Source organism: Panicum virgatum, chromosome 5N (genome assembly GCF_016808335.1).
Source record: "Panicum virgatum strain AP13 chromosome 5N, P.virgatum_v5, whole genome shotgun sequence".
NCBI lineage: Eukaryota > Viridiplantae > Streptophyta > Magnoliopsida > Poales > Poaceae > Panicum > Panicum virgatum.
The window spans coordinates 61,732,431-61,797,865 of NC_053149.1; the positions used below are offsets into that span (position 1 = coordinate 61,732,431).

At 45.4% G+C, this 65,435-nt stretch overlaps 3 protein-coding genes, 2 long non-coding RNA genes and 1 other non-coding gene across 9 annotated transcripts; 2 read left to right on the forward strand and 4 right to left on the reverse strand.

Moving 5' to 3' along the window:
- Positions 1–2,772: 2,772 nt before the first annotated feature.
- LOC120672044 lies at positions 2,773–3,509 on the reverse strand. The gene is made up of 2 exons (XR_005673942.1): positions 3,226–3,509; positions 2,773–3,026 (listed from the first exon to the last, which is right to left on the reverse strand). It is a non-coding gene; the product is annotated as an uncharacterized LOC120672044 (long non-coding RNA).
- Positions 3,510–4,996: 1,487 nt separating this feature from the next.
- On the reverse strand, positions 4,997–7,318 carry LOC120676721. 4 transcript variants are annotated; one of them, XM_039958048.1, is made up of 11 exons: positions 7,183–7,318; positions 7,015–7,108; positions 6,808–6,938; positions 6,649–6,730; positions 6,432–6,558; positions 6,063–6,214; positions 5,688–5,976; positions 5,556–5,617; positions 5,423–5,458; positions 5,283–5,334; positions 4,997–5,202 (listed from the first exon to the last, which is right to left on the reverse strand). In XM_039958048.1, exons 1-11 carry the CDS (start codon positions 7,313–7,315, stop codon positions 5,179–5,181), a joined length of 1,182 nt encoding a protein of 393 aa, XP_039813982.1. In that variant the 5' UTR covers positions 7,316–7,318; the 3' UTR covers positions 4,997–5,178. The 4 variants fall into 4 exon arrangements, 3 of the variants coding, with proteins under 3 accessions (XP_039813982.1, XP_039813983.1, XP_039813984.1); XR_005675971.1 differs by lacking the exon at positions 5,556–5,617 and having other exon boundaries at positions 5,163–5,202; XM_039958049.1 differs by lacking the exons at positions 5,423–5,458; positions 5,556–5,617.
- On the reverse strand, positions 7,319–13,307 carry LOC120676723. Its single transcript, XR_005675972.1, has 3 exons — positions 13,014–13,307; positions 7,557–7,722; positions 7,319–7,459 (listed from the first exon to the last, which is right to left on the reverse strand). It is a non-coding gene; the product is annotated as an uncharacterized LOC120676723 (long non-coding RNA).
- Positions 13,308–24,338: 11,031 nt separating this feature from the next.
- LOC120677140 lies at positions 24,339–24,442 on the forward strand. The gene has a single exon (XR_005676203.1). It is a non-coding gene; the product is annotated as a small nucleolar RNA R71 (small nucleolar RNA).
- Positions 24,443–29,800: 5,358 nt separating this feature from the next.
- Positions 29,801–38,914, reverse strand: LOC120676246 (trans-cinnamate 4-monooxygenase-like). Its single transcript, XM_039957479.1, has 4 exons — positions 38,384–38,914; positions 31,523–31,876; positions 31,177–31,310; positions 29,801–30,944 (listed from the first exon to the last, which is right to left on the reverse strand). The coding sequence occupies exons 1-4, from the start codon at positions 38,599–38,601 to the stop codon at positions 30,346–30,348; spliced, it is 1,305 nt and encodes a 434-aa protein (XP_039813413.1). The 5' UTR covers positions 38,602–38,914; the 3' UTR covers positions 29,801–30,345.
- A 14,414-nt stretch (positions 38,915–53,328) lies between these two features.
- On the forward strand, positions 53,329–57,963 carry LOC120672626 (WRKY transcription factor 55-like). The gene is made up of 3 exons (XM_039953128.1): positions 53,329–53,949; positions 54,141–54,248; positions 57,141–57,963. The coding sequence occupies exons 1-3, from the start codon at positions 53,843–53,845 to the stop codon at positions 57,655–57,657; spliced, it is 732 nt and encodes a 243-aa protein (XP_039809062.1). The 5' UTR covers positions 53,329–53,842; the 3' UTR covers positions 57,658–57,963.
- Positions 57,964–65,435: the final 7,472 nt, after the last annotated feature.

Here is a 65,435-nt window from a genome sequence, read left to right on the forward strand (position 1 = left end):
ATGGATGAAGATGGACGTCAGGAGGAGGGAGTGGGGCGTAAGGTGTTGAAGTTGGAGACCGAAGTCTTCCAGCAGCAACAGCAGGAACGAAGAGATCGGCAGCCCCACGTCGGTGGAAATGTGCGAGGTGAATAGCACAAATTCCCCGGCGCGGAGGTTGCCGAGGGGAACCGAGCCTGCTCGGATCCCCCAGCCAGTCTCCTGTGGGCTCCACCCTAGCAAACGGCGCACCGTGCTCAGCTCCTCCTCGGTCTGGAATCGACGGGGGTGGCCGAGGGACGCCATCACACTGTGGGGGTGTAGAGCAATCTACGCAGATGAGCAACGGGGGGAGGCTCGAAGGCAAAGGGGTGCAAAGGTTGGAAGGAAGAAGGCGAATGCGGGAAAGTATCCGCATTCTGCGGTTCGTTCCTTTATAAAGCCTGACCCAACCGACGCGCCCCGGAACCGTCGCCGCAACCCAAGCGACACACACACCTGGAGTTAACCACCCAATCCATGGCAAGAGGGCCCGGGCCCGCCTGCCAGGGAGGGCGCGTAACCACAAAGGTGTGAAAAGGCAGGATCTGAACCGTCGTCCGCGCGCGAAGCGAGGCGGAAGCCGGGCTGACGTGCGCGCATTAAGCGCTGGCGTGACCGGGCTCTTCGGGAACTGCGCTGGTGGTAAATACCCGTTTACTCCAGCCGCAACAATGCCGAGCGTCGCGCACGTGACTAGGTGTACCACTGTACGTGGGGACCACGAGTCAGTAAGCCGTTGCGATGTGATGAGGCAACAAAAAACCCGATGGACGGTCAAAGTTGGACAAGACTCCTGCAGTAAGAGGCTTCAAGTTATGCAAGGCCAAATCGCAGTAGTGGCCCCACCTGCGGGTTCGTCACCTCTCCCGAGCTGGGCCCGAGGGCCACTGTCGGTACCCTGTAGAAGGGATACCCACTCCTACTGCAGCAAGACAAGACCCACATGGTCATCCGCGACTAGCGCCATAAGGGGCGGAGCTGCCGGGCCCCACGGGCCAGGCTCCTACCTCACCGGCCCAACGGCCCCGGACCCGTCCCCAGCTCTGGGACGGGTCCGGTGACGCCACGTGTCCCAAGAGGAGGGGAAGCCCCGAACCAACGGCCGGGGGGTCCGGAGCCCCCGTAGGGGTCCGGACCTCCCCGCGCCTGTCCGGACCTCCCAGGCGCATAGAGCCAACATACCGCCGGGGTGGTCCGGTAGCTACACGTGTCCCGCAGGTGCGGGCGCGGGCGCGGGCCTTCCACTGGAAGGCTCGCCCACCCACGCATTCAATGCGGGTGGTTGTTGCGTGCTCTGCCACCGCGGCGCGCGGGGCAGCCTTTGTCAGGCCACATTGTAGACCGCATTTTACCGAGGTACACAGTGCAGCCGCCTGCGCCGCACCCATGCAGAGCCCGTCTGGTGCATTACTTGGATACGACGGCACGGCACTTTTCCATCATGCCGCCTACGCCGCAAGCTACACGGCCCGTTCAGCTACGTGGCAGGCAACGCTGCTAGCTACGCCTGGCGCTGTTTCGACAAGACAACGCCAGGTTATGCTGAACGGGGGATTCAAGGAGCAAGCAAGGAAATCTAGGAGTGAGATCCCCTTCGCCTGCATCGCCATAATGTATGAACAGTACGTTATTTTATACTACGTCGTTGGGCCCACTTGTCGGGGACCCAGCAGCCATGTACGCGCCTCCCTTGAGATATAAAAAGGAGGCGCTCGCTGTACACAACAAGCTATCCAGAGCACACACAGACACACGCTGGACTCAGCTCCAAGCTCACCCAGACTCAATCAATACAGCACACAGTGAACGTAGGGTATTACGCTCCGGCGGCCCGAACCACTCTAAACCTGCTGAGCTCATCGTGTTCTTCGTGTTCTTGAGCGAGATCGAACTAATCCTAGCTAACCCCCGAGTACTCACCTTCTGGGCTTAGGCGGGTGCATTCCGCCACCCGGCTATGGTTTGCCACACCACGACACACATTTTTCGTTATATATATGGACAGGGGGGTGACAGTGTGGTCAAACCGTATAGAACGGTGGGTCGGTGGCAGCTCAGACCCGGTGATCACATCTACGCCTGGTTTTTACAAGCAGGCATTCCCTACACTCATCATGGTAAGACCAATAGCTTTTAGTCCCATGCACCTTAATGGAAGAAGGGTACATTTATGATTTTTTTAAAAAGAAAAGAGGGCGGAGGTTAGTTTAGCTTTGTCCTGATTAGTACACGAATCCCAAGATATATAATGTTGGCGTTGCGATTTTGCACTCGGGCGTTGCTGTTCGCCGGATTTGGTTTTGGGACCGCGACCTAGTTAATAATTAAGTACTAACAAAAAGTAGTAATTATTTTGTGTCTCTCAATATCTCTCTCTCTATTAACTTAGTGTACATACAGGAATCTACCAAAGTGACGACAAGGTGATCCACTTCACCAGCTTTTCAGCTTCCTCCTCCTCTTTTTCGTTCTGTTTTTTTTTATACTTTTTTCGTTCTGTTCGAAGTGCCGCGAAGCTATGCGTGAAAGCGGCGTTGTCACCTGCTGCCTTGACTGCTTCCTACAAGGAAATAATCTTTGCCTCTTCGCCTACTCGGTGCCTTTGTGGTTCCTTAACATGAGCAATGTTGGTACTCAAATCGCCTGCTCTATGGAATCTGAAGACCCCCCCCCCCCCCCCCCCCCCCCCCGAGACGGTCTTGCGCAACGCCAACTACCTGCTCGCCCACGGTTTCGGCACCTACAACTATGTGTTCAATAACTGCTTCGACTTTGCCTTTTACTGCAAGACAGGACGCCGTTACCAATCATTACTAGAGTTGCGTGGGGTTGCGGCATGTACAATCTCGATCACGAACGGCCCGCCGACGTCTTCGCCCTCGCGCTCCCCGGCCGCCACCGCCTTCTCCGGCGAGAATTCCGCCTTGGGCGCCTCGCCGGCGCCGTTGCACGCCGTCCCCTCGGCCGTCATTGCTGCTCCTCCCGCCACGGATCACGCCCCGATCCTGCACGAACAAAACCACACGCCAAGCCAAACCCAGCTCATCAGACGTCACAAGCCACCCCCCCCCCCCCCCCCCCCCGGAGATCTTAGATCAGAGATCACGCTGCACCAGCTACCTCAAACAAACAAAGCCAACAGCTTTTCCCGGAGAGATGCAGAGAGAGAGAAGTAGAGAGATCGAGGCACGAGGAAGCACTTACAGCTGACGGCGAGGCGGATTCGGGAGGCCGCTCCTCCCCTCGGCCACCTCCGCAGCGAGGCGATCTGGGCCCCCGATCGGCGAGGAGGTGGATCTGTCTGTCTCTAGCTCCTCCTCCTGTTTGTTGTGTTCCCTTTCGGAGGAAGAGGTTTTTGGGACGCGATTTTTAACCTTCTGCCGGGGGATCTGGACTTATACGGCCTACTAGAAACTGGGCTGGCCGCCGGATTCCACCTCAACAAGACGTCTACTATACCGGCTACTACTCCACCTCCTACTGTCACTACTGCTAGGCGCCCGCCCACCCAGATCGTTGCGCGACCGGGATGGATCGGGTCCGCGTGGCCCCCGCGGCGACGTGGTGCGGCCGAACAGTGGTTGGGTTTGGATCGGCAGCGCACGAGCCAACCCCACCGACAGGCTCCAGCCGGCCGGCGTCTGTCCGCCCGCGTCACGGGGGCTCCTGTGACGTCGTCGTGAGATAATGTGCAGGCCTGGCCTGGAGATAAATCTTTTTGATTGGTGCGTACTAGTAATCGTGAATTCGTGATGGGGTCAAGTGCTTCTAGAAGCGCACGCTTTTCTCTCTCACTCACTCACTCACTCCTTTTTATCGCTTCAGCCCTTGAAAGTGGTGATATGCTTGGTTTGATGACAGAACATCGTGAGGGGGAGATGACAGCACTCGGGAACCCAGCGTTAGCTCGGGCGGTGAGCACTCCATGTGTGGAGGCCACCGGTCCTGAGTTCGAGCGTCGCTCGACTCAGGATTTCCACCGGGTATTGTAGCGTGAGTGTGGGGTGCGTGGTATGTGTGTGGTGTGAGTGCTACAGTATGGCGTGTTCCGAGACTTCTCGTGCAGCTTTGTCGGCGCTGAGTCCGGTCAGCGTGGACGCCCGAAATCTTACATGACGGGCCAGTGCCCCTGGCAACTTTCACAAAAAAAAGATGACAGCACTCGACATTTTTGTACGGCTATTTTAAGCGTGGAGAGATGTATTCTTCGGATAATAGAGATAACTCGCTTATGACCGCTTTTGCACATGATTCTACTCTTGGCATCCATTTTATCTCCATTTAGTGTGTAGTTTGTCCAGGTTTTATGTTTTTTATAGGAGTTGCGTGCAAGATGTCGGTAGGTAGATTATCACTTTTGACTTTTTTTTTGTCTCATGGTCATCAAAAAAATTTAATTTTACGTAACGAGTATTAATTCTGCTTTTGGAGGTTCGAATCCAACAACCACAAATAACAACCATCGCATGGGTTAACCATGGCTTCCAACCTAACATGCCACTTTATGAATGTATAATGTTACCTTGTTCGAAAGAAAAGATGTATCATAAAAAAACTAATAAATGCATTTAAAACTTGTTGGTTTTGTAATAATTGGCAACCATATATAGCAGGTTGCATCATGCATAACACAGACAATTTGCATGAGCTTGAGAGCCTGACACGATTGTACGATTGGTAAATGGCAACACGCGCTCTGAGTTCGAGAGTAACCTCAAGTTTCAATTGCCAAAGAGAATTTGCGGTAATACCGGTTATGACTGTTGTGGAGCACTATTTTCTGTATCCATCCATGTATAATTTGAAAGCTATACCACTCTTGGAAAAAAACTTAAAATGATATCAAACTCAAACATAAGTGGTCTAAGCACAAGCACTGCAAATTAAGGTGGCTATAAGAGGTATCAAACATAACGACTACTAGTTGAATACCCCGCGCGTTGCTGCGGGATAGCATTGGAGATATACATGTATATAAGATATATGATTAAATATTGAAGTCAATGTAAGGATAAGTTGAAGTTGATGAAACTCATAAAAAGAGGAACCATAATAGGTAATAAGGTTGCTTTAATTTTATTCTAGGAGGAAATGGAAATGTCTGCATCATTTTGTGAAGTGATTGGACTTTGTATCGACTATCTTGGATAAGTGAAGTTATGGATTCTCCACTATCGTTATCTGCATGGGTGTAGGATAATAGGGTGTTAGTAATGGGTGTGATAAAAATGAGTGAGGGAGTGAGGGATGTTAGCACTTACATTATTTTTTTGACGTTTTGCATCATCTGGCGTGGATGGTGCATGTGTTTCGCTGAATTGAATGGTGTAATATCAATACCAGGCAAATGGAAATTTTTTAAAAAATTGCAATAAGTAGGAGTGCTTGAACAACTGTGTACCTATGATCAAAGTCTATAGTTCTCTTCGCAGCAGAACTTGGTTTTGTGTTGAAAGGAAAAAATGAAATAGTTAGAACATATTAGAAATACACATGAGGTAGTTAATTTTAAATTGTAATTATTTAAAAAAAACCTGGTGACGCTGGATGTGTCATTAGTTGCTGGAAGAGGTAATATAGGCGATGCAGGTGTATTCTGAAAACACATGTTTTCCATAAGATATGGTAATAAATATAACATGATACATTCAGAATAGTTGGCTAACCTCATTATGTGACAGAAGTGATGTTGAGGGTGGTTTGTCGATTGGAAAACTCTTCCGGATGACATATTTAATGGAGAAGTTTGATGACATATCAGTACTCATTCCTATGTGGAATAGTCTTATTTTCCCAACAGCTGTTTGTAAAGACGCTGCATGGTCTGTTGCATGTATCTTCATGTTTTGAGAAGCTTGGTATGCATTACGCTCTACTAAATCTTCAGCTATGGAAGAGAAAGCTATTGCTTCTATGCTTCCTGTATCATCTGTAAGTGCAAGAGGAAGCTTGAACCTGTTGTATTGATACAGTGTTAGCAATGTGACTAATATGTTGGTTTGGAAATTTTTGAAAACATATTTGAGAAATAAGGAAGTTACATAGGCATGGGCTGTGAAGTAGCACAATCACATCTTGGAGTTTCTGAAATGCTGTTGTATCCTATTTTGCAAGATAGGCAGGCTTTGTAGTACCATTTTATTGACGGTACTATGGCTGTTATCTTTGCGATGCAGCTATATGTAGCACCCCTCTGTTATTTGCATGGAAGAGAAAGGAATGAGAATATGCAGTAGTATAATTTGGTTTAGGACAAACTCATTGTCAGGACAGAATAGTAAAGAAAGAGCAGACTATGTTTGACTAAACAGTAAACAACTCAATGTACGAAAATTAGCTCAAAGTCATTGCTACAGAAGTAAGGTAGCAGTTCCAGAAATCGTTATGTGATGAGGAACATGTAGTGTTACCTGGAAAGAGGAAGGCTGCAGTGCAGTTAGCTGCTCAATCTTGTATATTTGACCAGCTGCTTCAATTGGTGATTTTTGTAGAATTTGAGGTAAATGTCGTTGTAAAGCTGGAGGTTCCCATTGGTAGCTTGAGAAAACATTGGTATGTATGTATTAATTTGTTTGCTATAGTTTTTTGTTTCACTAATATTGGAGATGAACATTTCTAGAAACATACCTTTCACGAAATTTGACGATTTCCTGAAGGTCCGAGTCAATGAATACTTGAGTTGCAGAACTGGATGATGCCTCTATTTGTCCTATAAAGTATGATGGTATTATAGAGGGCATATATGCATAAGGTTAGTTTTGAGAAAGAATTATTTAAATTACTAACCTGAAAAGTTTCCTACAGTTAAGCCTGCAAATATTGCCACCACAATTCCATTTTTGGATTGTTGAATGATGTTGTCCCCATCAAATGATTCACCATGTTCAGAACAGAGGAGCAATTGTTGCGTTTGTTCCCTATCATAGTACAAATATTCATAAGAAGGATAGTGGTCAGGTTGCTAGAAAATCATATCTTTGTGAAGATGCATACTCTAGGTCACAAATTTGGATTTTTCGCAGTTTTTTATTTGATGTAGGGCTAGCAAAGTCATATGGACCAACATCACTGATGACTCCAATTAAATCTGTAAAAAATGAAGCTTTGTTAAGATATATCGGTACAAACAATTCTAGGTAAAGATAGAAGGGCATGAAATACCTATGAGGGGTTTTGAGCGGATGTTTTTTGATGGAAGTTGATCAAATGGGCATAGATTGAATGCAAATCTGGGGATGGTTCCTCCTCGTGTTTGAAGACGATTAACCATCGAGGTGTGTTGGAACTGGAGCATGTAGTCCTGATGGTGATATATATATGCCTTTTGTTTTGTATCAACAGCAATGAGGTTTGTAAACATATAGACAGATCCTTGAGTGAGTGAAGGTCGAAACTGTTTTTCAAGTTTTTTGGGGACACTAATGTGAGCCATTTTTCCCTGGATCCAAAAGGAAATGGAGGTTTGATTATGCTTAATCCGTATAAATATGTGCAAATTAGCTGGAAAAAATAAAGTAAGCCAATAGAGAATGTACATCTTCGTCAAGGATGACACCATCAATGCTAATGAGGGGATCCGCAGCTCTAGAGTTCATATTTTTAGAATCCCATAGTCTTGTAATGCGGGCTAAGACCTTGCAGTTTTGCTGCCCTGAAGTAATGTCTGCAAGCTTTGTCATTGAGCTCATGTCTAAGGATCGTCTGAAAGAAGGGCGAAGATAAATTAGAGGAATTTATAATGAAATTACATAACAAAAATAGCAAGCAGCAACTGGGATGTAACTGAAGAAATACCTGTAACAATAGGTTATGATACTGGTCAAATTTGTGAGAAGACTTCACCATATACTATGTTATGAGTGCAATCTTCAAATAAAGGAGGGCTGTTTTCAATTACTATTCGCAGACCCTTAGGTGAAGTTACTCGGGAAAAAGCAACATATAATTGACCATGTGAGAAGACAGGAGATGGTAAATATACACCGACTGTGTTTAGTGTTTGTCCTTGGCTTTTGTTGATGGTCATAGCATATGAAAGTCGTATTGGGAATTGGCGACGTTTCAATTTGAAGGGCCATTTGGATTGATTTGATGTAGTAATAATGCGAGGAATGTATGCTTTTGAACCCCTGGCTTTTCCTGTGATTATTTCACCTTCAATGACACGAGTTGTAAGCTGAGTGACAATTAGTCTGGTCCCATTGCAAAGGCCTCTGGAGGGATCAAGATTGCGTAGAAGCATTATAGGAACACCAATTTTCAATTTTAAGACATGCTCTGGAAGGCCATTGATTGTAATAGTATTCAGGAATTCAGTCGGGTATAGTGACTCCAAAGTAGAATGGTTGGTTGAGGTGTCGTCTATTGAATCTGAGCTATAGTATGACATCTCATATGTTGTCAGCTGAGAAATCATTTTATTGTTTATTTCTGTCACAACTTCATTTGTAGGAGCTAAAATTGCACGATCACAGAAGTAAGATGGTATATCTGTAGGTTGACATCCAGATGAGTAAACGAAAGAAATCAATCCATCAAGATTTCTATAATCTGGGTGCAAAAGAAGCGATTGTGGTATTTGTATGTAAGTACTGCTGGGTTCATTTTGGATCTGAATAAAAGGCTCTGTACCATTCCCAACACGTAGAAGCCATTCAGAAAACAGCCGAAGGTCTTCTCTGTCAGAGGGTGTAAGGAATGTTGATGTTAGTCTCATATTTTGAGTCAACTGTAGAACTATGCAGTGCCGCCATAAATAAGAATTAACTATGCAAGCTCTTAAGATTTGGCGTTTTGTTGCATTCTGGACAACAGGAAGAGTTTGTCGGAAGTCTCCACCAAGTGCAACAGTTATACCACCAAATTGTTTATCTTGTGCATTAGGTCTGTTCTCTGAAAGTATATCCCTAAGTGAGCGATCCAATGCATCAAAAAGATACTTATGGTTAACTGGTGCCTCATCCCACACAATTAGAGATGTTTGCTGAATAAGTTCAGCAAGATGTGTGTTTTTCTTAATACTGCACATAGAATTCTCACGTATGTCCAAAGGAAATTTAAATCGTGAGTGTGGTGTTCGACCACCTGGAAGTAGTAGGGATGCAATTCCTGATGATGCAACAGCTAGAGCCAATTTTCCTTTGCTCCTAACAAAGTTAAGCAAAGTTGTCCATAAGAAAGTTTTTCCTGTACCTCCGTATCCATAAACAAAGAATGTTCTGCCTTCATTATTCATAACAGAACTGGTAATGGCATCAAAGACATCCTTCTGATTGTTATTTAGCTTTGGAATATCATCAGCTACAGATGCTTCCAAGATAGGCATATCATAGCTAAGCTCATCTAATATAAGTCTATTGTCTGAGGATGCAGTACCAATATATTCAGGGATGGGTAAGTTAAAATGAGATAAAGAATATCCAGCATCTTTTAATAACTTATCCAATTCAAATAGGAGGGAAGAAGTAACGAAGGAGTCCAGAACAAAATTATTTGTTTGGGAAGAGTTGCGATTGATCTGGTATAAGATATCTTCACTCATATGTGATGCATGGTCGTCAAAAAGTTTTGAAGGATTTGTTACTTCACAAAATAGCAACAAAGTGACAAAAAGTTGTCGCAATTGTTTAGCTGTGGCCCACTGTGCAGCATCAGTGAGAGCATGGGACCACTCTTGATCATCTCCAAGAAGACCTAAAGCCTCACATGTTGCACGAAATGTAGGGTACTGGTGGCCTCCTATAGTTTGTATTTCAGAGAATGATTTTGCGCCTTTGACTATGTGGAGTAACATGCGCAAATAATAAGTTTCACCCTTTGCAGGATTGACATGTGCTATACGACCAATTTTGTTGGATCCTTTTCGTGTATCCCAAAATTTTCCATTTGAATGCCATGTGAAGTACTCAGGAAATTCAATGTATGTGCGTTCTCTTGCTGCTGGGAATTGATTGTTGACTTCAAACCATGCAGTGAGTTTAGTAATCAAATTGTTTGGATTTTCAATGACTTCTTCAAGATCATCTTCTTCTGTAAAGACAACACTATTTTCAAAAGGCAGGTGGACAGGGAGCCTCTCTACTGATGGATCTGTATGATGGATGTCATATTGAAGCAATCGCCAAGCAGCATCATGTGGTGTCACATAACGACACTCTAGATAATTCTGTATTTCATTAACAGTGTCATTGGATGAGCCTTGGGTTGAAGAATTGCCATGAAATCCAACTCTAGCACAATCAAATCCTTTTGTTACATACTTGAAAAGGTACTTGTGCATACCATCATGGTTAACTCTCTCTACATTTATGTGAGCTTGATACTTAACTACCAGGTCAACATTGTGAGGAACAATAAATGTGTTGTCAATATCAACATTGTTTTTGGTGACAACTAAACCATTGTTAGGGCGGGCATACTGGACAAAACCATTTTCAAGGATGGTTGTCTTCTCACAAAACTGTTTGGGGTAGAATTTGGAGCATTTTCCTTCAGACATGCATGGGGAAGAGGTGTTTAGAGCACCGCAAGGACCATGGACCATGTGGGAAGAAACAGCAGCATATCCAATTGGGTCGGTTGTAGGATCTGGCAGTTGGGCAGAGATGAAGTTATCTATCATTGCAGCATCAAAGGGCCCTTCTTTTGCTAACCATATAATAATATGCACATGGGGAAGGCCACGTTTCTGGAATTCAATTGTGTAAACAACTGCACATAGATATCTTGTTTTTAGAGATAGGAAAATTAAGTAATGTGAACAAAGCATGGGTAGGGAAATTTTTACCTGCATTGATGGGGCCAAAGAATTTTCTCTTCTTTATATCATCCATTAGAATATTAAGTTTCATTTTGAAAACTCGATCGATAATATCTGGTCGGTCAGAAGGTTGGAGGCCTGGAGGTAGAGCCTCCATAATTTCGGGCCAAGTAGGATTAGAAGTAAATGTGATGAACAAATCTGGGCAACCATGCTTTCTGCAAATCCCTATGCAATCTTGGTATTTTTGATATAAATAGCGAGGGCTTCCAGTAAATGAGGCTGGTAGAATAATTCTTTGGCCAACGGAGGAAGCAGATCTAATACCACTTGAAACAGAGTTTGCTAAACTGTTGTATGGTGCTGATCTATATTTTCGTTGGAAACTTGGGGTTCGATAGTGATCAATTCTTTCTCCCTCAACTGAGCAGTAAGCATCCACTTCATATGCTTGGGTTAATCTTCCACACCTTAATGGAGTGTTGAAATCTGATGGCCTATCATGTAGCCTATAAGCAAAGTACTCAGCCATAGTTGCCTTTGAACGCTTGAGAGAGAGAGACCTTCCTATTTGACGATACATAAGCGATTCATGGTAACCATCCTCTCCATATGGAAATAATATTGGATATTGCATGGCCATGAACTTGCAATGTTGTTCATTTATTCGTTGCAACCTTGAAGAGCGATCCTCTATGATGATATCCCTACCAACATCAGTTTGGCCAATATCACCAACTATCAGACCAACAACTTCAGATGCGACTGGAGCACTATAGATATCTCCATGTGCGTCCGCTTTACCAAATAGCCTAATGTGGTACTGATCAGATGAATCACCTAATAATCTTTCCCTTGCTGTTCTAAATAGCTTGACAATTGGATTGTGCATGTCTAACATTTCTATGAGAGAAGCAACGATATTCTGATTAGCGTGAAATGGAGCGCGAGAAGAAGATGAAGCAACATTTATTCGATTGGAGACCTCATGCTCTGTATCAAATATGTACAGCTGAGCATATTCTGGTCGATGGCCTTCAGATGGCATTAAAGAACCCACTCGATGGCAGACCTGACCACTTATCTTGAAAACATATGGAGCACGACCATCATTTATGGATTCAATTACTTTAGCTCCCATTGATGTCATTGCAAACATGGTGTTGTACTGTCGGATATGGTCAAAGAAGTGTCTTGTAAGAGGGTTTCCATGTTGCGTTAACAAATCTAGGAGGGGTTGTGGGGGAGGCTGGTATGGTGGAAGAAGGATGCGGCCATCTTTACAACATAAATTATATTTTGGGTTTGGTGTGTTCCTATCACGCCGAAGACGCTCTTCATACCAAAACAAAGCACCACAATGTTGACAGGAACAATGGGGACCTCCAAGATTTAAAGCACTGAAGATTGTTCCTAGGAAAATATGGAGGTTAGAAGAATAAGATGTTGAGGTGTAGTAGGTCACCTAATTGAGTCTGTAATGAGAATTCTTACTTTTGTGGTTAAATATTTGATTTGAAGTTGTTGGAATAGACTCTGATGAATGGGAGGCTGTGATGGTACCAATAATACGGTGCTGGGTGTGTGAGGCTGATGTTAATATCGGTGAAGGAGGTGTCCGAAAGGTGTCCAAACTTGTAGTGTTTGATGTTGACATCAAGGAATCTGTAGGCAATTTTATAGAAGATATTTATTTGCATAATGCTAAGGAGCAGATTGGATTGTACGATGAAGCAAAAAAGGGTTAAGTAGAAAATATCTAGACAGACCTCCTGTTCTCTTAGCATACATAAGCATTCGTCGTTTAAGGCGATTTTGATGAGCAGATGCAATGTCAGGTTGCGGAACCAAAATTTGTGATGCACGGCGGCGTGGACGGCCACGGGTAACTGGACGTCTTGACTCTCTTGAAGTACTTGGTCCTTCGTCCATTATGAACTGATTTCACATGGTTTTTTTTATTTGGGAATGAATAAGACTGAGGTAGGAATTTTTTTTAAAAAAAAGCAAAGTAGCAGAATAACACTAAGTATAATATTTCAATTTCATCAAAGGTGTCACTGCAGTGTACACGAAGTAGTACTAACCTGATTGCATATGTTTTTTAGTATTTGGGAATGCATAAGACTCAGGTAGAAATTTTTTTGATTAAAATAAAGGAAAGTAGCAACATAAGACTAAGCACAATATTTAATCAGAGGAATGACTGCATTGTAAATGAACGATTACCAACCTGAGGCTTGCGTATCCACGATCAGGAAGAGGTAGTGCACCTGTCCCAAAATGAGATCTAGAATGGAAGAGTAAACTAAATTAGAATAGAATGGTTTATACATCAGTAATAACCTAAACCAAATAGGAAAATGTTGGATATGCTAGCTAAACATTTCAGCAAACATTTAAGAAGCATCAAAGCAAATAAAGAAGAACATTAGCAATTTAATGTATCGAGAAGGCAGGATTCAAAGAGACTGAACAAAAAGAAATAAGGGAAGGAATATGTCCCTGCTAGAGGCTGACGAAACGGAGGGGGATCTGTAGACGGAAATGAAGATCAAGCCAGCACAGCAGCCAATAGTAGAACACTCGTGGGAGCAGCAAGCTGGGAGTCGCGGCGGCAGCACAGAGGAAGAAGAGAATATCGACAGAACGGAGGAAGAATAGAAGAATCGCAATAGTAATTGCGTGGGTGCCGTCCGCCGTCCGGCAGGCGCTGGATGCCGGTAGGGGCGAGGGTGCCATCCGCCAGGCGCTGGATGCCGGTGGGGGTGGGGTAGGAGGAGGGCGAGCAACTGAAGGGTCGGCGTAGGAGGTAGCCTGAGCAAGTGGTGCAAGCGGTCGGCCCCGACGCTCGACGACGGTGCCGGCGGCGGGGGCATTGGCGGCGAGTAGGCGGTGGAAGTGGTCGGCTGCGACAGTGCCATCGGCCCGCGACGCCCGGTGACGGTGCCAGCGGCCTAGGTGTTGGCGGAGAGGTGAAAAAATAAAGGGAATCAAAACAAAAGAAGAATCATCATCTCTTACCTCAACACACAGCAGACGGAGGAGACATATTGCTACAACTGCCGGTAGCAGGAAAAAATGCAGGAGAATAGGAAGGATCCAGATGCGCTGGGAAGAGAAATAGAGTAGTAAAATCTGTTGGGGAAATAAATGAATCATAATTTTGCATGAACAAACTCTTGGGCTCCTGGTAGATGAATGGTCTTGTGTGAGATGGTGGATATATTGGATTATAGAACAAACGCTTCGTCTGGTCGATTCAATCTAGGCCAAGCGTCGAGGGGGATCATCCAGGCAGCCAGCTCGAGCATCCAGATGGTCGGCTCCAGGCCAAGCGTCGGGGTGGAGGGGGCATCCAGGCTGCTGGGTGTGGGGCGGGATCCAGGAGGCTCACCGCGCAGGTGCGGGTGTTGCCGAAGGGGTGGGCGCGCTGCTCTGCACCGGGCAACCCAGGTGCGACGGTGCGCACGAGATCCACGGAGGCGCGAGGGCCGGCGCGGGATGCGAGGGGCGGCGTCGCAGTCATCGAGCTGGTATGCGAGGAGGGGCGACGCGGGTGCGGGGCGAGGAACCCGCGGCTTACTGATTCGGTGCACTGACCGCTGGTGCGCTTACCGTGATTCGGTGCACCGAGCGTTGGTGCGCTTACCGGATCCGATGACATGGAGATGACACGAAGATGACGTGGACGGGTTGCATGTCAAGAGAAATACAATAAATGACAGGTAGTGGGTTCTGTTTATATAAGATATATAGATAAGAGGTAAAGCAATCAATGATAGGTTCCTAATTACTCGTTAGCTTGGAAGTGTATGTGTCATTGATACCGAGTCCTGCTTTAGAACAAAACCCTGCCCCGTCGCCAACAAGAAATCGTAGACCGTACATGAACTGGACGCTTTCCTTCCCCGTTGCAATGTGTGCACGTACATGAAAGTGACACTACGTCAGAACTTAGATATGAACACTACGCCGTCGCGCTGGTGTTTGGCGGATTGACAACGACGCCGTGGTATCTCCCACGACCCGGTCGTTCACACGCGGGGGTGGGTCCAGTATCACCGTACCGTAACAACAACCTTTGAAGAGGTAGGGAGGAATTTCACCGAACCGTAACAACCTGTAGCCTAGTGGTTACAAGAGCCTCGGTAGCACCTGAGGTTTTGGGTTCGACTCCCCGTGAGAGCGAATTTATCAGGATTTAACGGTGTTGTGCTTTCAGTGGTAGTCGACGTTCTCGTCGATAGCGAGGCGCCCGTGGTGACTTCGTCAATCTTGAAGACGTGCCGACTCAGTCTTCGAAGATGCTCATAGGGGTAGACGCCCGCCATCATCTCGATGCATGAGCCACGTGGTTCCACGTCAGGCCGGCGGCACCCTCCTCGTTTGTCCTCGAAAAGCCCGCTCCGTTGTTGCTACCGCGGGTCGCGCATGGAGCCACGAAGGACGTGCTCCTCTTCGTACCCACCGTCGCCCAGGCTGCCGGTGGTCCTTCGGGCGGCGCACCGTCCACCTCGATTGGCTCCCGCGGCGTTGGGTGGCCTGCGCACCGACACGGCAAGGCAGATCCGGGGCGGTCGAGAAGTAGCGTTGAGGGTGAGGTGGGAGGAAGGGGATGCCAAGGGGAAGAGGGGGCACGATGAGAGAGAGGCCTACCTGCAAGAGGGGGCAGAAAATATTTGTACTTTTGCCCCTTTCTTTGATGATGAGAGAATCTGGACACACACAGCTCATCCTAGTAAAAAAATGAAAGTATTTTGACACGACAAATCGCATGGTTTGCAATGACCATGCACATGGGAGATGTGTTGTACTATTATATTCTCGGCATGTACCGAGGTATTAACAAGAGAGCTCTTTAAGAGAAAAGATGAAGAGAAGACATAGCTGAACCTCGAGATTTGTGCTCAAAGATTAGAATTTGCTTGATACGTACGCTAAAAGACGATAGAAAGATACGCACGGTCCTAGCACTTTATAGTCATAAGAAAAAGATAACATTTAGATATTGCATTTTTCACGCCAACAATTGTCCCTACGAGCTGAATTTATTAGCTCCTTTTTTCTATGTGAGCACAACTACCTACTATTTTTCTCTGTCTTTTATCTGTGCACGTTATTCATGGATGGGGTGGGGGAGATGACCCACACATAGAGACTTTAGAGGGATGCTAGCTCAAAAAATAGGAGACCGTTGCTGGGATGCGGCATAAGAATGTGACAAGACGTTGGCACCGTGGGTAATCGATGGAGTTGGCGGTGTTTTGCACGGTAGTCGGTAGCAGGTATTGGGCAAAGCTTGACAACGACGACCCGTCGTGGCGAGAAAAAAGAAATAGGGTTGACTGGTTGAGCAATTGAAGATTGTTGTGAACTTGCAGGTTGAAGATAAGTGCCAATCTTTCAAATCTCTTCAGTCTAAAGTAGGCGTATTCTATGCTTGTCCTTTGAGACACATCACACTTAAATCATCAGTTATCCGATTTGCTCAACTCATCATTCAGATCCTTAAACATTTACTAGCACTACTTTTATTGTGTTCACTCTGTTCTGAATAAACTCGGAAGTTCCGGATTGGCAAACCCGGAAGTTCTGAGTTCACCTACTGTCCAGTCCAAATCCGGAAGTTCCGGATTTGAAACCCGGAAGTTCCGGGTTTGGGAGACAGTGAATTTTATCCGCTGCGTTTGAGTGAAAATTTGTAGGTGCGCCTATTCACCCCCCTCTAGGCGACATAAAGGTCCTCTCAGGTGATCTTTTGATTCTTTGTGATAGGGTCTCATCAGTGTCATAGAAGTACAACTGCATATGACGGGGGCCTTCTTTCCCCGGTCTCAGTTGGTCCAATCTGTGGTAAATCTGTCCATGCACTTTGAAACTATATATACCAGTACCTACACAAATTCATAAATCATTAAGGACGATTATTTATTATATATTATAATCCATAAAACAAATATGAAAACAGCATGAAATGCTCACCAGCTGCAGTCGCGACTCTATGGTCCATGTTAGCTCCAAAGCTTGTGAATGAGAAATGAGAATTGAAGTACCGTATATTTTTCTGAAATACAAGGCATCTCTATCGGTCTGACTTATAAATAGGCGACACAGATCAGCCGAAATTGGAGTGCTCACTATATTAACTTTTCCTTGCCTGCAACAAAAATTGAGCCCCTCGTTTGGTAACCTTATAGCACCGCAATACTCGCATATTAGTATTTTCCTCAACACAAGATGTCCAGCAGGCAGATCTTTGTATACTCTTTCATAAGGATCATTATCCAAGATAACCACTTCCGGTTCCCTAAATGAAACGATCTTGACGTCTGTGTCAATTACAAAGTATATATTTGGATTCCACAGATGCACATTAGAATTCTAAATCATCGAATTGATAAGCAACCATACCATTAGCATGATAGACTCTTGCTTCGTCATCTGCGAAATCATCAAGATCAGGGCCACAATCTGGCGCTCTGTAGTCCAAATCCTCCTCTGCATCACCAAAATAATTAATTTTCGTGCTCAACCTTCGTATAATATCCACTCAAATGGGACCATGTTTAAAAACAAATACTCAAAAGTACCTTCTTGTGCGGCCAACAGCTCGTCATCAGGTTCCCAAATACCAGAGTCAAATTTTTTATTCCCAACGTTTCCACCTGACCGCAAAGCATGAAGAAATAAAAATACAGCACTGAATGAAACTTTTTTTTGTGAGCCCCAATGTGGCTATATAAGCATTTGGCTCAAAATAAAACATATATTGATGTACCTTCATATTTTTTTCTATTATATATTTCCTTTTGTTTGGCATTCTTTTCAGCCTTTTTTTCATTTGACATTGTTGCAAACCTAATTCGATCCATATCTCTTTTTTTCTGTTTTCTTGCACTTCTAGGCGAAATAGTGGTACCATCACCTGTTTACAAAATATTATAAACCACGCCGATCGCAAAAAAATAATAACAAGCTACTTTGATATATGTTCATTATATAATATTTTGTAAATTACTTATAATCAATCAACAAACCAGTTTTATTGTAAACTGCAGAGCCATCCACATGCAACAACGCCGAAGGTGGGTTGTCTGTTAGCCCTACAACCAGGCCGGCTTATTAATCTTCCCTTTAAAAAATCAATGCATGACTAAAGAGAACTAACCTGCTAGACCAGCAACGTGGGACACTCCCGTCTGTGGTGGCTCCATGAAAGATGGGATTCCATCAACATGTAACACTGCTGACTGTGGTGTATCCGGCAATGCTGACATCAATGTTGGCAACTGTTTAAGTATCACCCCAATCTGTGTTATAAATTTCATAAATTAGCTCGTGACAAAACATTGGACAAACCAGCTTCGTAACGAACCAAGTGCACGTATTCTTGCTGACTTCCCGCAACACCAGCAACCCCATTAGAAGTCGCAGATGCATCCTCATGAAACAGTGCTGAAACTAGGAAGTCTCACAGTCCTATCACCGATAATAAACAACATTAATCGTCCAATTGCAACAATATAAAAGCACAAAAAAAATGTCTAACCTGCAGCTCCAACACTGTGGATCATGGCAGACTGAGGTGTCTCCATAAAACTTGTGGTCCCGCCAACATGTAACAGTGCTGAAACTGGGAAGTCTGACAGTCCTATCACCGATAATAAAGAGCATTAATCGTCCATTTGCACCAATATAAAAGCACAAAAGAAATATGTCTAACCTGCAGATCCTACACTGTGGATCATGGCAGACTGAGGTGTCTCCATAAAACTTGTGGTCCCGCCAACATGTAACACTTCTGACTGAGGTGTATTCGTCATTGCTGGCATAAAAAACTCTCATACTTTATGCACTACGCAAAATAATTTGGCATGTAAATTTCAAAAAACACCTATCAGCATGTCACAAACCTACTGATCGCTTCTCTGCCTGCTTTCGATGATAATCTTGCCTTTTCAATGATAACCCAGGGGGTCGGCCGACCCCACCTGGCAGCCTCTCGGCCTGATCTTCTGCTGGATGGTATGTTCTTTGATCCTTATCCTTATCCTCTGGTGCATCTTGCGTGGAGGCCCCGTTTCCTCTAACATGTGGGCCCTCTTTGTAAGGGTGTGACGCCGGATGCGATATTCTGCGTAGTTAGGTGGCATCTGCTGCATGTTTTCGTCTTATTCTGCTCTTGCTTATCTGAAATGTATAAAACTCAAAAACAACTGTGGAGCGAGGTTAGTGATATAAATATGTGAGTAAGGCATGTAGTTTTCCTTTATTATTGAGTATAGTTGACGGGTGAAAATGGCACTTAAGCACCGTCAACAACTCCCCCAAGCTAGCCCTTTGCTCGTCCCGAGCAAAGTTTTAGACTTAGGTTGTTGATCAGGAGTTGCTACAATGTCGCATTCCTGACTTATGCCCAAGGCACAACCGAGTGTTCTTACCTTTATTCTGAATAAGTTGGCCTTGTTCGCACCTTTTACCTTACTCCTGTGGGGCTTATAGCATCATCCTCATCTTTGGCGGTTGAGGGTCAGAACGGCTTGTAGAGTACCACTTACCTCTCCTTTGTTCAACCGTCAATCCGGAGATTTTATAAAGTTTTTGAAAAGAAATTTGTAAGTTTCTCGGATGATCTCTCGGATCGCTTAAATGTGTTTCATTCCTCACCAAGGCCTTTTTATGTGCCTTTCTTTTCCATCCTACTTCTAATGGCTCTTTTTTGGTGGATCTATAGGTATGGAGGATATAATGGCAAACTTGCTTCTCATATTTTGCTAAGTCAAAGACCGGATCCAAAGGAGAAACAAGTCATAAGCCTTGATCAAGATGTGCAAGTGTGTGGATATTTTTGGTGGATGGTGGATGAAAACTCCTTTATATGATTTCTCTCTCCCTTGTAATATTTTTGGTATGGGCTATATTTTCTTTTTCTCCTTTCTTTTTTTTTGACACACCTTGTGAGTGTGTGGCATACCTTCTTTGGGTATGCATCTTTTCTCTCTTTCTCTTTTTTTTGACATGCCTTGTGGGCATGTGGCATACCTTCTTTGGGTATGCATCTCTTATTTCTTTTTGTATAGCCCATGCATCATGATGATAACTTTGGAGAGAGATAAACATGGTACAACATGAAGTTTTATTTGTGGATGAATGGAGATGTACTTGCTATCTTCCAAGTGTAGAAGTATAGCATGTGAGTGGACGTGTACGTGATCTTGATCATGGGCGTATGAAGTGATTCTCACAAAGGGTCACAATAATTCGACAAAGCTCAATGAGAAGACAAGTTGCATATGTAGAAAAGGCTTTTCAAACTTGTAACTCATATGGCTCTGGATAGGAATTGCATATCACCGAGGAAATTTGTTTTATTTTTGTATTTTTGAAAAGAAATACTCCGGATATCAAGCATCACGTAGGAGAAGATCATAGCAACTCTTTTCAGTCATATCATAACCCACAACAACCTAGATTCGAATTCTGTTTTTCGCTACCCACAAGTTTCAAGCTTAAGGTTTGAACATCTAGCCACCAAACTCAGAACTTAGGGAGAGCACAAGGTTGTAACTAGGCATATGAAAGGAACTAACAGAGCAACTATTCATCATCTCAACAAGGAAAACTACACATGCTTACTACACATACTGGAAAGCAAGTAAATATTTTTTGGGTTTTTAAAAGATTTTGTCAATTTTTATTTGATTTTAGTTATGCAAAATTTTATGGATTTTCAGAATTTTGCAAATTTTTGTTTGGTTTCATGCAAGGTTTTGGAAAGCGGTAAAGGTAGAGTTTGATACAAATTACCTCTCATGGGGGTCCTCCCCCAAGCTAGTTTCAGGCTCACTGCTGCTGGTTGGGATTAAACCCAGCCCAACGGTAGTAGGCCCTCCACTCCTCCTGGGATTGCTGTTGTTGCTGCTCCAGATTGCGGATCCTCTCGCCTGTGAATCGCTGCCAGTTCTGTGTTGACTCGATGTGCTGGCCCAGCGATTCGTTGATGTTGGTGGTGCGCATGTTCAGCTCGCCCATCTGCCGAGTCAGAGTGGCAAAACCTCTGGACGAAGCGGTACATCGCGGGGGACCACTGGAGCTGGAACTGGTGGACCGGTGCCCTGAGGCCTGCTGTGCCCACTCGGTGGAGCTGGCACTCTGCCATGACGATCCTCCAGCCTCATGTTGCTGTGGTTGAGGCTGAGGTTGAGGCTGAGGTTGCTGCTGCATGAATTCCTCCCTTCTGGCCCTGCTTCTTGTAACCCTGCCAGGAAGACCAGAAACACTATGCCGGCGGCCTTCCTCTTGTGGAACAAGAGGAATGGTTAGCGAACGGCAATTATACAAATGATACCCCACGTTTGGCAACGGGATTTCATTTGCATAACCAAGCGAAAAGAAAATCAAGGAGTCATCCGGGCCTTTCTTGAGTATGTGGCCTTGAACCAAGTACGCCTCATCGATCATAACACGGGGCTCCTCAATGAAGGGAACGGGGTTCCCATCTAAGATTCCCATGTTTGATGCGATGCGGGTAACCAAAGAAGTGCATTCAATAGGACCCGTCATCCGAAAATTTGTGAGCCATTGCTTAACCATTGCTTGTGCAGGGGAGACTCGGATCTTGTTGACCATGGCGTATAATATCATCAACTCATCGTTTCACACTGGTCGTGGATCACCTCTTGGAAAGAGAGTGATAGCCACCCACTTGTGCATCAAACGAAGAGTCAGATTTTGAATGTCATTGCACCGAGGTGCAAACTTGCCATGAACAACTTGACCCAAAATCAAACCCCAAAACTCGTGTCGATCAAAACCGCGGCAAGCTTTTGCAAGGGAAACTGGCAAGCGCGTGCTAAAACCAAGGAGGTGACTGAAATTTCTCCAATTAAAATAGCGTTCAACTCCAAAAAGTCGGAAAGAAACACCATCATCCACCTCCCGAAGAGTGCAAAGAAATTGGATGGTGAGGAGATGAGAACCATTCTGCTCAACGGGCACAAAACCATCCCATCCAACCGCATGCCAAACACGAGCGAAGTCAACGTCCATACCTGTTTTTTCGAGAAGATCCGGATCGAAGGCTCTAGTATGACCAAAGCTTCGATTCTTGATCATGGCGTAGGCTTGACGCTCGCGGTTGTCTTGCAAGTCGAGGTACGGTGCATCATCTTCATCAATCTCCATGTCCTCGGCTTGCGGGTCTGCAGCTTGCTCCTTAAACAGTTCTTCTTGTTCGTCTTGCTCATAATCCATTGTAGTCGGTGTTGGTGCAGGTTCGGGGGAATTATGAGAGCTCGACTCGCCCTGAGAATGGGACGAGCCCAACCTCGTCATCCTCTTCAAAGCTCTGGAAATCTTCCGCCCTGCACCTCTCATGCTCGCAACAAGAATGAACAAGAACGAACGAGAACAACTTGATTCGGGTTACGTTAGTGAAATCAAAATGAAATTCTTACCCGAGAGTTGTTCCTCCAAATATGTGATCAATCTTGCAGCAAAGAAATGAGAGAGAGAGATTTCTTGAAACCAAACTTGAGTCAAAATCCAATGGAAACCCGAGCAAAAACTTGTGAGAGGGAGTGAGAATGGAGAGAGTGAGCATTAGAGCTCATCACCCCTCTCTTGGCCTCTATTTAAAGAGAAAATGGTGCGTGCACCATGGAAGAGGCCGGCCACAACGGCTATGGAGCCGTTGGAGAAGGTGGGGCCCGCCCAACGGTCACCTAGGGTCGGACGACCTGTGGGGTCGGCCGGCCCCATGGTGGGCCCGCTGGGTCTCCCCTTTGGCCAGGCATCTCTTCAGCAGTCAAATATTTTGAAAATATGGTGCACGGCCAAAAGTTTGGCCGAAAAAATGTCCAAATTATTTTTCCAAAGGATTTTAAAACTCAGAAAATATTTTTGGTATTTTTTAAAAAGGGAAAAGTGCTAGAAAAACTCCAGCATGCAGAAAGCAATTTTGAAAATTTCAAACATGCAGTGGAGAAAAATAAATAAGGTGCAAAGAAAATGTTGAAAAGCGGATGAAACAAACATGAGATAAATACCAATTTACCTTTGGCAAGGGTGCATCGTTTAAAGTCCGACGTGCACGACTTTTCTCCATCGTTCTTACCATTTGTCAGCTCGTCCTGGAGAACTGGACGAGACCGAACTCTCGACCTTCCGCCACACCTTCTTTTCCTTCTTCTTTCTTTTAGGTGCGGAGGGTCGTTGTTCTGGCTGGGGTTCTGGTGCACCCCAGAGTGCTTGCCCTTCACTATCTTGCTGGATCATGAAGCGTTGCTCTTCCCTCTTCTTAAACCTGAAAAACATATCCTCCCTTCTGACACGGAAACAGATTTCTCCTTTTCCGACATCGATCGTTGCCTTGGCGGACCTTAGAAAAGGTCGCCCAAGTACGAGGTCGACTCCGAGGTCGCCCTCCATATCCATTACCACAAAGTCGGCAAGGACGAAGGAGTCTCGTACTCGTATGAAGATGTGTTCGGCTATCCCTTCGGGATACCGAATGGTTGAATCTGCAAGCTGTACGAGCATAGTTGTTGGGGAAAGAGCAGGATATTCAAGCGCTTCATATATTACCTTGGGCATTATGTTTACGCTTGCCCCCAGATCGCAAAGGCATCGCTCGAAGTGTTTGATGTAGATCGAGCAGCTAATCATGGGGACCCTTGGATCCTCTTGCACAGCTGCCACCATGCCATCCCAGACATCGTTTCTTGGGGGATTGTACCTGCCTGCATGGTTATTGCGTGGTGGCCCCTAGGACGAGTTACCCCGTCCGGTAGACACCATACTGACATTTTCAACGGGAGACTCGGATTGCCCCGGGATCTTCCCGCTCTCAACAGCAGGTAACGAAGCAGCAATTTGCGCAAGCTGGGTTTCAATCATTTTATTGAAACTTAGCTGATTTTTAAGAGATGAAGATAAAGTTTCAAGCTTGACATTTAAACTTTACAGGGATTTATAATTGGACACAATCTTTTTATTTATATTTTTATTGATTTTAACTTGGCCAAGAACAAATTCTCTCAAGGGAGGTTGGTTCGAATTGAAATTCGAATTGAAAGAAGTATTGTAACTATTACCTCCCTGAAAAGGTGGACGTGGTTGGCTCCACCCCTGGCCTCCTTGTTGTGGACGGTACCCGTTGATGTTGTTGTTGAGGTAGGTGCAGTCTTCATGGGTTTTGGGGGCAGTCGTTCCCCGAGTGTCCATCATTACCACAGATTTCGCACGTGAAGTGCGATTCCATGGCATGAGCATAGTTTTCTCTATGCTTCTTGAATTCGGCTCTTTTGCTGAGATGCTTCAGTAGGAGGTCCAGTTTGGCAACGATCATATCCGTCTCCTTGACAGTATGCGTGCCCTTGGTGCGGGGTTGGAGTCGTTCATCGCTCCACCCCTGGTTGGAGACCATCTTCTCACCAATGCTTTGGATTTAGCTATGGTCAGGTCAAGGAAGGCTCCTCCAGCAGCGGCATCAATGTTGGCTCGAGATGTCGTTGTGAGCCCGTTGTAGAAGCTTTGCAGGATGAGCCACTCGTCCATGCCGTGGTGAGGACAGGCCAGGATGTATTCCTGCAGCCTCTCCCAAGCTTCTGGGATGGATTCCATCCCCGTCTGCTAGAAACTTGAAATTTTCCCGCGCAGGGCATTTGTTTTGCCCAGCGGGAAGAATTTTGCGAGGAATGCCTTGGAGCATTTGGCCCAGGTGCCGATGTCTTTTTCTTTGTAAAACCACTGTTTCGCCTTCCCCAGCAAGGAAAAGGGAAACAGACAAAGCTTGACAACATCGGCGGCGACATCCCGTATGACAACGGTGTCGTAGAGCTCCAGAAAGTTCTGCAAATGTGCATTTGCATCCTCATTCGGCTTGCCACAGAATGGGCTAGCCTGCACCATGTTGATGAGGCTTGATTTGAGCTCGAAGTTCATGTCCCCGACATTGATGTTGGGGCCAATGGCCACATTGTCGGCGGAGGGGACGGAGAACTCGCGGAGAGTCTTTTCGGCCATAGCCTCAAGAACGAGTGGTGCTTCCTGAATAGGTTCCTGTGCCGGGAGGATAGCGAGAGGAGGAACGACGCGAGGTCGTGCCCTTCTCACAAGCCTCTCTGGATTGTCTGTGTAGTTTTCCGGCAGGGAGAAACCAGTCATACACTACCCCTGTCTTCTTTCAAATCACAAAATAAAAAGAAGACATAAAGTGACATTAGCATGAAAGAGTAAAGACTATATCCTGAGTACAAGGCCTAAGTTAATGTCAGTACAATATCTTTGTTCACATGCCGTCCCCGGCAACGGCGCCCGAAATGCTTGTTGATATTTCTTAGCGTACTTAATAGGAATGGCTAGTCCCCAGCAACAGTGCCAGAAATGCCTGTTGGCGGTCCTTAGTGCAGTCACTAGAAATGAGGGCGCCGAACGTATTCTAGCAACTGCGCCCAAGGGGTGCCACTCTCGTGGTATAAACACTACGATTACATATGGATCCGCAAGCGCACGGATATACTGTTGTAGCATTTCACCCGGAGAGTAAGGGTATCATCATTTATTTGTGTCCCAAAGGACGGCGGCGACAAAGGTATTGTACTTGACATTGACCATGACATTGTGCCTCAAGGAATAGGCAAAGCTCTAACAGGGGTAAGTCCAAGTAAAGAATAAGTAAGGGTAATGCGACACAGCACACATCCACACTCCAAGAGGAAGGAATAAAGGAGAGAAACTATAAAACAAAGGTCTACTCTATCCTACGTCGAGTCAGCTGGAGCTTAGGCTAGGTTAGGTGTCCTAATGCTTCTATCCAAAGCTGGGGTCATGTTAGATCATGGTTAGGACTGCAGGTGCCAGGAAAATGGGATAGCGGGGAGAAGGTCCCTCACCGGACTACATCCAGTCCCATTACCTCTTTGCATGAACTCCTACACCGAACCCGAACGTCGGGGAGTACGCTAAACACAACACAGCTGTTACGCCGGACGGACAGGGCTGTCACCACCTGCCGTCTACCCCAGTCACACCGTGGAGCACGGTCATATCCGAAGGATCCCGCATACCCGAGCACCACGCTCGTGTATGAAGTCACTACTCTAGTGCCCCCAGGTCTCCCACCCTTCGGATGGACGAGTAAAACACTAGAGCAAGCCCGAAAGCACAACAAACCTCTATCTGTACCCGGATCATCTGGCCTAACCAAGACCGTATCATAACTTATGAACGATCTAAGCATGGATTGATAAACTATCAAGATAGTAAATCAACCATGGCAGAACTCTATATTATGAATAGAAGTCTGACAAGTCGGATACAAAGCCATACCAGGAGCCGAGGATTGCTCAACGACCCCGAGGACGACTTGCTTGCTAAAGAGAACTAGCCTAGCTCCACTACCTAGCTAAGAGCAAGAGAGAGGAGAGCCTTCTTGGAGAGAATGGAATGAAGTGTGTGTGTGTTGAGATGGGTGAGAGGGGGCCCTATTTATACTAGTGGAGGTCGGTTCCCGCCAAATGCACGTATGGAAGGTGATCAGGAGACTTGGGGCGACTCTTCCTCGAAATGCACTTGGACGGGAGGCCGGCCAGGTTCGGCCGACCCAGGGGGTCGGCCGACCCCACCTGGCAGCCTCTCGGCCTGATCTTCTGCTGGATGGTATGTTCTTTGATCCTTATCCTTATCCTCTGGTGCATCTTGCGTGGAGGACCCATTTCCTCTGACATGTGGGCCCTCTTTGTAAGGTTGTGACGCCGGATGCGATATTCTGTGTAGTTAGGTGGCGTCTGCTGCGTGTTTTCGTCTTATTCCGCTCTTGCTCATCTGAAATGTACAAAACTCGAAAACAACTATGGAGGGAAGTTAGTGATACAAATATGTGAGTAAGGCATGTAGTTTTCCTTTATTATTGAGTATAGTTGACGGGTGAAAATGGCACTTAAGCACCGTCAACATGCTTCTATCCAAAGCTAGGGTCATGTTAGATCATGGTTAGGACTGCAGGTGCCAGGAAAATGGGATAGCGGCCGGGGAGAAGGTCCCGCACTGGAGAACGTCCAGTTCCGTTACCTCTTTGCATAAACTCCTACACCGAACCCGAACGTCGGGGAATACGTTAAACGCAACACTGCTGTTACGCTGGACGGACAAGGCTGTCACCACCTGCCGTCTACCCCAGTCATACCGTGGAGCACGGTCATATCCGAAGGATCCCGCATACCCGAGCACCACGCTCGTGTATGAAGTCACTACCCTAGTGCCCCCAGGTCTCCCACCCTTCGGATGGACGAGTAAAACACTAGAGCAAGCCCGAAAGCACAACGAACCTCTATCCGTACCCGGATCATCTGGCCTAACCAAAACCATAGCATAACTCATGAACGAACTGAGCATGGATTGATAAACTATCAAGATAATAAAGCAACCATGGCACATCTCTATATTATGAATAGAAGTCTGACAAGTTGGATACAAAGCCATACCGGGAGCCGAGGATTGCTCAACGACCCCGAGGACGACTTGATCGCTAAAGTGAACTAACCTAGCTCCACCACCTAGCTAAGAGAGCAAGAGAGAGGAGAGCCTTCTTGGAGAGAGAATGGTATGAGGTGTGTGTGTTGTGAGGGGTGAGAGGGGGCCCTGTTTATACTAGTGGAGGTCGGTTTCCCGCCAAGAGCACATATGGAAGGTGATCAGGAGACTTGGCGGCGACTCCACGTCGAAATGCACCTGGCCGGGAGGCCGGCCAGGTTCGGCCGCCCCTAAGGGTCGGCCGACCCCACCTGGCCGCCTCTCGGCCTCATCCTTCGCTGGCAGGCTGGTGAGTGGGCCCAGATATCCTTCCTTATATGCTTTTTGCGTGGCGCGCCCGTTTGCTCTGCCAGATGGGTCCTCTTTGTAAGTGGGTGACGCCGAATGCGATCTTCTGTGTAGTTGTGTGGCGTCTGCTGCGTGTTTTCTTCTTATTTCGCTCTTGCTCATCTGAAATGTGCAAAACTCGAAAACAACTGTGGAGCTAGGTTAGTGATAAAAATATGTGAGTAAGATATGTAGTTTTCCTTTATTATTGAGTATGGTTGACGGGTGCAATTGGTACTTTAAGCACCGTCAACAGCGGCGCCAGGGATCTTCGAGCGGCTCCAGAGATCGACGAGGGCGCGGGCGGTCTGGCGGCGTGGAGCACGCACAGCGATCGACGAGGGCGTGATCTGAGGCGGCGGCGGCCGCGACGTCTGTGTATATGCAACAAATTAGCCTTTCTCTACCCGCCTTGCTATTGCCTTCCATATTTGCCACCGTCGCCCCTCGCGTGTATATGCAACAAATTAGCCTTTGTGATTGCCTTCAATATTTCTCTACCCGCCTGTGATTGTCTTCCATATTTGCCTCTGTCTCCCCTCATCCTCGCGTGTATACCGCGCAACAAATTAGCCTTTGTGATTGCCTTCAATATTTGCCTCCGTCGCCCCAATCCTCGGCCATCGTCCGTGCCTGCTCCGATCCCTGATCCTCGTCGTGTGCTCTCGCCGCGCACGTTGTCCCTCCAGAAGGCCATGCTTCGTGTTTGATCCGGCCATGGTTTATGCCTAATCCCGAGAGTTTTTTTTTGCTGCTCAGTCGGACGACGTGGCTGCGTGCGCCGACGTTCACGGCTACTGAGGGCACCTGACCGTTGTCACCGCATCAAATCATACACGCCCGCCTGCAATTTTTTGGTCAGGCACAAGAAATCAGGAAGCCAGCCGATCAGGAGGCGAGGTGGTGCAACCAATCAGGAGCTAAATTTTGATGGCCGAATATACTATATACTATAAATAAATTGACGTATAAGGGAACTTGCATGCTTTGCTTGGTGAGATTTGCATGCAAGGAAACAAACATGGCCGAAGAGATCTAATAGAGAGTCATGCAGGTGTGCGCTTCAAATGGAATGGAAAATAGAGGGAGAGAGAGGATATACTTGCACGCTTCAAATGGACAACCAGAAGTTGCCTTCACAAAAATTTAATATTTAAAGCAGATAACACGCATGATTGGCGGTTTTTTTTTGGTGGGATGGGGGTTTGGAATTTAGTTTGCATCTATTATCTTATTATTTGGCCAACAAACGGAGCCTCCACGTTCGCTCTCAAGGACTATAAATTCTCACGTTACTCAAAGAAAAATAAAAAAATAAAATTACCCACCACTGCCATTATAATAAAAATAGCCTAAAATACACATGTGCCTAATTAAAAATCACCCACCAATGCCATTATAAAAAATTAAATATAAATATCATTTAGCTGTGTATCAGTTACAAATATATACTATTAATAAAAACTAAAGTTAACAACAATCAATCAAAATAAAACAAAAATAAGAATAATTATATACATAATATTATTAAAGCTCAACAAATCAAATTATTATAGGTAGATCATGTTTGAATTATTTTAATCAATAATAAGACATAATTTATGATAATGAATAGGGTGATGTATGGTAAAAAATAGTATAATTTTTAAGTATACAACAATATGGAAATTTTTGAAGTTTCAATACTAGCCGCGGAAATGCGTGGTTCCCACATTAATCGGAGAAAAGTAGAAAAATAAAAATTACCCACCGCTGTCATTATGATAAAATTAGCCCAAAATATTCTTGTGCCTAATTAAAAATCACCCACCAATGCCATTATGAAAGTTAAATATAAAATACCATTTAGCTAACAGTAGTTAATCAAAATAAAATAAAAATAAGAATAATTATATGCATAATATTACTAAAGCTCAACAATAAGATATAATTTGCGATAATAAACAGAGTGATGTATGGTAAAAAATAGTATAATCTTTAAGTAAGAATACAACGACATGTGAATTTTTAATACTAGCGCATAGTTCCGAAAAGGCTCAAAGATTTTGATGCTCCTCCCCTTGTCCAAACGATCCCAAATTCCCAATCCTTTGCGCTGGAACCAAAATTAGCCAACAAAATAGTTTTCTTAGTCGACATGATAGTGAAATTAAGGAAAAGCCAAACCACCCCCTGGAATAATTCTTTTAGCTACCAAAAGGAAACAGTTGAATTATTAGGAGGGACTAAACATCAGAACCAATGCTGCCTGCGGCAACTATTGCTTTGCTTAAACTAGAAGAAAATTGCCATGATATCAATACTCTTTTTTGGAGGAATTGGAATGGTCAATAGAAAAATAGAAATTGTATTGCTTGCCCAAAGCCATGAGAAGACTCTGCAATCATCTCATAGGAAAACTGCATTGCTTCTGCCAGCTCTGGGCGCGAGTGGCAAGTGGTCTGTGACTCTGTGTGCGTACATGCCTCCCACAAGTACTTCAGAAAACCTTGGATATATACACCTGCTTATTTGCAATGGCTTACTTTTTTTTTCAATTGAACGCTGCGTTTAATAATTATCAGATCTCTACATTTCATCCCTGTTTTTTTACTCTCTCCACCCCTGTCTTGCGATTAACATTTATCTGCTGTGAAGAGAAAAGGAGATAGAGAGCTATATAAAGACAACCAATTAAGAGATGGGCGCGCTGCTCTTCGAAGCTAGAACGCTCTCGGCTTGCACACGATGGTGGAGTGCTTCAAGATGTGGAGGCTGAACTGGCCTCCCTTCTCGGTGGTGTCGACCTTGTCCTGTCCGGGCGGCGGCAGCAGCTCGAAGTTCTGGACGAGGCGCCCGATGGTGATGCCGAGGATGGGGAGGGCGAGGATGATGCCGGGGCAGCTCCTGCGGCCGACGCCGAAGGGCAGGTACCTGAAGTCGTTGCCGTTGGCCTCGACGTGCCTCTCCTCCTCGAGGAAGCGCTCCGGCCGGAACTCCTCGGGGCGCTTCCAGCTGTCGGGGTTGTTGGCGAGGTACCAGGCGTTGACGAGGATCTTGCTCTCGGCGGGGATGTCGTAGCCGCCGAGCTTGGCGTCGCGGAGGTTCATGTGCGGCACCAGCAGCGGGATGGCCATGCGCAGCCGCAGCGTCTCCTTGATCACGGCCTGCAGGTAGGGGAGCCTGTGCGTGTCCGGCTCCGTGATCTGGTGGCCCGGGCCCAGCGCCGCGTCCAGCTCCTCCCGCAGCTTCCGCTGGATCTCCAGGTGGTTCACCAGCTCCGCGATCGCCCACTCGATCGACCACAGCGTCGTCTCGATCGCTGCAGTAGAGGCCAAACAGAGCAGATGCAGAACAAGTGAGCTACTGTCACTTGCAGTCACGACCGTGGTAAAACTGATCGCTTGCTTCCTGGGCCTCACATGGCGCCATCATCATTGCGTCTTGGAAGTACAGTATGACAGAAACTTCTAGGCTACTAAAATTCCAGGGTCAATCTTTTATCATGCTAAACCAGAAGCGCGGGTTTAATTTAGTATGTAGGTAGTACGTACCTGCAACGTTAATGTTCTCGACGATGTAGAGCACGTTGTCCTCGTTGATCTCCCCCTTCTGCTGCGCCTCCAGGATGTGATCAATGGCGCACTTGAGCCCGTTGTTGTCCATGGCCTTGGTGCTCGCCAGCTTCCTGCAGAAACACAAACACCCACCGGACATCGGACACCCATGTGATGTGAGCACATAATCTGATAATTCCTCGTCAGAGTCGTACGGTGCTTGTCGATAAAGAAACCAGCAAGCTCCAGCTCCTTCTGGAATCTGGACTGGTCCTATGCAAGTCCAACAAAAATGATGGAATGGAAAGGAGGAAGCAGAAAGAACAAAGAAGGAAGTACGCACTTCCTCTCCTCGAGGAAGAAATCCTTGAAGAGCTTGAGGCGGGTCTCCTTGACCTCCTTGCAGATCCTGAGGTAGCCGCGGAGGAAGGGGCGGAGGATGGGGATGAAGTCGCCGTAGTTGTACTCGAAGCTCTGCGCGAGGCGGCTGCGCTCGCCGTTGAGCTCCCTGAGGCGGAGGAAGAGCGGGTCGTCCACGCTCTCGAACCGGCGGTCGAACATGATGCGGTACATGTTGTTGTACATCATCAGCTGCAGGCGGCGGCGGAGCACGAGGCCGCCGGCGGCGGCGGCGGCGGGGTCGGCGCGCACGTCGTCGACGACGGCGGCGGCCTCGGCCTCCCACCCGGGGCTGTACTTGTTGGAGTAATGGGCTTGGCCCATTTATTCTAAAGCATTAAAAGAATTTAAAGCCCACTATTAATGCTAGGGAATCAATGTTTAATTCCGTACCGGGAATTGAGGAGGATCTCAACCGACTTAAAAGGTGGACTTCTTGTACACCACTTGTGAAGCCGGTAAGAGGAGGACGGTGAACCACACGCGCGCGCGCGCTCGCTCGCCTCGCCGGGCCGGGGCGCGGCCGGACGGTGCGATGGCTATTTTGCCGTTGACAGCAATTAATCGTGCGATTAAACGTGCAATTAAATCTGTAATTAATGGCCATAACCGCATCACCTAAATGACTCTGATGGTGTCCAGGTTCAACGATCCTGAGCACCTGAGTCACTATATAAGGAGTGTCATTCCCCTCATCCATCCTACACCAGAGCACTGAGGCAACTCGGCTCCTCTCTTCTCCCTCTCCAGTTGCAACAACTGAGTTCCCCAACGCTAATTTCTGCGCGCACAGAATTAGCGTGAGCAGGCCTCCGAAACCTTGCTCGCCTTGAGATCCTGCACGGGATAGGCGGGCAATCAGGTTTTTGGGTAACGCTTTAGCGTGACTGCTCAAAAATACTAAGGGTTTGCCCGATTGTACGACTACTTCCTGGTGGACGAGCCGAACGACTACGTCGACTACATTCTGGTGGCCGAACGACTACGTCGACTATATCTTGGTGACCGTTCGTGGGACTGCACTGCGAACTTCTTCCTGCACCGATTTAGTTCGACTACTTCGACTGAGGCCAACCGAGTAGATGTCTACTCCAGTTGGTAACAGCGCAGCCAATGCCTCCGGCAACGGCCCCGCTTTAGGGTACTCCCTGAAACTTTGGTTATTTATATTGTTTATGCTTATATGTGTGATAAGTATAAACATGTTCACATGTTTTATTTTACTCCTTAAAGTCATAGAAATATTACTAGTTTATACATCTAATTTTGGAATTAAAATATACCGAAAATTGCCTAGATTTCTAACAATCCAAAAACCTGATTATGTTAATAGGCTTTCGGTATCTAGCTTTGCTGCATCAATCAAACCATCACCTTTTGATGGTTCAAATTACAAACGTTGGCAAGAGCGGCTTATACTGTGGTTAACACTATCGAGAGTGATCCATGTGAAAGAGGGTAAGCCTGAACAATTCTCTCCAGAGGAAGGGAGTGCGTTCGATGAGGCTGATATCCTCTTTCGAGGCTTGATCATTAGTGTTCTCGGTGATAACCTGGTGGATTCTTATATCCGGTTGCCAACTGGCAAAGCTTTGTGGGATGCTCTTGAGGCTCAATATGGAGTATCTGACGCCGGGAGTGAGTTGTATATCATGGAGCAGTTCCTTGAGTACAGGATGGTCGAAGACCGTTCTGTAGTGGAACAGGCTCATGAAATACATACTCTGGCAAAAGATCTCAAAAATTGCAGCAAAGAGTCCCCATGTGTGTTACCCAATAAGTTTGTGGCTGGAGGTATAATCTCTAAGCTGCCACCTTCTTGGAGGGACTTTGCTACTTCTCTAAAACATAAGAGACAGGAGTTCACAATAGATGGACTCATATGGACTCTTGATGTTGAGGAGAAGGCGAGAGCAAAGGACATACGTGGGAAAGGAGTTGTTGGTGCTTCAAGTGCCAATCTTGTTCAGAAGAACAACTCCCATAAGAACAAGAAAAAGCCACCGCAGAACCAACCAAAGACTAAGAAGACAACCACTTTTAAGAAGAAGAAGACGGGAGCTTGCTATGTGTGTGCCAGTACGGATCACTTTGCTGCAAAGTGTCCGAACCGCAAAGGCAACGACTCCGCCAACATGGTTATTAGCGAGCCTGGAGGAACTTCGGGGTACGGTAATTTATTACCTACTGTTCTTTCAGTCTTTGGTTCACCCGAGTGGTGGGTTGACACTGATGCTAATATTCATGTTTGTGCTGATGCTTCTTTGTTCTCTTCTTACCAGACCGGCGGGACTTCCTCCTTGCTGATGGGGAACGGATCACATGCGCGTGTTATTGGTGTTGGTACGGTAAATCTGAAGTTTACTTCGGGAAAGACCGTGCAGCTGAATAACGTGCAGCATGTCCCCACCATCAAGAAGAATTTAGTCAGCGGCTCTCTACTGTGTAGAGATGGTTTCAAATTAGTCTTTGAGTCCAATAAATGTATCTTGTCTAAGTTTGGTACTTTTGTTGGAAAAGGTTATGAAAGCGGAGGTTTGTTCCGTCTTTCTTTGTCAGATGTTTGTAATAAAATTGCATACAATGTTATTAACGTTGATGAAACAAATGTTTGGCATTCGAGGCTTTGTCACGTTAATTTTGGTTGTATGATGCGCTTAGCTAATTTGAGCTTAATTCCAAAGTTCACTTTTGTCAAAAATTCTAAGTGTCATGTATGTGTTGAATCAAAACAAACTCGTAAGCCTCATAAGTCCGCGGAGGCAAGGAGCTTGGCACCCTTAGAATTAATTCATTCCGATTTGTGCGAAATGAATGGAGTGTTGACAAAAGGTGGTAAAAAATATTTCATGACTTTGATTGATGATAGTACTAGATTTTGTTACATCTATTTGTTGAAGTCAAAAGATGAAGCTTTACACTACTTTAAAATCTATAAAGCTGAAGTAGAAAACCAACTTGAGAGAAAGATCAAAAGAGTTAGGTCAGATCGTGGTGGCGAGTATTTCTCAAATTTATTTACTTTATTCTGCGAGGAACATGGTATTATTCATGAGAGGACGCCTCCCTATTCACCTCAGTCAAATGGGGTTGCCGAAAGAAAGAACCGCACTCTAACGGATTTGGTTAACGCCATGTTAGATACAGCGGGACTTTCCAAGGAATGGTGGGGTGAGGCTATATTGACTGCATGTCATGTCCTAAACCGTGTTCCTACAAAGAATAAAGAGATAACTCCTTTCGAGGAATGGGAGAAGAAAAGGCCAACACTGTCATACTTACGTACATGGGGTTGTTTGGCAAAAGTGAGTGTGCCAATAACCAAGAAACGTAAGCTTGGACCTAAAACTGTGGATTGTATCTTTCTAGGTTATGCTATTCACAGCGTTGGATATAGATTTTTAATAGTGAAATCTGGAGTACCTGACATGCATGTTGGTACTATAATGGAGTCCAGAGATGCTACATTTTTTGAAAACATTTTTCCCATGAGAGATGAAACAAGTTCATCTAGGCAAGAGTTCATCAAGGATGATGGCTCTGCTGAGCCGATAGAACACAATGAACATACACTTGTAGAAAATCCTGAGGAGGATAACAATGATGCTCCGAGAAAGAGCAAGAGACAAAGGACTGTAAAGTCTTTTGGTGATGATTTCATTGTATACCTCATAGATGATACACCCAGAACCATTGAAGAGGCATATTCATCTCCTGATGCTGACTATTGGAAGGAAGCAGTAAGGAGTGAGATGGATTCTATTATGTCTAATGGAACCTGGGAGGTCGTTGAACGTCCTTATGGATGTAAACCGGTTGGATGCAAGTGGGTGTTCAAGGAAAAGCTTAGGCCAGATGGTACTATTGAAAAGTACAAGGCTAGGCTTGTGGCCAAGGGTTATACACAAAAAGAAGGAGAAGATTTCTTTGACACTTATTCACCAGTTGCCCGATTGACCACAATTCGAGTGTTACTTTCCTTGGCAGCCTCTTATGGTCTTCTCGTTCATCAGATGGACGTTAAGACGGCTTTCCTCAATGGAGAGTTAGAAGAGGAGATCTATATGGATCAGCCGGATGGGTTTGTATCAAAGGGTCAAGAAGGAATGGTTTGTAAGTTGTTAAAATCTTTATATGGTCTCAAGCAAGCGCCTAAGCAGTGGCATGAAAAGTTTGATAGAACTTTGACCTCTGCCGGCTTTGTTGTGAACGAAGCTGACAGATGTGTGTACTATCGCTATGGTGGGGCTGAAGGAGTGATTTTGTGCTTGTATGTGGATGACATACTGATCTTTGGCACTAGCCTTAATGTGATTAAGGAAGTCAAAGAGTTTTTATCTCAAAATTTTGAGATGAAGGATCTGGGAGAAGCTGATGTTATCCTTAATATAAAGCTGGTAAAAGAGATCAATGGTGGGGTGATTCTTACACAGTCTCACTATGTGGAGAAGGTGTTAAGTCGCTTTGGTTATAGCGACTATAAACCTGTCTCAACACCATATGATGCCAGTTTAATTCTTAGAAAGAACAAAAGGATAATGCGAGATCAGCTGAGATATTCTCAGATCATTGGTTCATTAATGTATTTAGCGAGCGCTACAAGACCTGACATCTCGTTTGCTGTAAGCAAACTGAGCCGGTTTGTTTCAAACCCGGGAGATGATCATTGGAAGGGTCTTGAAAGAGTAATGCGCTATCTGAAGGGGACAATGAACTATGGAATTCACTACACCGGGTACCCAAGGGTACTAGAAGGGTATAGTGATTCAAATTGGATTTCTGATGCTGATGAGATAAAGGCCACAAGTGGATATGTGTTTACACTTGGTGGTGGAGCTGTTTCCTGGAAGTCTTGCAAGCAGACCATCTTAACGAGGTCAACTATGGAAGCAGAACTCACAGCATTAGATACCGCCACTGTTGAGGCTGAGTGGCTTCGTGAGCTCCTTATGGACTTGCCGATAATTGAAAAACCGTTACCGGCAATCCTAATGAACTGTGACAATCAAACGGTAATTGTCAAGGTGAATAGTTCAAAGGATAACATGAAGTCATCTAGACATGTGAAAAGGCGGTTGAAATCTGTCAGAAAATTGAGAAACTCCGGAGTTATAGCCCTGGACTATGTTCAGACGGCTAAAAATCTGGCAGATCAGTTTACAAAGGGTCTTTCACGAAATGTGATAGACAATGCATCTATGGAATTGGGCTTGAGACCCACGTGAGTCATTCTATAGTGGAAACCTGTCCTATGTGATCGGAGATCCCGTGAATTAGGATGGTGAAACAAACTAAAGTCTGACTGTGAGAAGAGAACCTTTGTGAAAAGGGCTCATTCCGTGTATAAGGTGCATTTCTCTTCTAATCTGTATGGCAGGTTGGTCTATACCTTAATGTGTGCCAGGTGGTTTCTTTTAAACAAATGAGTTGTTTTCTTGAAACAAAGATGTTGTCCTACAGAACATCTGAAAGGAACACACCTATATGAGTTTGACCACTGGTCATGGTCTATGAGAATTGGGTATTCTCTAGAAACTCATGAAGGGCCTGGAGTATGACTTATAAGCTCCAAACCGCGGGGATGCTTTTGCAGCCTAGTACCAGTGTAGGGCTCTGGTCAAACTTGTTTGCACAAAACTGGCAATTCAAGGCATAGTCCATTGCACAGTTGTGAATAAGTGTAGCCTTTGTCCTAGATGGAAGTTCAACTTAACAGTCTCTGTCGAATACTGGTATATCAATGAGAGAATGAGGGTATTTCTAGTGTGGCTTGAATTTCTTGGTGGGGATTGTTGGAGTAATGGGCTTGGCCCATTTATTCTAAAGCATTAAAAGAATTTAAAGCCCACTATTAATGCTAGGGAATCAATGTTTAATTCCGTACCGGGAATTGAGGAGGATCTCAACCGACTTAAAAGGTGGACTTCTTGTACACCACTTGTGAAGCCGGTAAGAGGAGGACGGTGAACCACACGCGCGCGCGCGCTCGCTCGCCTCGCCGGGCCGGGGCGCGGCCGGACGGACGGTGCGATGGCTATTTTGCCGTTGACAGCAATTAATCGTGCGATTAAACGTGCAATTAAATCTGTAATTAATGGCCATAACCGCATCACCTAAATGACTCTGATGGTGTCCAGGTTCAACGATCCTGAGCACCTGAGTCACTATATAAGGAGTGACATTCCCCTCATCCATCCTGCACCAGAGCACTGAGGCAACTCGGCTCCTCTCTTCTCCTCTCCAGTTGCAACAACTGAGTTCCCCAACGCTAATTTCTGCGCGCACAGAATTAGCGTGAGCAGGCCTCCGAAACCTTGCTCGCCTTGAGATCCTGCACGGGATAGGCGGGCAATCAGGTTTTTGGGTAACGCTTTAGCGTGACTGCTCAAAAATACTAAGGCTTTGCCCGATTGTACGACTACTTCCTGGTGGACGAGCCGAACGACTACGTCGACTACATTCTGGTGGCCGAACGACTACGTCGACTATATCTTGGTGACCGTTCGTGGGACTGCACTGCGAACTTCTTCCTGCACCGATTTAGTTCGACTACTTCGACTGAGGCCAACCGAGTAGATGTCTACTCCAGTTGGTAACAGCGCAGCCAATGCCTCCGGCAACGGCCCCGCTTTAGGGTACTCCCTGAAACTTTGGTTATTTATATTGTTTATGCTTATATGTGTGATAAGTATAAACATGTTCACATGTTTTATTTTACTCCTTAAAGTCATAGAAATATTGCTAGTTTATACATTTAATTTTGGAATTAAAATATACCGAAAATTACCTAGATTTCTAACAGTACTGCTGCACGACCTTGTTGGTGAAGAAGGGCACCGTCATGATGCGCCGCATCTTGCGCCAGTGGTCGCCGTACACGGTGAACACCATGTCCTGCCCCTCGCCCGTGAAGATGTCGAACACCACGTTGCGGGTGCGGGAGCCGAACTCCACGCCCTGCGTGTGGAGCACCTCCCGCGCCAGCGGCGGCGAGGAGACCACCACCAGGTTGCGCTGGCCCATGCGGAGGAGGAAGATCTCGCCGAACCTGCGCGCCAGCGCGCCGAGGTTGCGGTGGTTGAGGTCGTCGCCGACCTGCAGTCAGTTGCCGAAGATGGGCACGGGGACGGGGCCGGGCGGCAGGCGGAGCTTGCGGCCGCGGAGCTTGGACACCGCGATGGCGGCCACGACGGACGCGAAGAGGCCGGCCAGGAGCTTCTCCGCGAAGAGAAGGTCCATGGCGACGGAGCCGGGATGGATTGGCGGGCACGCTGCGTTTCTCACTGGTTTTGTGTCTCTGTGTTGGCGCGCTGGAACGGCGGTTGTTTCCTGAAGAGCCGAAGGGACACACGCCCGTGCGCATATATAGGTGCGGCGGGACAGGGCAGTTGGCGTTAGAATTGGCGGCCATGGCCATGCGGTAGGTAGCCAGATAGGACCGGAGGAGGTTTGGTGGGGTGCCGGCGTTAGACGTTACACGTTAGTGAGTCCACGGTTGGTCCCACCGGCAGTGAGTGGCAATGCTCTTTCGGTCGGTCGGTGTGTGCGTGCAGGCCCGGCGTGGCGAACTGGCATCAATGATTTTTGGGGCGAGACAATTGACCACACATAAAAAGGTTTTTGGTGGGTTGGTGACCGAGAGCTTCATTTTGACTCTCGTCCAACTTCCAACTTTTTGGTTGTTACTTTTTACTATTTCTTTTAACCATACGTAGATGTATGTATGTTTCAATAATTTGTTCCACATGATGATGATATCAGTAATGCATCATCATTTGAGACGTACGTCCGCAAAGAGATACTGTTTGATGAACCCCGCCGGCACAAAGCAGCAGCAGGCGCCAAAGTCTGAGTGGCTGCAGCATCGGCATGCTCTACTCCCACTCTCACCACCACCATCGTGCGACGCTGGTGGCATCGCGGGCAGCCACAAATGCAGCTCGATCTGCCGTCGTGCAATTCTCCTCGTGTGCTCCCTTCCTTCGATCTGCGGGTTGCCGTTGTCTGTAGAGGGTGATGGATCTCTCTCGGTCTCGGGCTTGGTTTACGTGAGACGATTGGTTTGTGCGTCTGTCTCAGATGGTTCTCGGCGAGGCTAGCTGGACCATCCATCACGGGACCATCAGATCGGGTTGCCATGCATTTTGCTTAACTTGTCCGGCCGGCCTTTTCTGTGCGTGTAGTATGTATGTGCTTGTATAGACTACAGAGAGAGTAGACAGACAAAGAGCGTTCTTGTGTCAGTGGGGCACATGAAATTATTAGGGCGCATGTGTGAATCAGTGGCGGAGCCCGAACTAAAATTCACCTATGACGGCTCTACCACCTAGTACTAAAAAGCAAGTATATACGTTAAATAATTAGGAACAATAGAATAATTAACATGCACCGAATAACATGAAGTTTTGAATATCATAGTCAAGTGATTATAAATTAAGAAACAATTGTGAACGTCGATTACTTTTTACGCATACCACATAAGATAATTGCAGTGAGGAGACTGAGACAAATTTAATCTCCATCTGACTCGCATGAGAATCCTGCTCCACAGCACAGTGCGCTCTTCTGTCTCCCTGCTCCTTCACGATCTCGTTGAATTGAATCCTCTCTACCTTGTCCACGATCTTGTTGAACTGAATACACGTATTTGCATCAGACACTCGCGCTGGCTGCCGGTGTCTCTTCATTTCTGCTCTGGTGCACGCAATCGCCACGCCTTCGATTAATTGAGTAGACGGCGTGGGGCAGCAGTAAGTGGGCTATGCCGTGGTAGGCCAAAGCACCAGGCCCGGCCCAGGACAACAGATACCCCTTCGTCTTCTATTCTATTCGATGTCTGCCTAAGCTGACCTCTGCCATCGCAGGCTCGCAGCCATGGCAGGTAAACACCCGGAGAAAACAGGGGTAGGGGGAGCTGCTCGTCGGCCAGCAGATATGGCCGACGCTAGATCTCGCCATAATGGTGGCTCCGCCATTGTGTGTGATGCATGCATGCTGCAATGTGAGCTACTTTTTTCAAAAAAAAACGGAGAGGCATCTTGATTTAGAGTTAAATAGAGAACCCCTCCATTACTTCCTTTAGCACATCATTTACAACAACAAAAAGTAACAAGATAAAAAATAAAAATCAACGAAATCTGAATTGGAGAAGATGACCGCAAGCGGAAGGTGGGCGTAGCAGCCGACGGCGGGATTGCCGCTGGCTGAGGGGTGGTGGAAGAGGCTGGTGGGGTTAGGGATTTAGGGTTTTGGGGTTTGGGTTCCGTGGCCGGCAATAGCAAGCTCTCCGGGGGTAGAGGGGTGGCCGATGGCGGTGGTTGCATGTTGTGGGCGGTGAGGCCAGACGATGATGGTGGGGTCGCCGAGGACCCCCGGCGGATGGGATCGGCGGCGGGAGCTAGCGGTGGTAGTGGTTAGGAAGAGCTGGGTGCTGCGACGGGGGTGGTACGCGGGCAGAGTGGCGCGGCATGTGGGTCACCACCGGCCATGGGCGGTGGAGGAGGCGTCGGCAGGAGCCAATAGGCTGGTCATGCTGAGGAAGACAAGATGGAGAAGAAGAGAAATGCGGGGAAGAAGAGAGCATGAGGCCCACATGAAAATAAATATATAAAGGAAAAAATATCCCGTATCCATAGATATAGGGATGGGTGGGATAGGGGCTCTCACGGATTTATTTAATTGAGAGACCCCGTATGATCCTCTCTTTTTTTTTACCAAACTTACTTTTCGATGCAGATCTTTATGTACCATTTTCATACACCTAAAAGATAATTTTGCACCAAAACTTTTTTTTGAAAGAAGACAGGAGCACTGCCTGATTATATTAGAATGGGAAGTTTTACATAATTACAGGTGGTTGTGTATTACAAGAAAACTAAAAACACACACAACACGAACAAACATACTAAGATACATTAGGAAGCATCGAGCTCTCAAAGTCTGGTGTACCACAGGCATCATGTCGCAAGGCTAAATCCTCCTTGATTCTCCTCAGTATTTGGCCGACTGTGACGAACTTTTCGTCGAACACTCTCTGATTCCTTTCCAACCAAATATTCCACACCGTGTACATCAGCACACCTGCTAGATTTTGACGTTGCCTTCCCTTGACCATCGAAAGATTAGCATGCCACCAATCCGCAAAGGAAATATCATCTTGATCTGGCACTCTAAAAAGTAACCCAGTCCACTCCTTGACCTTCAGCCACACCTCAGCCGCAAAGTAGCAATTAAGGCAAACGTGTGGTGCATTCTCATCAACTTGGTCACAAAATGCGCATTTTTGCTCACAAGGTCAATTTCGCATTAACAACTTGTCTGCTGTCAAAATTTTATGTTGGAACAGCCAAGTGAAAAATTTGAGCTTTCCTTCAGCAAAAGCTTTCCAAATCCAGTCCCCCCTGAAGGTGGAGTGAGTGCCGCATAATAAAGCATTGTATGCAGATTTAGTTGTATAAGATCCATCAGTTGTCCACTTCCATTTGATAGTATCTTGACAATCACAAAACTGAAGCTGTTGCACCTCATCCCAAAGCAAGATGAATTCTGCCATTTCCACTGCAGTAGACATTCTCCACAATCCCCTAGTCCATTTTTGATCAGTAACATCTTCTCTGACTGAGTTGTTTTTGCGCCAAGCTAGCTTGAACAAATTAGGTGCGATGTCCCTGGGCACACGGCCGTTTAGCCAACTACAATGCCAAAATTTCGCAGTTTTGCCGTCTCCTAATGTGGCTGCAGTACTAGCTCTGAAGAATTGCTCATCAATCAAATCACAAGGAGTGCCAGTGCCCACCCAAGGTTTGTCTTTCTCAGTCCATGCATACCACAGCCATCTTTGTCTCAAAGCCCTGCCAAAAATATCCAAATTCAGTATACCAAGCCCTCCCAGCTGTTTTGGCAGACAGGCCTTAGACCATCTGACTAGGCAATGTCCCCCACTAGCTTGTTCAGCACCTCTCCACAAGAAATTTCGCCTAACTTTGTCAATCTGTTTAAGGGCTCATTTTTGGAGGGGGAAAAATGTTAAGAAATAAGTGGGAATCGATGATAGAACAGTGTTAACCAGTCTAAGTCTCCCAGCTTTGTTGAGAAACTTCCCTTTCCAAACTGAATCTGGCTGCAACTTTATCAATTAATGGTTGAAACTCTACTCTCTTCAATCTTCTCAGCGACAGCGGCATGCCCAAATATTTACAAGGGAATTTCTTGATTTCACATGGCAAACTTTGCAGGACCTCTCCCAAATCAATGTCAGCGCATTTGATAGGAAACACATCACTTTTTGCCAAAATTAACCTTTAGCCCAGAAACTTCACCAAAGAGGTCAAGTATGTCCTTTACAGTGTCAATTTCACCTTTGATTGGGTTGACAAAAAGAGAAGCAGCATCAGCATAAAGACTGACCCTTAACTTTGCAGATCTGTTCTGAATTGGTGTGAGCCTTGCCTCATGTTCAGATAGCTGAAGTAGCAAATGCAGGGGTTCCAACGCCAAAATGAAAAGAAGCGGGGACAGAGGGTCGCCCTGTCTTACCCCTCTCAGGTGCTTAAAGGTTCTTCCATAGGAACAAGATCAACAGAGGAGGACGCAGAGCTGAGGAGCAAGGAAACCCAGGTACACCATCTTGCACCAAAACCCATTTTCTGTAGCACTTCCAAAAGGAAATCCCATCTCAATGTGTCAAAAGCCTTAGCAATGTCTAATTTGAGGCAGAGAGTTGGCCTGTTCATCCTGTGCAGTTGTTGGATCAGATTCTGAGTGTACAAAAAGTTATCATGAATGCTCCTTCACTTTATGAAAGCACTCTGATTTCTGGACAGTAAGTCATTGAGGTGTAAAGCCAGCCTATTTACCAAGAGCTTTGAGATTATCTTTGCAATACTGCTAGTAAGGCTGATGGGTCTTAAATCTGACACTCTCTTTGCATCTGCAGTTTTTCGGATAAGAATAATGTGTGCAGAATTTAGGACTTTGAAATGTTGTGTGTGCTGAGTGAAAAAGTAGTTGAAAGCCAGTAGAAGCACCAAAAGTTTTTGAAATGCTTCATTTTTGTACGTCCAATCTCAGCACATAAAAAATGTGTACCTAAGGTTTGCTACTGGTTAAATACAAGCACCAAATAAAATGGCATAGCTAATTTGTAACTTCGGGTGCAATTATTTATGTTAAATATTGTTGATAATTTTTATTTTACTCACTGATCTAGATCTGTTGTATTAATACCGCAGCGATAGTACCAAATAAAATGGCATAGCTAATTTGTAACTTCGGGTGCAATTATTTATGTTAAATATTGCTGATAATTTTTATTTTACTCACTGATCTAGATCTGTTGTATTAATACCGCAGCGATAGTCATCATGTTTATATACATATGTGTGCTTTATGAGCGAGAAATGAGTAAGTGACGGATCAACCATGAGATACCCATTTATGATTCATCATGCCGTATAAGAAATATAAAGAGTGCGATAAATGATCTATAACCATCCAACAGCTTGAATCATCTAATAAGCGCGCGGAAATGACGAAACAACGGAGCAAAAGATCCCGTTAAAACATTACCAATCGAAGGGGCACATCATCGTGTTCCATTTTCCGTTAATTATATTATATGGCAACGTATGGCATGGAAATCAAGCTCCTATGCAAACTATGCAAACCAGCAATCAGAGCTTCAGAATTCTAATCCAATGGCTAGAGATTAAGGTAGGTTAATTTAGCACTTAAACCCTCCACCATTCCCCTCCTAATCAAATTTTGTGCAAAAAAACACCCCTAGGATCCCAGGCACCGGTTCGTCCCCCCGCGTTGGTCCTGGCCCGATAGGGCGCCGCCGCCCCTGCAGAAGGAATCGCCGCCGCCCCTCCTGAATCCTATGCGCCAAATCCCCACGCGCTGCTGCTGGATCGCTGACCCTGGCCGGGGGCGGCTGCCCTGCTGAACTAACGCCGCTGTAGGCTGCGGCCAAGAGACAAGCCGCCCCCGCTCGTGTGCGCCAAGACCAGAAAGATGACCCCCTGCTGCACGAGGCCCAACGAGAGCACCCCCTGAAGCACGCTGCTTGCTTGCCTTGGCTCGTGGCTGCCTGCGCAAGCCCCTGTAGGCGAGGGATCGCTGGGGCGGCTCTGTTCGCAGGGCTCCAGGCGGCGACCCTGTGGAGGGCGACGGTCAAGCAGGGGCGGCGGCGGCCTATCGATGCGATCGCGAGGAGCGATGGTAGGGAACGGAACCGAACGGTGCACTTGTTCCCAGTTTTTTTTTCACAAAGTTTGATTAGAAGGGGATTGGTGAGACGGGTTAAGTGCTAAATTAACCCACCTTAATCTCTAACCATTGGATTAGAATTCTGGGGACTGATTACTGGTTTGCATAGTTTGTACATGAACTTGATTTGCATGCCATACGTTGCCTAACTATATATATATACATCCATATGATTAGTTAGGCGACCATATAACATCATTGCTTAAGTTGACTGGTTTCTGCAATAGCCCATCTTTCGATTGTACTAGAGCAAGTCAAATGCACCGTTTCCCCAGCCTACATTCCATGGACCTTGTCGACACACCTACGTGGAAGGAGCCCACGCATACAGATAGGTGCAGTTCTGCATGTGAAATACATTGGATTCATGTGTTATTCCTCAACTCTTGTTCAACCGTTTTATTTTCCTTTTGACCAATTCGAAGAGGTGTGGCGCTAGATTTTTTGGGGCCTCACCATCCAGCCAGCTGTGGTGCCAGAACGTCGTTTTTTTTTCTCCATTGCCGACTGAAACATTGGAGGCATTGAAGAGTACGTACGCTGGAGAAAATATAACAGAAATATAGCAAGCTTCAACGCTTATAGCTTAGCTGGCTTTTGTTCACTAGCTACAGTACTGCACGTTGTTTCTTTTCTTTTCTTGATTTCACAGCAGCTTCCATGATCTCTTGTTCTCCATGGATGCCATGTGCCCTTTAATTTTCAGACAACCATATATAAATTTCTTGTCCGTGACAACGATCCGAAACATGCAGGTTGAGATCCTAAGAAAGACCAGACATGAGAACCTGGTCGCCCTCGTTGGAGCATGCAGCAGAAGGCTCGCCCTTGTTTACGAATTCCTACCAAACGGCACCCTTGAAGGTCGCCTCGGAAAGGGACCGTTCCCATGGGAAGAACGAGTCCGTGTAGCCACCGGCATCTGCTCGGCTCTCGAGTTCCTCCACACTCCACAGCGCCAGGCCCAATCCCATCGCGCACGGTGACCTCAAGCCAAGCAACATCCTTTTCGATGCGGACTACGTCTGCAAGCTCGGGGACTTTGGAATATCCCGCGCGTTGCGTTACACGAGCCACACAGCAACACCTGGGCATGTTACTCCCGCGGGGAAAGGCACCCCGTACTACATGGACCCGGAGTTCATCCGGAGTGACAGGCTCACCCCTCAATCTGACGTGTACGCTTTGGGCATCGTGATGCTGCAGCTAGTCACGGGGCGAGGTCCGGAGCACATCAGAGCTCGCGTGCTGGAAAAACTAGGCGAAGATAGCCAGACGGAGATGATATGCGAGCAGCTCGTGGATGCTAAGCTGGAGTTGGATGGCAAGTCGAAGCTCGACGCTGTGAAGATGATTCGCCTGGGCCTGCGATGCAGCAATGACATGAGAAGAGGTCGGCCAGACCTTGCAACCCCAGTGCGTCCTGTGCTTGGATCCATGCTTCTTTCCTCTCATCGTTCTGGCAGGATGCTTGGTTAGATGGAAAGGCACCGATTGATATAGCTCCCAATCTCTACAAGTGGGCATGGAGAAAGAACAGAACAGTGCAAGAAGAACTGACAAACCAAAGTTGGACAAGGGGATTATGGAGAATGAACTCGGTAACTGAAATGGTTGAATTCGTTGGACTGTAGGATTCAGTAACACAGGTCACACTGAGTGAGGAGGACGATGTGATATCTTGGAGATGGACTGCAGACGGGGAGTACACATCGAAGTCAGCCTACCTTGCTCAATTCAATGGATCCATCAACACCTTTAATGCTACGGCGATCTGGAAGGCACAAGCTGAAGGAAAACACAAGTTCTTCGCGTGGCTGTTGGTGCAAAGTAAAATTCTAACGGCGGACAAGCTGACAGCGAGGAATTGGCCGTGCAACCCTGTTTGCCCTTTATGTGATCAGTCCATGGAATCGGCTGAGCACCTGTGTTTGCACTGCACGTTCGCACAGGAGGTCTGGGTGAAGGTTCGTTCTTGGTTGCAGTGCCGGACAGGAACAGGGGAATGCAGGATTGATGGAACAGCGAATTGGTAGGGATGCAGAAGAATGAAAGAAGAGTCAAGACGGGATTGATGATGGACACAGCCTGGTATATATGGAAGGAAAGGAATAGAAGAATTTTTGAAGGAAAGCTCCAGGGTCCTCTGCAGGTGTTTCTTCTGATCAAGGAGGAAGTTGGGTTCCGTGTGCAGGCGTGTGGGGCTTCTCAGCCCAGCCAGTTCCCATGATTTTTGTCTTCCTAGCTAGTAGTGTCCGAGTACAACAAGTTTTTATGTAATATCTCTGTAATTGCTGTAACTGCTGAACCTTCTTCTCCTACTTAAATGATATGGCAGCACTCCTGCCAATGTTTCGGGGAAAAAAAATGAATTGAGTCAGAAGAAGTTATGCAGATGCCTCCTCGACCCTTGTGCGAACCCTGGGTTTGTATGTAACTATGTATGTTTATGCTTCATCTTCATCAAGAACATGCTAATGGTTATTTTTCATTTTTTTCACGGAAAATATGGTGGCCTCTATTCATCACGCGCTGTTGCGCGCCGATTCGAAGCTTTTTTCGTGTGCCGGCGCCCCTGGTTAGTTTTCGAGGTCCATTTTACGCCCTGGCTGAGCTGGAGCTGCTGAGCCAGCCAATCAGCTCTCGCCAGCAGCCAGCAACAGAGCTGCCCACCAGCCCAGCCAACCGAACGCGCGGTTAGCCCCTCGGCCCATTTTAAGATGGTTGAGCTTTTCCTCTTTCTAATTCGCTGCTCTAGTAAGCCTGTCGGCCCCTCTCAAAAAAATCGTAAGCCCTTCGGCCCATGAAACTTTTAAATATTTGGAATGTTCAAAAATGTTTTAAGCATTTTTATGTGCCTCACAATATTTTTTTAATATTTTCAGAACTTTAAGAGTTGTTCCCAAAATACTAGAAAAAATGAAAATTCGGAACACTCTGAGCTGTGTTCAACAATTCGAATGGTATCAAAACATTTTAGAACAATTACATATATTTCCAGAAAACTAGAAAATTGTTTAAAATTTGGAACTTTTGAAATATTTTTCAACATTTTTTGAAATATCACAGAACATTTTCGAAACAATTACAAGTTTTTTTAAACATTAAAAGATGTTTGAAACAACTCCGGCTTCTAAATGGGCCTCCAACTTGAGCAACGAAGTAATGGGCCTTCATTCATGGCCCAGTACCTTTTCCTGCATGCGCGCTCGCTCGTAAAAATCATTTTCGATACATCCGTCGCAATTTGCAAAAGCGATGAATAGATTTGGGGTGTAAATTAGTGAGCTCCAACTCTTTTTCATTTAAAGTTTTGTACTAATTTTTTAAAATAAGATCTAATTTTGAAAAAAATATTATAAAATTTTGAATTAAAGAGAATTGGAAGTGCACCTAAAGATTATCAATTGACACCACTATAATATTTCGTTATTTTGATTGACACATGTGTCAGATTGTAACTCTTTTGTGATTTACTATGTGTGCAACAGGAATCCAAACACAATTTTTTATGAAAATAGGTGATTCAATTAAACATGTGATGCTAAATCGCTGCCTCGCTGGCAACGTGCCAACCTCCGTAATCCGTATACATACGAGTACTCTACACTGTACTTGAAACAAAGGTGCTTCTCGGCGTCATGCATGTGACGCCGAGTGACCTGTCACAAGTAGCCCACCTTCTAGAATTTTGTGTTTTGGGTCTAAAACTAGGCCAACAAATCAGTCTATATATGTGATCCAATCAAATTTATTGCTGGAATAATATTTTTTGTTTGAAACAATTTTTCAATTATTTTAGCAACAAAAAAGTAGTATGTAATAAAAAAATTTATTCCGCAACAAAAAAAATTTGTTTTATTTTGTATGATAATTTAACTACACGTGACTTTTAACATTTGCTTGAAACAATATGTCTGACGTAGGATGAATATCCTCGTTTTCCCCCACGCTTGCCGTGACAAAACAAACTTTTTTTTACTTTCAGAAAACAAACCACCAAAAAATTGACAGCAAGTTTACGAACATATTTAGAGTAGTCCAATCCTCCATCTCAGCTAGTGTCCATGACATTAAATATAATGCCATGTAGGCAAAAAAAAACTGACGTGGCAATCAAATCAACGAAGAGAGATAAGAGAACACCACGAAACCGGGTCGCATGCACGAACCGGTGTTGGCGCGACATCCAACGAATGAAAAGATACGACTGGACACGCGATGGGACCGGCCGTGTTTAGTTGGGGGTGGTAAAATTTTGCATGAAAACTTTTTTTGACCATTTAACCACACCGGCCGTGTTTAGTTGGGGGTGGTAAAATTTTGCATGAAAACTTTTTTTGACCATTTAACCACTAATTATGGGTATTAAATAAAGTTTAATTACAAAACTAACTCTATAACTATGGTATTGTAGCATTTGTTGTAGCTAATGAGACCTTTGACCGTATGATTAAGTGATGATTAGACGTGGTTACTGTAGCATCATTGTAGCCAATTATGATGGAACTTGGCTTATTAGATTGGTCTCGAAAAATCACACCTATTTATAAAAAGATTTCACAAATAAATTTCGTTTAGTAATCTATGCATGCATTCGTCATTTTTGTAAAATTTTACCTGAACACTGGCCTGGTGTCTTTGCTCGGTGTGTTTTTGTTGGACCCATCGCATCCAGGCCAAGCCATCATGCCGGCAACAGAAGAGGCCCTCGAGAGAGAAAATTATTACGAGACCACACGAATAAACGATGCGTTGGGGAGGACACCGAATATCTCTGTGACGTGGCATTATAGACACTGTCTATGGATACCGTAGGTTGGGACTGGCCTTACAGCACTTAACATTTCCGACCGAAAATCACCAGAGAACAGCCCAGCGAAAGCGGCTGAGGGGGTGTTTAGTTAGTGAAAAAGTTTAAGTTTGGCTACTGTAACACATTTTGTTGTTATTTGATAATTAATATCCAATCATGAATTAATTAGTATCATTAGATTCATCTCGTAGGAATCAGTTAGACTATGTAATTAATTATTTTTTCAACTACATTTAATACTTCATGTATGTGTCCGAAACATCGATGCGATGAATACTGCACAAACATTTTTGGAAACTAAACGCAACCTGAAGCGGCCCACTGCTACTCTGAGAGCCGCAGCCCACCAGAACTTCCATCGCGAAACCGCGAGAAGTGAAGGGCGGCAAAGGCGGCGGCGGTCCGCAAAACTACACCGTTTCATCTTCTTTTTGTTATATTAAAAAAATCTCATCCTATTTCCTCCACACGCACAGAGGCAACGCGGGAGGAGAGGCGGCGACGGCCGCCGCGCTACGCCGGCACGCCGCGAGGCGGCATGTAGATGTAGGGGTGGTAATAGGTTATGACTCTAGTGATTTTTTCATAATTCAACAAGTTTTTTAAATTATTTAGTTTAAAATTATATAAAATTAGAGTCCGATTCTTTTAAAGTCCGGCTCTTAGATTTTCTAGTTTAAAATTTAAGCCCTTTATCACCCCTACATCTGGGACACGTACTACGACGAATCGTGCCGTGCTAGGAGAGGACGGAGCGACCTGGACTGGTAGAGATGGGTACCATGGACCGCCAGCACTATCGGTTGCTGCGGCATCCGCCGCGGCCGAGCCGCCGAGAGGCATCCGTCGGACGGGGCTTTCAGGTTTGCTCCCTGCCTGTCCAGCCGTTTCTGGCCCAAACTATTCGGTGAACAGCTTCAGGATTCCAGAATTTCAGCCCCAGTTTGGTCATCTGCATACTCTTGGGTCTGGGACAATCCGTTTTGATGCTGAAATGTTGGATGATTCGTCTCCTATGCCCAAGGCCGCAGGCCACATTAATTTTCAACGAGTTGGTCGCAATCTGTGACAGGTATAGTTCTCAAAGATTATGAGGTAAACTACTCAGCACACCTATAATCTGCATGCATGTATACACGGGTGAAATGAATGTTAGGCAACCACCCGTATAACTTTGACATGATCCTAAAAATATGGTTTGTAACGCTCATAACCTACTTTATAGTTTATTATACTAGTGACGACAAGGTTAGTGCTTAATGGTGTGTGTGTGTCTAAACTACTCTGGATTTCTGATGGTTTGTAGTCCAAATCAGCTTACTTTGGGAAGATATTTCTGTGGGCTGTGGCTTTCTTTAATTTTAGAAAAGGATATAATCACTTTTAGTATCGTGGCCTGTGGTGCGACTGAATGACCTCACATGGACCCATGACAATCATGCTGGTTTTCTAATGTGATCCCTTACTACAGTGACACAGAGTTTTATTCCAAAACAATTCCAACTGTCGGTTTGCCGCTTGTTCTAGATCATTAATGGGCACAATGAAGTCTACGATAACGTGGTTGACTTGTGGCAGTCTGAAGATACAGTGATATACATCAACGAAAGTGGTATTGCAACGAATCCAGATTCCATTTGCTGCAGCCTGATTTTCAGAAAGCTATCTGAACGCATGCTCAGGAGAGGGACCTTTTTGACCAGTGAAGCTAATGACTATCCTGTACTAGTGTCATCAGTCATCACCCGTGCTCACATCACCTGAAACATGTAAGAATCTCATCAGCCTCTTCACTCTTTTGTATTCCCTGGGAAATTATATTGTATCATTCAGATTGTGGGTTCTCGCAAAGCGGGTACTCCATTAACTTTATTGATCAGATCAGCAAAAACCTATGGGACACATTTGAACTACTTTTGACCCAGGATTCAATGATGGTTAAAATAGTCATAACTATGTATACATGAGTAAGATGAGAGAAAGACTTGCCTTGTGCCTATACCTTACTTTAGTCAGGAAAGAATTAAATTAACAAACGTGGAATTAACATCAATAAAACACAATCAGTTATTTACACAAGGCTTCAGACTAAGCTTTCTACAATCAAAAGGTGGTCAAACTGAGAATGAATTAGGGCAAGGGTAAACTTACGACAAAAACTTTAAGCTGTACCTTTTGCGTACTGTTTTCAAAAGGTCATAGATTTGGCATCAAAGTCTCTCACCAACCACACAACATGTATCACATTTCACTTGATATGTTGACATATATTAATTTCAGATAGTGATCTATCAGGATATATTTATGAAAATAATGATCAATGGAGTTCGTTCTTTCTTATTAGATCATTAACACGTAAATCTTGGCGTACTCACTCAAGGTCTTAACAGTGCATAATGCTACCTATCTTGCACTTTGTGAGCTTTTGCAATTTCTATTGCAAATATGTGTAAATGCAGTATGGCGGTCCCTTTAGCTGAAATCAAGGACTCAATGGACATCATGATCTAAATATCAATGGAAGTATTGTATGCTGCTACTTGTTTAGAATGGTTATGCTTACTTATGGTGAGTAATATTGTTGCCATCACCAAGAACATCACGTTATTACCCTAAAAATATTATTATGTTAGCAAAAGGCTCTCAATTGTCAGTTGCATTCACTGTGTTCGGCAGGCTGGAGCTGGAGGCTGGAGCTGGAGTGGTGTGAGAGAAAAATACTATTAGGCTGGCTGGAGCTGGAGGCTGGAGCTGGAGTGGTGTGAGAGAAAAGTACTGTTGGGCTCTCATTTAGTTTGCTTGAAGCATACCCCATGTTTTAGCATAAATCACTAGCAGGTCGGTGCAGAATTTTATTCTTAAAATCCTCCTTTTAGTTTACATTACTAGTAAACTCATATACTATTTCTTCATTTTTTTTCTAATATGGTCCAACCTTTATAAAATGCCAAAATCTGGAGAAATAAAGAAAGATATAAGATTGTATATATATTTACTTATCTTAATTCTACCAAGCTTGGGCCTAAAGTAGTAGATCTGTCCCATTTGCAGATGTGCTCACAAGCCATCATTTGTATATGATGCTTAACTCATTTTCATGCAACTACAAAGGAAAGCACCTAACTGTATTCAAATGGCAAACTATGGAACTGATTTAACAACAATGATAGGAGTTGGGATCCGAGAAGCTAAGATTAGATACTGCACATTTATTATCTAGAGTTTAACCACTAACAAGAACTGAGAATCCAAGAAGCTATACTAGATTTGGCACTACTCGTCTACATATGTAGAAAAGTCTTTGCATGATGGACTAAGAAGATGTCCATCCATCTCCCCATGTGCGTCCTGCCAAAAGGCAAAGGCTATCTTTCAGTTCTTCACATAAATAAGCCCAGGTTGTATTTATAAGTTCATCTTGAGACCCATACCTGACATAATAAAAACATATTATCTATTGCATGATAACATCTGGACATATACGTGTGGTTTATGATTGATTGTTACTCTAACTCACTGCAGTATAAGTTAGCGGCTGTTTTGAGCAACTGGTAACAGCAGACTACAGTACATGAGCACTGGTCATCGTTGAATCATACTTGTGGATTTCTGATCATTATACTATGAAACATATATATGGAGCACAATCTGGTTTTTCAGGATCATGTAGATGGCAAAGCGGAATGTGATAACCAAACCCGCTTTTGAAGCTCTTCACTGTTTCAATCAAGAACGGAAGGCCGCATATATGCTACTGGTGTCTGCATGCTTTCACAATAAGAAACATGAACAAGTGTTTCGCAAAAAAAAAAACAGAGACATGAACAAGTGTAACCATGCATGTCACGTTGCATACATGTTAAGTTTGGAAGTCCAAAACACGGTTATTAGAGTCAAGCCTGTATTAAAAAAATTCTGGAAACAAGCATGCACCACCTACTCCAGGTCAAGGGTCACCTGTGAGCATATATGAGCTACAGGCTGCGCTTCTCTGCAGCACTGAACAAGGAGAATACAATCCATCATCTTCAGTTTGCGCCAGCCAAGGACTCAGCACCGATTGCTGGGAAATCTGTTGGAAGCTCTGCAATTTCAAGGTAATTTGCTGGAGCCAACGTGCATCCTCAAGAAGTGGTCACTTCTCAATCAGTTTCGAGACGTTGCAAGAGGACAGCCACCATGGCTAAGAGGGGTGACTACATGGTCAGCTCCAGCGGCAGCTCTAATGGAGCCCATAAAAGGCTGCTGCCGGATTCTAGCAGCTATGCCCAGGAGCATGCTAAGAAGTAAGTCTAATCATGGTCATATGTCTTGAGCCTAGCTTAGTATGTGAACTACAGACAAAATTATAACCTACGGAAGGAAATAATTAGTCGTCATGGACTTCAGTTATTTGATGATCCTATTCTTGTTACATGTGCAATTCGATTTCTTATGTATATTTTCTCAAGATATTAATGGCTCTTTCCTGAAGTAGGAGGGTCCACATTAGCTCAAGAACTGAGTACACATACGCACCATATCATGATGGCTACCAGTGGAGAAAATACGGGCAAAAAATGATCCGGGGCAATACCTACCCGAGGTATGTGTATAAAATCATGCAATTTCTTTTATCGTACAGTTTCAAACTAGTGGACCTGACAGTAACAGATTCCTGTAATGTGTTAATTAAGCCAAAGTCTGACAATTCATAACAGAAGAACACCTGGGCTAACCATTGCTGATCGGGCGAAATAGAACCGATCCCTATACAACTATACATTTTACAACCGGCCACTCTTTGGGTCTTACCTAAGCACCCAAAATATATAATGGGTACAAGAATAGCTTAAAATGGGGTAGATATATAAGTGAAGATGGATTTCTTGCCTAGATCAAATATATCAGATCCAAATAATGAAACACAGTAGCTGTAAATAGCGGATGTTTCCTGTGTATTAGGTAAGTAGTACTATACACGTGATTGATCTTATTAATTTCAATGCTTTCCCATATCAGTTATTAGTACATGTGAGTTGTGAGACTTAGTGATTAGCTTATCGTTTCAAGCCTGGCTTTCTGATCGCATAAAAGTTGTTTAATGGCAAGTGTGTTTGGAAATAATAAGAAATCCAGTGCATGTGCATGTATGGCTTATTAGGTTGCTGCCTGCCCCAGTAGCTGCCTGTTCCTATCAGGTTCTAGCGTTTACCTGTATGTTGTCGTGTAGCTAAAAGTCACATGCCATAATGGGAATTTTCAAGAAGTGGAATAAGCCCAAGAGGAAAGAGAAAAGAACTAAGGACCATACGTTGAGGGAATAACCACACACTACTTTTGTGCACTCATTGGGGGTTGTTTATTAGCCAAAAACACTAATTTATTTCCAAATTAAAATGCAGAATCATTGATCACATATCTATTTGCTTCCTGACCAACTTGCTTATAGTAAGCTAGATGTAATATTTATTTTTCGCAATATTTGGTGATCTATTGTACCATACTTGTGGCGATGCAGTGACTACATAGTTTTTATACCAATTCATAATCTGAATATAATTTATTTTGAGAAAAAACATGAGCAGACAAGCATGATGGATCTGCCACATTATGGATAACCCCCACTACTGATCTATAAAACTTCTAGGCATAATAAAATCTCAATTTTTCTTTCAAAAAAATTCTAAATAGTTCTGTATTAAGGGGTGTTGATGGGCAAAGTTACATTTTCTCCAACCACTATTTCTGTAAAGAACATTTCACTTAGAGGAAACTTAGAATTGCTAATATCTTATTTTGCCTTTGTAGACCATGCTGTGAGGAAGTGATTTTGTCTAACTGTTGAAGTATAAGTGAATTGCTCACCTCTTCCTATCATTTTAAACTTTTGGGTTAAATTGGTTGGTGCATGTAACTCAATATGGTATCAGGGCCAGAGATCTCGAGTTCGAATCCTGACAGGCGCGATTAAATAAAATAATTGCAGTCAACTCCTATTCCACGTTTGAGCCTAGCGGAGCTTACACGTGAGGGGGAGTGTTGAAATATAAGTGAACTGCCCACCTTTCCCTGTTAGCTACTTAGCTTAAAATTTTGGGTTGAATTGGTTGGTGCATACAACTCAATACTAACACACCCTGCGGTCATTACATTTATCCCTGTTGCAACTTGCATGTTCTGCAAGGGCAACTGAGACTTGAAGATAGGGATTAACAATCATCAGTTCTCAGGAAGAATCAATTTTATTATATGATGACTTCAGATTAGGCATGGGTGCCAGTCATGTACTCCACCTTGATGGCTTGATGAGGACTTGAACTTGGGTGATATGGATGTGCATCCACATCTTGGACCAAATGAGCTAGGCTTAGCTATAATTGAGGCCTAGGGCAAATAAGAAAACATATAATGGCAATAGATATCACACTGCAGGTTACTGATTTCTTAGAGACTATTATTTCTTTATTTCCTCAAATATTTGAAAATCTGCATTTCTGCAAGAATTAGAGAACCGTCGAAAACAATAGGAAAATGCACGGTGATACGAAGAACCTAAGTTATACCCACAAGATATGCCACACATGATACTGACAAGAAATTGAATTCTCAAGAACGATGCAAATTCTGGTAGTGAGGAGGAGCATTTCCTATCTTGCGGCTAGCAAAAGGCTAATAGATCATCAGCATATCGATGCGACATCTTCAACAATAAGTAGCATCAAACATATGTACATATCAGCATGTATATGAGCAGTTTTTGCAGAATTTTTTAAAGTGAAACACTCGGGGGGAACTCCCTCTACTGTGGTAATCTTGATTTATTGTTTTTTTAAATGAAAGAGCTGCCTATTATACTGTTAAAGAAGTTAGGCTCAGATTGAGCATCTACATATCCAACAACAACAAAAGGGAAAACAACAGTACTGACAGGTTGATGAGAACTATACTACCAAAACAGATAAAGCCTGAAAACGACCAATGCGGAGCCACAAACATCATCAAATTTTAGCATATTACAAAATTTTTATTTGTCGAAGTTATTGAGTTAGTACTTCAGGCAAATTAATATTTAATCAGGAGCTACCGCATCATTATTTTTGAAGCATTCACTAGAATACTTTAGCATGTATGCAGTATGCCTTTCCCATATATGATACATGCATGAGAGGTGGTGTTCTACCATTATCAGCAAGTATCGATGAACGGTGATGTTAGATCCTCTCTGGCGTTGATGCGTGTGATATCCAGTACTTGGGGATACTCACTGCATTGGGGGCATGATATCCAGAGCATGCGTGCATTGGAATCCTCCTTTGGAGCTAATAATAATGCATGTCGGCATGATTAACAATTCTGAGCCAGGTGGACAACGCCAAGTGTTGTCATGTGTCAAGTTTTTGGCTTTCACATGCATGTTGGCGTCCTCTTTTGTGAGCATTTGCCCTAGGACATGGAAAAGTGAGCCTTAAACAACTCTCGATGCTGTTTTACGCAGGTGCTACTATAGGTGCACGTTCCATCAGGATCATGGCTGCCCAGCAACCAAGCATGTGGAGCAAAGCAATTCCCAGGATCCGCCACTGTTCCGAGTAATCTACACAAATGAGCACACATGCAGCAGTACCCATGTCTCCGACTACATGGCTTCATCTATACACATCCAACAGATTGCCGATGCCTCTTTGAGAAAGGCAGAGATGGAAATACCTCGCCTGACCGACTGTGTTGCTGGCCACGGATTGGTAAAAGAAGAGAAAGATGCCACTGTCTCCTCCTTGCTCACTGTCATCAATGGCTGTGATGTTGTAAAATCTGATGTTGGGCATGCAGCTTTGCAAGAGATCACACCTTTTCTGATGGACAGAAACAGCTATGAAGCCATCCCTTCGGTTTCACCTGTACAGCTGGCGGCATCAGATGAACTGAAAACGGACTTTGTCGAACCACCAGAGTCCCACTGGTTTGAGCCTTTGGATTTGGGTTGGTTTATGGAATACACGCAGACTGGTTGATCTATCATCTATTACTAAACGCATTCAAAATCAACCTTTGGCTTACCTACTCTATGCAGAATATTTGTACTCACTCTGTTTAGCAGAGTTTCTTTTTGGTGCAGGGCATACAGTACAATTTTACCGATCTGGTGCACGTGCATTTTTGTGGAGTTGCGTGTAATGTAATGAACAGGTTTGCACATTATTGTGTTGTGGTATATCTAATAAAAAAACAAACCTAGCTAGTAAACTTTGCTTTCTCAGTAAAAAAACTTTGAATACCCACTACAAGGTATTCCATGGGCCTTTTGGTTTTGCTGTTCATTGTCTAACGCTGATTTTGAACAACTGGAGTTTCTATAAGCTGAGGATATTTTGGTGGGGGTGTCTATTCACAGCTCTCTGCAATTAGATTTCATCCGATCGCAGAGGCCAAGTGCACCTGCCGTCGACCGCCTCCCCGGCACCGGCGGCCTATGCCGCCTCTGCCACCGCCCTCCACTGCTGCCATCGCTAACCACTCCCGCTGCCATGTCGCTCATCCACTGTTGACGCCGTCGCTTTCTCCTTGGCCCCGCCGCCGGCCATCGCCCACCGAAGGTCCTGCCCCACCTAGCCGGTGGCGCTCCCTCGTCGCCACCACCGGCCGGGCTGCAACCGCCCCAGCTCCCTCCTCTTGGTCCGGTGGCCATGGAGTTCGTACCCACCTCAGCAATCCGGAACCCTAAAGCTTTGTCGCCTCCCGCCACCAGTCGGTCGCTCCGCCCACCTCCCACCCCTCTCCGGCCACCCTCTCCCCCTTGTTCCTCCCATAGCTCGCCGACTGCAGTCCCCTCCCCTGGCTCGAGGTAGAAGATGAGCAGGGGAGGGGTTCTACAACATGTTGGCGCCTACTCGCGCGCGCAATGAATAAATGTTGCCATTTTGGTGGCTGTTTGGGAGCTTTTGGCGTGTGATGTTTGTAATGCCCGTAGCTTTCAGTGCACATATCTTCTACTTCTTCTCTATTATTTTTATTGCTCTTAAAAAAGATTCCCATGATGGATCTGTGCAAGCTGTTTAACATTGGGCTGAAGGATTGAAGCCGGAACGTTCTTTCCATTATCTAAAGAAAAATTCATGGGCAGTCAACTTAGGCTGCCATACCATAGCGCAAACGTACGGTCATCCGTAATAAAGTCATTACCAAAGATTATTGGATATACATTAGAACCATTTCAGTTGTGTAGTCAATGAGTCTGCAGTATTCATTGAAGAAATAAGAAAGGGGTCCAGTAGTTTGGATCAAGCAAAGCGAAAGTGTATGTCCCTTTGAGGTTCGGGCTAAGGATAATAATTTACTTAAGGAAACCGTACTGACCACTGGCGGAGCTTCATGCGGGCCAAAGGGTCCCTGGCCCCCTGACTGGGCAATTTTTACACGTAATGAACAGTGATTTTGACACTATTTATTACTGTAGCAAAAGAGTGCCCCTTCATTCTTCTGAAATTGCAGATCAAGCTCCGCCACTGGTACTGACTATTGAGGATACGTATGAGGCGGACAAGCCGACGACCTAAATTATTCCCTAATTTAGCAGATGCCAACCGCGTCACAACCGGCTCTAGGTCGGCTGCTTTTGGTATGGGCGAGGCAAAGGGTATCTGATCTGACAGCCAGCCCATGTGGCACTTCATGTCCAGGACCTGCATGGCACTAGGAGCGTGATGGTACGGTGCAGGTGCAGCGCACACACTTGGCATGTCCAGAGGTTGCCGGGCGCACGGCGCTCGGCAGCAACTCGACAGATAAAGAAGAAGACGGCGGCGCAACCGCAACCGTTTCGAGCTTCCGGCCCGCCGGTGCCGCGACCAGATCTCAGGCCGACGCGGGGGCATCTCGGATATCAGACCCGAAATGGCCGCTAGATCCGCGTGGGTCCCTTAGCCCCGGTGTTATATTTGGTTATTTACTAAAATCTCCTTTTGGAGAAGGATGGATTGTTAGTGTGGATGATCTAGAAGATATAATTGGGGGATATGCATGGTTGGGTTCCATTTGTGTACTTGGCGGAATTTGGCATATCTTAACCAAGCCTTTTGTATGGGCTCGCCGTGCGTTTGTATGATCTGGCGAAGCTTACTTGTCTTATAGTTTAGGTGCTTTATCTGTTTTTGGTTTTATCGCTTGTTGTTTTGTCTGGTTCAATAATACCACTTATTCAAGTGAGTTTTACGGATCCACTAGGCCAAAAGCTTCTCAAGCTCAAGCATTTACTTTTGGGAAAATTTGATTCATGCCACCACAACTCCGTGAAATTGGGTTTCATGTTCAAAATCATGCCACTCAATGGCATGGATTTCAACATGAAATCCAATTTCAAGAAGTTGTAGTGGCATGGATCCAACTGACCCTTTACTTTTCTAGTTAGAGACCAGCGTCTTCCGAGCTAATGTAGGGTCTGTCCAAATACCGACAGGTTTAGGTAAATATCTAATGCGTTTCTCAACAGGAGAGGTTATTTTTAGAGGGGAAACTATGCGTTTTTGGGACAGGCTGGGCGGCGTGGACCTTTTTTTTGAGGGGGAAACTATGCGTTTTTGGGATAGGCTGGGCGGCGTGGACCTTTTTTTTAGAATCACACAGTACAACGAAGACGTCCACAACACGCACGCACACTCACACCCTATGAATACACGTACGCAAACCCTACCCCTATGAGCATCTCCGAAGGACTGAGCACCGGCAGATCTGAAGATTCCCGAAGTCACCATTGGCGCCTCGTCGTCGACGAGAACGTCGCTTATCACTTAACGTGTAACACCGGTAAATCCTAGAAAAATCTCAGAAAAAGATGCGAGCACCAGGATTTAAATCCTGGTGGATAGCGTCCCACTGGACCGTCCTACCATTAGAATACAAGCCAATTCGCGGCTGGACGGCGTGGACCTCGACCAGTGCGACCGCTGAGATCTGGAGAAATCCTCTTTCTTTGGCAAGCAAATGCAGCGGGAGTTGTTTAATGTTTATGGCTGCTCGCAGTGGGCAGTGGTCATTTTCGTTTTCTGCATGGTACCTGCTCCCAGCTCCAGCTCTAGCTTCCTTCCCAAAACCACGTGCGAATTCAATTCCTTTCGATTTACAATTCTGCAGATGCTTAGGGAAGCAAATGCCCTGTCGCCATCAGCGGGAGGGTGTTGTTTAATCGTCGTCGACATCGACGTCCAGCTTTGTTTAGCTCGCCACTTGCATTATTGTGCAACTTCTTTCTTATCGCAGACCCTAGCCGATAAGCTATGTCAGTGGCGCGATTAGAGTAGAATAGTGATTTCGATCCAGACGAGATGAGATGAGATGCTCTGGGCCTCGTCACCATGTCCCCAACCCCTGGCCGCATCTCAGGTGAGACTGTCGACAGGTCAAGGTCAAGCCACGAACGGATCGGAGGATCATTGATAGTTGCAAGCACACATATTATGGGCCGCCGATGGGCATGGCAATAATGCATACAATCCCGCAGTAAAATTGGTTACAATTACTTGATATTCCCCGTGTGTGACGAGTCACCAAAGATTCACTCCCACGAGGGTATTTTCTTTTATATCTCATCTCCATCAAAGCCACAAGGGTCGTTGATATATAATGTGCTGGTTTGTTGGAGTCTATCACATGATCCTCGGTTCCCCGTATATGTTCCTTCACCTAAATAGTTCCCCATCATTTCAAAAAAAAACTCATTTTTCTTATAAGAAATCGAGGGTAAAAGCTTTTTGACAAATTATTTTTTCTTCATTTTTCACAGCTCCAAAATGAGAGTAACACTTTGCTTGTGGGCATCCAAGGAAATCGCTAGCATTGGCATATTTTGGTACATCTTGGATTCTCATTGGGTTGAATTTGACGTGGTCAACTCGAGGAGAGAGGCGGAGTGAACAGTACTCATGATCGATCAGTCCTCAAGGTATATTCCTACAGCTTAGCTGGTAAGGGATGCCTTTGACTCTTATAAGCAAACTACTTCATAATGTGCGCCTGGCCGGGTGTTCGGGTAACCCGACAATTTCGGGTCGGGTTTTTCGGGTTTCAAAAAATTCGGGTTTTAGAAAATGTAACCCGACGAGCCCCCGAAATAAATAGAACCCGAAAATTCGGGTACCGACTATTCGGGTTCGGGCTCGGGTTTACCCGTACAACCCGATTTCAATTGCACAGGAGATAAAACCATGCCACAAATGCAGAGAAAATTGGCTAGATTAGGCACAAATCGGAACAAATCTTGCACAAATTGACAGATCAAATACACATGAGCTGAAATAGCAACAAATCGCATCTGACTTGGAGCCTTCGAGGAGATCCAGGCCTCTAGCAGCTGCCGCAGCTGCCGCCGCTGCCGCCGCTCGTCGGAGAGAGGAGCAGTGGAGTGGACAGCCGGTGACGAGCTCGAGAGGGGTCGCCGCCTCGCCGGGCTGGGGCGCTACCGCTTGACGCGCACGCTTGCCTGCTTCACGTGCGGCAGCCGCTGGAGCCTGAGGTCGGAGGTCGTCGACGCGAGGTGGCCAAACCGCGAAGACGGAGGGAGAGGAGGGCGGAGGCGGCGACGGGATGAGCCGAGCGAAGCGGATGCGGACGGCGTTCGGGCTGCGCTTGGGAGTCGGAAGGCTGGGGACTGCTGCCGCCTGACTGGGTGGGCGTGCGTGCGTGGGGGTGGCCCCTGTATGAGTGTATGGGGTGCTAGGGTTTGGGACTTTGGGTGAGACTCGGGCAGGCCGGCAGGGGCAATTTTAATGGATCCCGGTGGGCCTTGCTGGTTTGGTGGGCTGGGCTGAGACAAAAAATAATTGGGCTTGGAAGTTGTTCGGGTTTTTCGGGTACCGTAACTTGAAACCCGAATTACCCGTAATAATTTCGGGTACCGTGGGTTGAAACCCGAATTAACGTTCGGGTTTTTCGGACTCGGGTTTTTCGGGTTCGGGCTCGGGTTTTTCGGGTTCGGACTTCGGGTTTCGGGTAATTTGGCCACCCACAGCGCCTCTATGTTCACTCAGTTACGCTAGTTGTTTTTCCCTCCTTATAGTAGTAATGTAGTGTGCAATCATCTCTAATAATTGGGTCGCCGCAAGCTCTAAGGTTGAGAGAGTCATGCTTAAAGGTTGACTTCATCATCTTTGTTCTAAAGACCAAACACTATTGTACTGTAAGCATGGGCAAGCATCTTTTAAGCAATGATGTCTCGCATTCCTTGATGGCTTGATCCATGGTAAGTAAGAATTCTAAATTCTGGATATTCTGCATGTACACTAATTAATGTAAAGACATGGCTCAAGCATGAAGAGTGAAAGCCTCACTTCTAAGGTAAAACTGGTTGCAATTCCGTGATCCGCTTGTATGTACCATTATGTCACACCCGGTTTACGAGGGAAATCAAAATGCATCTCGCATGTATGCCAAAATCAAGTTCCATACATACGATAGACAAATAAAGTGAAACACCATTACAATGTCATACTGAAAGTGATCGGATGCTCTAGCCTAAGAGGGGAGGGGGTGAATTAGGCACTCTAAAATCCTTAACCTATGGCTCCAACTAGTTTGCACAAAATTTAAACTAAAACAAACTATCTAGATGTGCAACTACGGTTCACCTTAGTGTGAAACCCTCATCCCAAAAGAGTTTTGCAACCTATAGCCAATCCTAGCAAGATACTACACTAAGAAAGTAAAGTCACACAAGTTGCAATATGAAATGCGGAAGCTAAAGGAGAGGGATGAGAGAAAGCGAACTTTCGACACGAGGATATATCCCGTGGTTCGGTTTGCCACAAAGGCATCCCTACGTCCACGTTGTTGAAGCACTCACAAAGAGTATCGCTTCCCAGCAATCAAGTATCTTCCGTGAACACAATCACGGTCACCTTGATCCCGATCTTCACTAAGGGAGATTGCCCACGAAGGAGGGGTCTCCGTCCCCCGCACAATGTTGTCGACGCCACTCCACACCAAGCCGGAGGGTCGTTGACTTGCCAGCGAGCCACTAATGCTCCAACGAGGCCGGCACACCGAGATACAAGTTTGGTTCACTCTAGAACCACAGCACAAGGATCTAAACCTTGCTTGATCACTCACTCAAGAGCTAACCTAGCACTAACACTCACAAAGCTTGTGCTAAAGACTAAGAATTTGAACTCTATGCTCTTGGATGGCTTGGAGGTGTTCTTGGGTGTGTGTGTGATGTCTTGGGACTCCAGCAAACTTCAAATAGCCGGGGGAACACATATATATAGGCCACCATGTCAAGAGAGGCGTTACTAGCCGTTGGCCAGTTTTCTGCGTAGGCATCGGAACTTCCGGTGCATAGAGCATCGGTTCTTCCAGTCAATCTGTGCTCTGAAGTAACCGTTGGCCTCTCTGACACGCTGCAGCAACTCCAGGGACCATCGGATGAACCGATGCTAGGGCGTCGGAACTTCTGGTGACACTTGTCCTTCATATAGCCGTTACACCTTGCTGACGTCATTGCACTGACGCATTACTCCGGTAGCTGTCGGATCTTCCGATGCTGAAGGCTTGGCTGCTACATGCTTGACATCGTCTCTGGAACATAGTACGTTGAATGCACCGATGCTTAACTTGGCCTCGTCGGTTCAACCGGTGCTTCACTCTTTCTTCACTTGATCTCCAGAGGTGCTCAGACTTGCACGGATGCCAGGGCGTCGGATCTTCCGACAACCATCGGATGCACCGATGCTTAGGCATCGGTTAAACCGGTGCCCCTGTTTTCTGCCAAACTCGTCCAATGCATCGCAGCGATTGACATTTGGATTTCCACTATGCTTTGACATCTCTACGGCGGATTGGACTTGTCATCTTGATGGTGGATTGGACTTGGCGTCTCGACGATAGATTAGACATTGTGTCTTGACGATGAATTAGACATGTTGACTCATATCCATGAGACCTAAAAACTCCTACAAGTGTGATCTCACAAACTTGTTAGTCCCATTGATTATGTTGTCACTCAATCACCAAAATCACAAACAATGGCCTAAATGGGGCCATGTTCCTTACACATACGTAAGGGAGTATATAGATATTATTACATGATCGACAGTCTAAACCTTAAGCAAATAAATAGTGTTTCAGAGTAACAGCGGAATCATCTTCATCATAGGCAGTCGACTGGGAGACATATGCCTAGAAGTCTTCAAAGTCTTCAGGGTACTCCGGGCAATTGTTATCTTGGTCTGAACAAGGTTTTATGCAAGGGTGAGTATACTTATGGTTGGTACTCAACAAGTGGTAGGTAAACAACTATATTACATGCAAGGCTAAAACAAGAGTAAGGCTGACATGGTTTGACTGCGATAAGCAATTTTAATTGATCAAGTTTTATTGGCAGGTATTAACTAGGTGTAAGTGTATACCATTAACCCAAGTAAGAGTAGATATCATCAAAAGTAACCCATCGATTTAGATCATCTTCAAGTTTAATTATCATGTGAGGGTCCAAGCCGCTCATGACCGTGAGCACGGCTGATATATTAGTTTTACACTCTGCAGAAGTTGTACACTTTACCCACAATTCGTGTTTCCCTATGTCGCCCGGGTTTGCAAGGCCCTTAAACACTTCCTTTACTGAGTGGCGAGAGGTTCATTTACAAAGATTCCCTAGTTCATGACCAGCAGCCTGCCTTTCATTCTGACCTGGAGCCCGGATCGTCGTCGTCCATCCCGAACGAGGGGCTGCCGGCGCCGCCGCCGGCAAACGGCGACGGCGACATGTTCCCGACATGGGACTCCTTCACGTATGATTTCGACA

What these genes read in the sequence shown, in the direction of transcription:
- LOC120676721 (XM_039958048.1), bottom strand. Translation starts at nt 7,315, where the DNA reads ATGCTCCAGTTCCAACACACCTCGATGGTTAATCGTCTTCAAACACGA. An exon ending in TGCAGCCTTCCTCTTTCCAG is followed by an intron (nt 6,215 to 6,431) that starts GTAACACTACAT and finishes TGCAAATAACAG; the next exon opens with AGGGGTGCTACATATAGCTG. An exon ending in CAAAACGTCAAAAAAATAAT is followed by an intron (nt 5,203 to 5,282) that starts GTAAGTGCTAAC and finishes ACACCCATGCAG; the next exon opens with ATAACGATAGTGGAGAATCC.
- LOC120676246 (XM_039957479.1), bottom strand. Translation starts at nt 38,601, where the DNA reads ATGGGCCAGCGCAACCTGGTGGTGGTCTCCTCGCCGCCGCTGGCGCGG. An exon ending in ACCAACAAGGTCGTGCAGCA is followed by an intron (nt 31,877 to 38,383) that starts GTACTGTTAGAA and finishes TTACTCCAACAA; the next exon opens with GTACAGCCCCGGGTGGGAGG. An exon ending in TTCTTCCTCGAGGAGAGGAA is followed by an intron (nt 31,311 to 31,522) that starts GTGCGTACTTCC and finishes GTGTTTCTGCAG; the next exon opens with GAAGCTGGCGAGCACCAAGG.
- LOC120672626 (XM_039953128.1), top strand. Translation starts at nt 53,843, where the DNA reads ATGGCTAAGAGGGGTGACTACATGGTCAGCTCCAGCGGCAGCTCTAAT. An exon ending in GCCCAGGAGCATGCTAAGAA is followed by an intron (nt 53,950 to 54,140) that starts GTAAGTCTAATC and finishes TTCCTGAAGTAG; the next exon opens with GAGGGTCCACATTAGCTCAA. An exon ending in CGGGGCAATACCTACCCGAG is followed by an intron (nt 54,249 to 57,140) that starts GTATGTGTATAA and finishes TGTTTTACGCAG; the next exon opens with GTGCTACTATAGGTGCACGT.